The 68281-nt window shown below is 41.6% G+C and overlaps 2 protein-coding genes and 1 long non-coding RNA gene across 5 annotated transcripts; 1 reads left to right on the top strand and 2 right to left on the bottom strand.

Moving 5' to 3' along the window:
• The first annotated feature begins 8 nt into the window (after positions 1 to 8).
• Positions 9 to 4018, top strand: LOC117244530. The gene is made up of 2 exons (XR_004497816.1): positions 9 to 172; positions 2397 to 4018. It is a non-coding gene; the product is annotated as an uncharacterized LOC117244530 (long non-coding RNA).
• Positions 4019 to 27355: 23337 nt separating this feature from the next.
• On the bottom strand, positions 27356 to 43946 carry WDR89 (WD repeat domain 89). 3 transcript variants are annotated; one of them, XM_015632335.2, is made up of 3 exons: positions 43757 to 43946; positions 28594 to 29074; positions 27356 to 28522 (listed from the first exon to the last, which is right to left on the bottom strand). In XM_015632335.2, exons 2-3 carry the CDS (start codon positions 29051 to 29053, stop codon positions 27813 to 27815), a joined length of 1170 nt encoding a protein of 389 aa, XP_015487821.1. In that variant the 5' UTR covers positions 29054 to 29074; positions 43757 to 43946; the 3' UTR covers positions 27356 to 27812. The 3 variants fall into 3 exon arrangements, with proteins under 3 accessions (XP_015487821.1, XP_018862667.1, XP_018862668.1); XM_019007122.2 differs by lacking the exon at positions 43757 to 43946 and adding an exon at positions 41910 to 42009; XM_019007123.2 differs by lacking the exon at positions 43757 to 43946 and adding an exon at positions 41910 to 42009 and having other exon boundaries at positions 27356 to 28541; positions 28613 to 29074.
• A 4801-nt stretch (positions 43947 to 48747) lies between these two features.
• Positions 48748 to 68054, bottom strand: SGPP1 (sphingosine-1-phosphate phosphatase 1). The gene is made up of 3 exons (XM_015631854.1): positions 67467 to 68054; positions 57144 to 57233; positions 48748 to 54911 (listed from the first exon to the last, which is right to left on the bottom strand). The coding sequence occupies exons 1-3, from the start codon at positions 68052 to 68054 to the stop codon at positions 54360 to 54362; spliced, it is 1230 nt and encodes a 409-aa protein (XP_015487340.1). The 3' UTR covers positions 48748 to 54359.
• Between the last annotated feature and the right edge of the window lie 227 nt (positions 68055 to 68281).

Raw genomic sequence — 68281 nt, 5'->3', positions numbered from 1 at the left:
CCGGAGCCGCCTTGGCCGCCGGGACCGCCGGGAAAGGGCCGCCCCCTCCCCCGGCAGCGCGGCCCCGCGCTTCCCTCGCCTCTCTCGCGTCCCTCGCCCGGGCGAGCGGCGGGGCCCGTCGGCTGAGCAGTAAAACCCGGCGCTGCTGAGGTGAAACCGCACTCAGGCTGAGGTAAAGCCCCGTCGGACCCTCTCGGGGGGCACGGAGCCGTTTCCCGGGGCGGACTGGTGGCGAGGGGCTGCGCTGGGTGCAGCCGGAGGGACCGACCGACCCGGCAGTTCCCTCCTTTGGGAAGCAGCGCCCCTCACTCTTCGCTGCTGCAGCTCTGCACCCTTGGGTTTCTTAGTCCAGTATGTGATCGCTGTCTCCATCACTTTTTTTTTGCCCCTAAGTATATTTATTTATACGTGGGACCAGGGACCAGCACAACGACTGTTTGTAGATAGCATGGTTAAATATCATAAATTTTGTTTAAATTTATCTACCCGATGGCTTGGTGTTTGATGTTTTTGGTTTGTTTGGTTTTGGTGTGGGTTTTCCCAAAATACATCTAATGGCTAGGGGATAAGGAAGCTGGGCAAGGGTCTGCAGCACACAAGTCTTATGAGAGGGAGCTGAGTTTAGTCTGGAGAAGAGGAAGCTCCGGGTGATTTTAGTGCTCTTTAGCACCCTGAAAGGAGGAGGTTGTAGCCAAAGGTTCAGTCTCTTCTCTCTGACAAGTGACAGAAATGAAGGGACACAGTGAGGGATGTTAGGGAACATCCCTGCTGAGCCAGGGCAGGTTTAGGTTGGACCTTAGAAAGAATTTCTGTATGGGAATGGTGATGAGACATTGGAATGGGCTGCCCAAGGAGACTGGTGGAGTTACTTCCCTTGGAGGTGTTCAAGGAAGGACTGGATGTGCCATGGTCTGGTTGACAAGGTGGTGTTCAGTCTTGGGTTGGACTTGATCGTGGAGGTCTCTTCCAGCCTGATTGTGTGATTCTGTAATGGTGTGACTTAGGTTGCAATGCAAGATGTAACCAAAAATATGTATTCTATTACCAGTTGTTAAAACCAGGTGGGGCAGTGTTCTTTATCTCTTTCATGACCCATCCCTCATAACTGGGGGATCTCTTCTGTTAATGGGCCAGCTGTTAAAACCAGGTGGGGCAGTGTTCTTTATCTCTTCCCCACCCATCCTCCCTCCAGGGGATCTCTCCTGTTCATGGGCCATTGAGTCTCACTGCAGGACTGATAAAATGACATCATCCCATTGGGAGATGCTCCACCCAGGGGGAGGAGCCCAGCATTCCTACCTGGATATAATCTGAGACTGGGAACACCACAGGTGCCTTTCTCCACTGGATTCCCAGAGGAAATACCAGACCCATCTACACCACTGGACCTTCAGAGGAAAACTACACCCTTCCACAGGATCACTGCTTCAAGAGAACCAAATCTGTCACTGCAGGGGGACTGCAGCCACCTTTTAATGGACAGCTACCAACACCCTGACCAACAGGGTGTCAGGTTGTCTCCTGACTCTGACAGTGGTGTCTTTTGTACTACTGCATTTTTATTTTCTTAGTAGAGAACTGTTATTCATATTCCCATATTTTTGCCCAAGAGCCTCATTTCAAAATTATAGTAGTTCAGGGGGGTTTACATTTTTCCATTTCAAAGGAGGCTTCTGCCTTCCTTAGCAGACACCTGTCTTTTCAAACCAAGACATGGTGTTAATATGAATGTTATGTTTTAAAATGGGCTCCACCATTTCACCTGTATTTCTGGAAGGAAAAAAAAGTTGACTTCTATGAGTAGCAGCTCTCCCATGTTGATATGACCAAATCCCTCTGATGTACAGTCTTTTTCCTCGGGAATTAGCTCAAAGGCAGAGTTGGTTGCTTTGGTGGGTCAGTCACATCCCTTCTGTTTGTGCAGGTACTGAATCCTTTCAACATTGCTAACCCTGCAAAGGATATCTAGTTGTTGTCTTACTCAGCTTCCTGACTCAGCTTTTGGCATAACAGAGGAAGTGTTAACTGTGTTAGACTTGACTTAAAGTCGTTTAAGCTGTTGTCAAACTGCTTTCAAAACTGCTAATTTTCAGCCAGTTCTCTGGTCCAGCTGCCACTGAGGAACCTGGAACACTAGTTAAAAGCTCATGGCCACTGAAATATAGCTGTAATGGATGTGAGTGGTTTTGCCTCTCATCTCTCAAAATACCTCTTTATATCTTAAGATATAGGTCTCCCCTATTTTGTTTTTACCTGTAGGCAAAGCAATTTCGCTTGCTTTCAATCCTTCCTGGTGTGGCACAGTTTTAAACCTCTTAAGATGCTTATGTCTTTTCCTTGTCTTGTCTCAAAATCATTCACTTCTTTTTTTTTTTTCTTTTTTTTTTTTACTGTAGCACACAAGACTGGACATTACTAAAATTAAGACCTCAACAACACCAACATCTTCTGTCCTGCCTGTCACAGTCCCCGTGCCTGTTTACACATCCCAGTACAAATGCTTTTGAATCAGTCTGATGTATTCACAATCTTGCTGACCTGTTTTACCCCCGCATCCATTTCTGCTGACCTCCCAAGCCAGGTATTTTTCCCTCAAGTAGACTAATGCTGCTTGAGAAATTATTTCCTGCCAACAGCCCTAATGCCATGCCTTCATTTTTATTTTATAATCAAGCAGTCAAGACATCTTTTAAAATGAAATTCCACATGATGTTAAGTCAGAGAACTGTAGAATTTGTCATCCTCTGTAAATCGATTGCACTTCTCAGAAGAATTGTATTTAAAAAAGCAAAACTAAGATTGAACTGTGCCACAATTACAGAGGGGTTGTGTAACTCTAAATTTAGAAGAGTGACTTGTATGTATTTGTAGATATTTAAATCTTTAAATTTGCTTAAACTAAAGCAACTAAAATAATCTAAATGCAAACAAAGGTGAATAACAAAGAATCTGGGTCGGAGTTACACGAATATAAGGTAAAATATGGCAAAAAATGCCCCCATCAGTGAGGGACAGAACTTGTGTTTGTATATGTTTTGCTGTTCCATGTGCTTAATTCCTTTAGCTCAGAATTCCTCAGTTCTGTTCACTTCCTGTGCGCAGCTTTTGATGTGAACAGTGCAATGAGCAGCTCATGAAGTTACTGGCAGCACAATCTGCAGAAGGGATGTTCTAGCACAGCCTGATGGCTGCACTGGCACTTTAGGTGCAGTTGAGCAAGTCATTCTACATGATTCTACTTCAGTTTTCCTAATATGAGATGAATCCATCTTTGTAAAACACCAAAAATCTAAAACTGAAGACTGTGATGTGGGTATCTATTAAAATAACTGCCACAGAAGGGATAAAAATCAACAGTGCTGTCCAAGTCCACTGTCCAGTGTAAAGAGATGTTTTTACTCTTCATTCTGACTTTGTGTAATAGCTACAGAATTAGGTCTTCAGTACCAGCTGAACAAGCTGGTAAATAATGCATTCAGCTAATTCATTTCTTAGATGGTCATCATATTGTCTGTCTGGTCCATTTTGGCTGTGCAAAGCATTTTTATGATGTGTTTTATATCAGGTAATGTTTGGACAGTAACAATTCAAGAAAAAATACAGGCTTTTTCAGGAAATAAACAGAAATCTTACCTTTTCTTTATCATCTGGCCATCAGATTTTACGCAGTAGGCTTCCCATTTATCTCTTGCTCGCTTTCTTGTTTGTACTTTAATCTGTGATGTCCTCATCTGTGATGAGATTTCAGAGCACAACATAAGATATGAATGTAAAAGTGCTGATGTTTCAAAGGGGTACTGTTACTTGTCCTTCTCCTATTCTCTGTTTAGCCTGTATTTTGAAAAAATTGCTACTTTGAAAATGGTTATGTGAATCCCAAGGAGAGATGGAGAAGAACTGAGTATTCCAGGTGTTTTACATAGATGTATATCTGTAGTTGTTTATGTATGTATTTGTATAAATACATGTAATACAAATTTGCAAGAATAAAATTTAACTTTCCTCAGATAAAAGTTCACATGACCAACATCTTCCACTCAAGCATGTGGGCATGTATATGAAAATATGTGCACATTCAGTACCTGCCTTCCTGGAGATCTATAAGCAACAGTAAATCCTTTTTATTGGTGTTTTTCCACTGGTATCAAAGGGACAAGACAAACCAATCCTTTTTAAAACTTACACTGCCTCACTCTCCTACAAAAGGGCTTTTTAAAAATAGCTGGAAAGGAATTTTCAGGGCCAGCTCCTCACCAGTTCAGCTCTGCTTTTTAGCACCCAGACAGTCAGAACAGCAGTCAAGAGCCCTCCAGAACAGAGATTTTTGTAGCAGTGACTCAGATTTGTGCCACTTCACGTTTTTTTGTGTGACTGGAGTTCCACTATGGACCATCTGTTATGGCTACCCAGGCAGGAAAAGGGAGCTCTCATCCACATTGGCATTCTGCTCTTTGCAGAGCAGCTTATCAAACAGGATTGCTGCAGAGATACCACTGTGCAAGTCCTGCTGTATTGAGTGATAAACATAAATGGATCTAGCTGGAGCTGGTTTCACCTGGCACATGTGACATGTATTTGTCTACAGGAGGGGTCACATAATGCTCCATAAAGGATCTCCTATATGTCAAAAGGAGCATTATCAGAGTACCATGGGATTAGTCCAGATATTCCCTGTTCCAGTACTAGGAAGCAAGAAAAGACTTGATCTCCCCAGAGAACTAATTATTCAGACCATCAGGAAAAAGACTAGCCAGAGAAAGTGTTATGGAGGCAGCAGCAGAGCTGTTTGAAGAGGCAAATCAGCATGTGAACAAGGCTTTTCTGATACATCTTTTAAGAAAAATGAATACTGTGGAACACCATATCAAAGCAACTGCACTGCTCCATCACTGATTGAAAGGGCACAATCTGAGACTTTTTTGTTTACTTTTGAATTCAATTCACATGTAACAAGGAATCATTCTGCTTAAGTCTATTTACCCTGCAGTTGACTCCTGATTCACGTTTTTGGTTTTGGGGAGGAATGGTGTGGCTTTTAGGCAGTGTTTACAATTGCCATATCAAGTTTCTCTAATAATAAGCAAGTGCTTGTTACTCCTTCCTCCTGCTCCTCCTATCAGCTGTGCCATGGCACTGTCAGTGCCCTCAGGAACTGAATTCCTGGTGGGTGTGGGATAAGCATGTTAGGGTCATAGACACAACTACCAGAATGGGAACTAATTCTTCCTCTCTGTTTATAGACACTGTGTCACCTGAAGTCTGTTTCTGCAGTCAACATGGCAAGATAAGTAGGAGCTTGCTTGCCTTGGCAGCTGGCTAGCTGCCTCCTCCAGCACAACATTGCTCTCACTTATTCCCCAATTCATGGGTTTGTTCCTGCTTTGTTCCCCTCCCCCAGCGTCTTAGCTTGCCTCCAGGCCACGGGCACTCCTTTAAGCCAAATTTTCTGAATTTTTTCACTTTTCTTTGCTGCCTGTTTACCTCTTACCTTCCTCCGGCTTTGCACTGCGATGCTGGGCCAACTCCCCTCCCCAACTGTCCTGCCCGCCCCAACTGCCACCTACAACTGCCCCAGAAGGTTCTGGTGCTGCCAGAGTTAAGCATTTTGAGTTTCAGCCTCTGGCACCTGAAACTGCCTGGAAACAGCCATGTGTGGTATGTGGTTCCCCTGTGCCACTGAGGGATGTCTGAGTCTCAAGTGAAATGAGCTCAACTTCTGCTCTTGGTTTTGTGATCATGTCTCCCTCAAGTACCTGAAGGGAGCCTACCAAAAAGATGGAGAGGGATTTTTTGAAGAGCATGTGGTGATAGGACAAGTGGGAATAGATTCAAACTAAAAGAGAGTAGGTTTAGATTACATATCATGAAAAAATTCTTTTCTGTTAGAGTGCTGGCACAGGTTGCCCAGAGAAGCTGTGGCTGCCCCATCCCTGGGAGCATCCAGGGCCAGGTTGGATGGGGCTTGGAGCAACCTGGTGTAGTGGAAGATGTCCCTGCACATGCCATTGGGTCAGAATGAGAGGATCTTTCATTTCTCAACCCAAACGATTCCTTGGTTCTGTCTCTTCAGTTATCTGTGCATTTAATGTGTTACAAACCAATATATACATTGCCATAAAACCATCCTCTTCAGGTGAGCACCTTCTACTGTGGCCCAGCTTCCTACTTATATCACCCTGGAAAGAACAGATGAGTAAAATACCTCTCTGTGTGTGTGGTGAAGGTGCCCAGAGAGTGTGTGAACTGTAGCACTTCCCAATCTCCACTGAAACATCACCAGCTCCCTCCCAAGCTTGGTGTATCTCTCATGATCACAGCAGCAGTTGATAAAACTCTTGGATTTTTCCACAAGTGCAGAGACCCTGAGGATGGAGTAGGCTGAGACAGAGATATCTTGTTCTCTTTGTTGTAAAAGAGAACAGGCAAGTATTCATGATGTATTTTTTTAACCTGCTTTATCTCTGTCTCGTGGTACAGCTTTAACCTGTTGGATATTTTTTTAAATTTTCAAATTATGGCAAATGAAAGTGTTCTATAGTCAGTGGCTCAGCTCAGCATTGTAAGGAAAACTTAACGTCAGAGGGGGTCTAGCAGTACTTAAGTTTAAAGCACAAGTATTAATGGGTTCCAAATTCTGCAGTAGGAATGGATATGTAGGAATACTGCCAAAATTGGAAGGATAGAAAAAGAAAAGTAATAGGAACATTTTCTAGAGTCTTCTGAGATCCACTGTCAGGTAAACAAATAGGATAATTTTGCCACTGAGAAAATTACATGAATTGGGAGGTTGTAGTTCTGTCATGACCCTGTGCAGGAATTTCAGATACCCTACAAATGACCAGTAAGAAAGGACTTGGTGTGGGACAGGAACTGGAGTTGAAATCCAAAAGCTATAAATCCTAGAAAATGGCAGAAATTCATTCAATTGAGATGGAAAATAGCAAAGAAATATCTAAATAATCTCCTGACTAAGCAGACCACACAAAAATAGGTAAGTGGAACAAGAGCAAAACTGGTGTTCTGTGCAAGCACTGGAAGTTTAAAAACTTGATGAGGATGTCTCACTCTAAAGGAGCACTCTGATAGAGAAGGAATGGCATTAAAGCCTCTCCCATACTTGATGGCCAAAAGAGATGAGGATGCCAAGGTTAGGAAAAGAATAGCAAATAAACAGGAAATACACCACTGTACAAATCCATCGTGCATCCTTCTTTATCTCTGTGTAATTTAGAGAAGGCCAAGAAATAAGATGGCTTGGTACAATTCCCACAGAAGGAAGAAGGATTCACACACTCGTGATCTTGATCTCAGAATTGAAAAAGCTTCATGCTGAATTTGACAGCTTTGTCAAGATCTTCAGTGGAAGGGAGACAGGTGAATGAGGGAGTTATTTATCAAAACTGCTTTGTATTTTTTGTTCTTATGTTATCTGGCAAGATGGAATATTGCAAGCTCCCACATCCTGCTAGGAAGGCAAAAGGTTTGAATAGGTTCAATAAAGCAAAATTTTAAAAATCAGATGCTCAAGGGCACTGAGGAGATTAAATTGTCGTCATATTTTAATGGGCTGCTTTAATTGCAACATACATACAACATATTAATGAGTGGAGAAGCCTATCTAAATACTAAATAAAAAAGCACCACTATCAGCTTTAGAAGTCTGCTCTATAGAAAGTCTAAACACCAGATTTAGGGTAAGATAGCTCAGTAAATACAGAAGAATTGGAGCCAATATAAAATATGTGATGTGGTAATGTTTGCATATGATCATTATTGAGTGGCTTCTTTGACATTCTGTGCAGTCCCCAAACTTGAGGAATTTTCAACGTTATCCAGTGTCAGCTGGAACCTGGAAGAATTTATAGCAAGAATCAATAGCCAGGACTTGAGTGAGAGCTGATCAAAAACAGAATTGAGATTTCCCTTTTTAAGAAGCCAGGAGAAGTTCAAACCACAGCTTGCTGGGCACCAAGTGGCACCAGAGAACACCTCTGGAAAATTTGTCTCAAGCTGTATTTAGTACATCCAAAGAAATTGTAGCTCCCACTTGAGCCATTTCAGCTCAAATACAAATAAATAAATATTTTAGAGAGTTGTGTGCTTCTGAGTAATGTTTAGTTCTAATATGTGCCTTTCTAGGTGAGTTCCCACCTCAGAGCAGATTCATTTCCAACTGCAATTCTATAAGTGTGCACCTGTACTTTGTGTGTTAAAGTCCATCAAAAATACACTAGGCACTGAAATTCTAATATTGAAAGCTTTTAGTAAAATGGCTAATGAGAGACCTTCAGACAAGCACTTCCCAGCAAGTTTGTTTTAGAATAATTATAGTTTCTTTCAATTACTGGCATTTAATGACAGGCTGTTGAGACATTTTTTTTTAGTTCCATAATCCTTGTAGAGTCCTTTGTTCTTGAAATTTTATCACCATCTTGATGCATGAGTGTGAGTTACTCCAGGGAAATGCTGTTCAATGCTTGCTTGAATACAATTTTAAAATGTAATTTTTATCTTTTCTCTGATTTGTACCTAGGTCAAATTCATGTTATAATCTTGGGTTCCTTCTTGAAAACTCACTGCAGCTTCATTCAGGATCTTAAAATATTATGTAAGTCACATCCTGGAAGATGTGAAAATAGATTTTTTTTCATCTTCTACATAAAGCATCCTTTTGAGTTACTAAACTTTCCTCCCAAGTACACTGGTTTTGATCCAGAATTTCATTCCATGACATTCAGACTGTTCTGATCACATCAAATGTAATTCCACCCCCACCAAAACCCACCTCAGGCCTTCTCCCAGCGTGATCCAGCAATTTTTTTTTTGAGATGTTACTACCATTTTGATACACAACAGTGAATACACTTTGGAGCCTTTTTTCAGAATTCCTGGTAGCATTGCAACTCAGCAAACCGGTTTGATACATCTGTGTAAACAATTTAACTTGTCCCCTGTTCCCTCACTGCTTTGCTTTTGACAAATTGACAGAATTATGACAAATGTACTCACCAAAGCTTTCATACAGTGCCTATCATCCCATTCAAATGGTTTCTTCACAAAAAATACCAGTAGTGTTGGTCCTGCTACACCTATGTTGATGGTCATCTACAGGATATTTCAACCTCAATGTCACATATGCAGAATTTTTTATTGTATTTTTGTTGCAAAAATATTTGCCACCTGAAATATTCTTCACTTATTGAAGCCATTAGACTGAAATATAAGCAAGGTTGTCTGCTTTCAACAGAGATCTACAAAAATCCTCATTACCTCCTGGGGAAAAAAGGGTAAAAGACGTTTGCAGAGAAAAGTGGGGCATCCATTGTTGCTGCATATTTAATTTTATTTGATTTACTATACTTAACTTTTTCCCTTGTTGGCAAAAACAACCTTAGCTGCTACTCATGCTGTTTGCCAGCATCTCCATCTGCATCTTTGGTTACTCCTCGGATTCGTTCTGCATTTGCAGAACGCTGCTTGCATTCTCTGCACTCCCGTGGGAATGTTTCCCCTTTGTGGCTAACATTCACAGCAGCATGAAGTTACTCTGGTTGTGGATGACATTTTCCTGCAGCTGCAGACACCTGAGCCCAGCTCCCTCTCGAGTCTCTTACGTGGCCTGGGTGATCACTGCCAGCGATAAGGGAATGCCTCTGTCTGGTCTTCGGAAGTCTTGGATTCGCGCTGTGAATCCACACCCACGTTTCAGTTCTGTCAGTAATCCCAAATCCCCCCTGGGAGAGTTTATCTGAATTAATCTCATCTTGTAATTTTGCCATGTAGGTTTATTTTGCAACTGGACCATTCCTTATCTTACCTTCTGTAGATTTTTTTTCTCCTGGGAGTGGTTTCCATAAAACACTCGGAAAGCATTTAATTCAGTCTCAAAGTTAGTGCTGCATTTGCTTGGAATTTCTGTCTGGCCTGTTTTCTGCTGACCTTTACTTAAATGATTATGTATATGCATGTGTGCATGTGTATTTGTAGAGCTTTCTATCTTCCTCGGGTTTAATTTTACCCCATAAGGCAAGCTTTCCTCTCGAGTGTGATGTCCCAGTTGTTTTATTAGGATTGTGACAAGTCTGCTCACACGAGGCACATCCACAGCACATCTGAATGAAAGCAAACATCCTGTGTTCCTCAGCCTTCTCTAAACCCCAGCAGATGGCTGCTGCTTCGGCAAACTGCGTGCAATAGGATGGATCACATTTCCCATGCAGCAGACTTATTTCTGGAATCCAAACCCAGTATACTTCCAGAAGGTGGGAACATGGATCCAGCCACAAAGCGGTTTAGCCCAAACCAGTCCTACATGGTGCCTCCCCACAGCTCAGCCCCTCTTGCTGTTTGGGATGGATGTACAGCGGGGCTGAGCCAGCCAGGTGGACTGGTAACAGCTTCCACGTGCAAATCTTTAAACACCAAGCCTAAAAGGTCTGTGTGCATTTGTTAGAATCTGTGTGTGTTTATTTTTTCCCTCTGTGATTAAGTATCGTGTGGAGATAAAAAGTGTTTTTTGGAATGACTGGGTTTCCTTGATGCTTAGAGCCAGTCCCTGCTCAGGATCCTGGCAGGATCTGCAGGAGGGGATGTGTATTTTGTCTGCCTCAGGTAACACTCAGGGGACACGTGCCACAGACAGTTGTCCTTACCCTGGTTCCTTGCAGCAGCAGTATCCTGATGTGTCTGTGCTTAACCCCACGTCTGGAATCAGGGGCACTTCAGTGTCTGGGTGAATTAGCAGGAATCACAGAATGACAGAATGGTTTGGGCTGGAAGAGACCTCAAAGATCATCTTATTTCACCCCCTGCTGTGGATAGGGGCACCTTTCAGTAGACCAGGTTACTCCAAGGATCATCCAACGTGGCCCTGACCAGGGATGGGACATCCACAACTTCTCTGCAAAACTTTTCTCAACTTGAAACTTGGCCCTGAATGTGTGTGGTGTGTTCAGGGACTCATTCCCACTCATTCTTTCTCCCAGAAGAAGGCAACAAAGGCATTATTTGGGCTGCAAGTCCAGGCAAATAGCCTCTGCTAGGTCTGTTGAGAATGTTTTGTCCTGAGGAGAGGGCAGTTTGGGAGGGGGCTTAATCTTTCTGTGCTTAAAATTTTTCTCCAGTGAGCAACAGGCTCGGTCTCAGCCATTTGTGCCCACTTCCCATCTCATGTTGGAGTATTTAGCATCAAAGAAGGCTTTTGAAAGAACACCTGCATTCTTCTACAACTTGTGCACTGATTTCTTTGCATGGATGATCTTCAATGGGCTTCACATCTGTTCTGTTGCATTCAGAGGCCCTAAAAATGATGCCATTTGTTTAGAATCATAGAATCATTAGGGATGGAAAATACCTCCAAGATCATCAAATCTAGGAAGTAATTCTAAAGAATTACAAAATTTCTGTTGTTTCTCCTCCAAATACACTGATTTTAAAAACGTCTGTGTGCAAGCCAGGCTAGCATTAACTACCCCTGTGTGCCTTCATCAGGCAGAACCTCTCTGGTCATGCAAACCCAATATACAATTAATGTATATCATGGGATATTCTCCTCCATCATACCAATGTAGAAAACTCCCTGTGGCTCTGGAGTGCATATTTCCATTAAGGATTCAGTAGGCTAGTCACAGTCCAAAATAGTCTTCATTATTTCCTAAATCAAAGTTATTCACACTTCCAATTTCCTTTAAAATTCACTGTTTTGTTTTTTTTTTTAAACAAACTGTTGTTAAGCCCAGCATACTCTTGGTCAAAACCTCTAACTAGTTGGAGTAAAAGATGAGATTGTTGATCCTGTCTTCAAACAGCTTCTTCTGTGCTTGAAGAGACACTCCCCAGATGGTTATGACTTTTTTTCCCACTAATGGGACTAAGTGTCATTGACTGGGGTAGGCAGCCAAAGACTTTCTTGAATTTTTTATTTTTTTTACAAGAGGTTGTGCTCAGAACAATCAATATTACAGAAAAAAGCAACCTATCAGCATTCCCCTTTATGTAGAGAGGAATTTCCATTTGCTTTATTTTATTATGTATTCTAGCCACAGAAGGATGGGCACTGAAATCAGGTGGATAACCTGCAGCCATGGAACTCTGACAATAATTTAGTATATTTTGAAAATTGCAGTATTTTCGCTCTTGTTTTAGTTCTTTAATCAAGAAGAAAGATTTACAACTGGTTGTACTGACCCACTCAAAGGTGTTTGTAAATAAAGTATGAACCACAAAGCTGTATCTATTTCTTGTCCTTTTTCTTACAGTTTTCAGCACAGCAGTGCCTCTTGGGCTTTTCCAGAGTTTTTCAGACTCAACAAAAGCATCTGTGAACCATTTTGCCTGCTGCAGTGAGCCACGTGGTTGTGCATCTGGGAAGAGGGACAACAGTATGAAAAATGAGACAAACTTAAAGTCATAGAATCATTTTGGTTGGAAAAGCCCTCTAAGACCATTGATTCCAAACACTAATCCAGCACTGCCAAGCCCACCACTAAATCATGTCCCTAAGTGCCACATTTTCATGTTTTTTGAACACTTGCAGGGATGGTGACTCCACCAGTTCCTTGGGCATCCTGTTCCAATGGCTGCCAACCCTTTTAGTGAAGAAATTTTTCTTAATACTTTTCCAGCCCTACACAAATATATGGCTCTGGCACAAGTGGGCTTGAATAAAATTGTCATGAATGATACCCATGATCAAACAAGGTATCAGAATCACTTATTCTTCAACAATAGATCTGGAATCAAATGTAGGTACCTGAAGGGGGCCTATAAGAAAGATGGAGAGGGAGCCTTTACAAGAGCTTGGAGTGACAGGACAAGGGGGAATAGATTCAAACTTTAAAAAGAGTAGGTATAGATTGGATATTAATAATAAACCTTTACTATGAGGGTGGTGGGACCCTGGCACAGGGTGTCCAGAGAAGCTGTGGCTGCCCCATCCCTGGATGTTTAAGGCCAGGTTGGATGTGACTTTGAGCAACCTGGTCTGGTGGAAGATGTCCCTGCTTATAGCAGGGGGTTGGAATGAGGTGATTTCACATCATTTTCAACCCAAACCATTTTATTGATTCCATTTCTATTGATATTTGCTAGAATCAGAAGCAAAGGGCCATGTGCACAGCCTTGTAGATTTTAAGTGGGAGAGAAGATGAAATTCCTGATCAGATTACAGCCTAAAACACACTCAGCCAGAAGCCTTTGGTAAACACTGAGCCTCTCACCTTCCTCTTCCATACTCATACATATCTCACATTCTATGTATATCCCATGTTTAGCTCAGGATTTTCCCCCCTGTAACTGCTGTGGGTGCCTTACACTGCCCAAAATCTCTTCTACCCAGCCAGGGGCTCCAGCATTGCTGCAGAGGAGGACAGCGAGGTGCAGCTCATCAGGTCCTTGGAGAGGGCAGTGACCCTGCGTGGGTATTAAAGAAGGTAACAGTAGGCTCAAGCTGTTCAGGAAAGAAATACAAATAACTCCCTAAGAGCACAAATAAGGCACATTCAAATGTGTTTAATTGTGTGTGCCTGTCTGGAAATCTGGCTCATCATCCCTCTTTCCATTTCTCACTCGGAGGGTCACCAGTGCCTGAAAACACTGATGTGCCAAGGAAGCCAATTCCTTGTGGGGGCATGACTCTGCTCCACACAGACATTTTCCCTTCTGTCACTTGGCATAATTCAGTATGTGACTTGAAAATTTAAAATATAAACAAGAGAGATGAACCAGGGCCAACTGTGTTGCAAGCAGAAGTCTCAAACCTTCCCAGTAAGTGAAGAATACCTCTCCTCTAGAAATACCACCCATTTCTCCATTCTTTTCAGCTTAACCAGAACAATTTCTTTGCAGCTTTTAACCTGTGAGCAAATAGGGGCAAAAATACCATGGTGGAACACACATGTATGAGACTATAAAAGCACTCAATGCCTCACAATACACAATTTATCAGGAAAGTTTCTCCCATCTCCTAGTTCTCCTATTCCTGTGAATTGCTTATTGCTTTTCTTTCTTGCTTAGGATCATTTTCTCCTGTAACTTTGTTGCTCTTTAACAGTTCTTTCACATTAAAAACCTTCAGGGTATTTGGACATCATTCTAAGAATGACAGAACTGTCCCCTCTATTGTCCATTAGTGGTTTCTGGTCATTCCCATGTTCCAGGATGCACCAAGTTACTGCAGCTTTTTCCTTAAAATTGATAAATGATTCACCTGAGCTAAACAAATGGAAAAAAGCCAAGAATTTATGGGAGTGTGGAAGGCATGATCCTTTCAGACAATTATTAAACTGAATTAACAAGAGTGACAATTTCTTAACTGGGAAGGAAAGCAGGGAGAATAGTTCTATGGAAGTTAATACTGCTGGCTAAAGAGCTGAAAGCTCCATTCTGCATTTTTTCAGGGAAATTATTCTGAGGAAGGAAAAAAAAATTGTAAGTATATGAAAATATACTCAAATATATGAAATACATTAAATATATGAAAGTATATATGAGTATGAAAATATTTGTGGTGCTTTAGTAGTGAGGAGTTGTCATCTCTTGTGAAGGAAACCCAATCTTAATTTTAGTGTTTCCTGTGCTTTTATGGTGTAGGGGAGTTGCTGAATGGTTCATTTTGGCCTCTGCCATTATAATGTACCTTATTTCTAATTAGAATTATGTCCAATTTTGGCTCCCAGGCATTCATCCTGTCATATGTTGATTACTGTAATAAATATTGTCATTACTGAGTTTATTCCTATATGCAAACTGAACATCAGAGTCTGCAGTGCTCACAGGCTGTTTCAAGCAGGATAAGCAGCCTCTTCAAACCTTCTGTCTTCCCTCCTGTGGTTTCCCAGCCCAGGAGAGGGGAAGGGCTGCAGGGTCAGTGGAGAAGAGCTCCTGGAGCAGGCTTTTGGGGGTTGTTTTTTTCCCCCCTGTACATTATGACCTCTGCAAGGAAAATACTGATGAGTTGAGGCATCCCACTCTGGTAGTCATCCCACCAAACCTGAACTCAGCAGTTCTCACAGACGTGTGGCAGGATTAAATACTCATATTCTTGGTTGTTAATTAATTTTTCTAATCGTGGTATTTTCATAGAAGCCTCTGTTGCAAAAGAAATTTTAAACGTGCTTAAATCTGGATGTTTCTCCCATGTAAATAGATCTCAGTGGCACATAGGCTGTATTAAATACAGTATTTGAGTTAAGGCACTCAGAGAAAAGACAATTCCTTGTAGTGGGCTGAAGCCAAGTGCCCACCAAGCCACTCTGTGAGTCCCCTCCTTCATCAGGATGGGACAAGAGGAAATAAGATGGAAAAAACCTCATGGGTTACAATAAAGGTTACAATAAAGGTTACAATAATACATATTTATGATACATAATAATATATATTATAATATACATTATAATAAAGGTTACAATAAAGGTAAATAAAGCAAAAGCAAAGGCCATGCATGGAAGCAAAGGAAAATAAAGTATTTATTCCCTACTTCCCACCAGCAGGCAGGGTCCAGCCACTTCCTGGGAAGTGCTTCAGCTTGGAGCAGCTGTAAGGACAGAATGCCCTCCCTCTTTCTCCAGTCTCAGCTTTTATTGATGACCAGGCATCAACTGGTTTGAAACATCCCTTTGGTCAGCTGGGGTCAGCTGTCCTGGCTGTGTCCTCTCCCAAATCCTTGTTCACCCGCAGCCTCCTGGTGAGGGGAGGGTGCTGGAGGGGCAGCTCGATGCTGTGGAGTGCTGGGCAGCAGCAGCCAAAACACCGGTGTGTTACTTATCAACACCTTCCCAGCTACCAAAACACAGCACAGCCCTGTGGGGGCTGCTGTGGGGATAATTAACTCCATCCCAGCCAGACCCAGCACAGGACAAAAAACATCTTCAGCCTTCCCCTGGTGGAGGCTGGGAACACTCACAGCCATTTCAGACCTGTCCTGGTTTCCAAGAATGATGATTTTAAATGGATTGTCAGTGCCCCTAGGGCAGTAAATACAACACTGCTAAAGTGTTGGTAAGCAAACAGAGCCGCAGGAGAGATCCATGGGTTTTTCAAACTAAAGTGAAATGAAACAGACTTGGTTTATCATCTCTTCCTACATAATGCACAATGGCACCAAGCACAGACGGGCTCCTGCACACACTTCATGCTGTATCCCAAGTGTGTGTGGTGTTAAGAGCTCCCACAGTTCCTAAAACCCACAAAGGAACACAGCAGCAAGTCAAGTCACTGCAGCAGAGACAGAAACCAACAACCCCTGTGTGCTCAGGCTCTCTCATCTCACACCATCTCTTTATTATCACGATCGCTGTTCTTGTTCTCCCATCCAGCTCTTTAAACAAACAAAAGGAAACACCAAAAAGTTGCTTTAGTGCCACACATGGTAAAAAACCTCCATTCGTCTTTATCTTGAGGCTACAGAGATCACAGCCTGGACTTTTCAGAGGGCAGAGCTTGGTAAAAGTCCTTGCTCAGGGGAGAGCACTTGGGCTAAGCACAAACTTCAGCCCCACTGCCCCCATCCCCAGGCCCAGCTCCTGCTGGACTGGCACAAGAGGTTCCCTGCCTGTGTTTCCCTTCCCCTCGTGCTCATTAGCAAGGAAAACAGAGCTTGGCAGCAATCCCAGCACTGCGTTTGCTAAATGGATCTATTAAAATGTAAACAGAGATCACGTTGCAGGGCATCATCATAAAATACCATGGGTGACAGCTCAGCTGCTTCCCAAACACCGGCTGGGCTGCACCGAGCTCCTCTGGCACATCCCGGTCCACAGCCACCCCGACTCTTCCTCCTCTCTCCAAACATTTGCCCACTGGGTTTTTTGAAGGCTCATCATTGAGCCATCAATGAGCTGCAGTGCCCTGCAGCCTCACACCAACAGGAGCCTTGCTGCATCTCCAGCACGTTTTGGAGCCACGCAATCTCTCTGCGGCTTTCTGCTTTAGCAAAACAGGACTCCAGTGCCTCAGAGGCCCCTTGCCATCCCCTCAGAAGCCCTTGAGTTTGCAGTTTAGCATTGATGGAGCACAGGACAGGCCACACAGGTTACACTTGTCTTACTCCTGCCTGATACACATCTAGAAGTTTTATCACCTTTTTGTCTGACTTCCAAATGAACATTTTCCTGCTCTCTCCCCTGCTGCCCCTCCTCGCACTCCCCAGGGGCTCTCAGGAAGCCACCAAGCCATTGCTTTATTCTCTTTCAAGAATTCTTTAAAATCATGTGTGCATTCACCTCCTAGTCTGCAAAAGCTTGACAGAAATTGGAAGGGGCTGAGGAAAGGTTGGGGGGTTCTGGTTTGATGACTGTGACTTGTCTTGCTGCTGTTCTCATCCCTTTCCATTCCTTGAGTGGTTTATTTCCTCGGTATATCAGCTGTGCGCCCCTTGCCTCTCTGTCCTCTGGGGTTACAGACCCCAAGCTTCAAATCTTTAAATTAAGAAAATCAACTACCCCTGGTGATGATATTACAAACCACACAAGAGGCTAAAGCAGCAGCAGCTTCGTGGAGCAGAGGAATGGGAGAGAAGCAGGAGTTCCTGATTCTGATCAGCTCTGGCAGGATTTCTTACGTGCACCTGGGGAGGTTTTTGCCTCGCTTGCCCTCTCTAAAATGAAAAACACAACATCCACCCCCTGTTTGAGACACTCAAAGGACAAGCTCTCTGGCAGGACAATCCACTGTTTATCCACAAAACACCACGTGCAGCATGTACAGAGCTGTTCATCCGTGCAGGAAAACCTTGGGCCCTGCTGGTCACAATGAACACCACAAGCAGGTGGGAACATGTCAGAAAAAAGTTAGTGGCACTAAGACTTTCCTAAGGAAGCTAAGGAAAGATTCTGTTTTGTACCATTTTCTAAAAGTTGATACAATATTTATCAGTGGGTTTCAAGACCATTCTGCTGATGAAATATCTAGTAATTAAACCCTCCTGATGGAACAAAATGCATATTTTTTATATTAAAAAAAAAATCTGTGCTTTTGGAAGGCTAGATTCCATTTGGGTTTTAAAAGTTTAAAGGTTTTAATTTCATTGCTTGAGAATAGCTATGTAACATAACTTTTAAAATAAGCTGGTTTATTTTAGTTATACTGGAGATTGAGGGGGAACCCAGTTTAAATCCTGTCTAAAATCTGGGAAAAATAATCTTTGAGTGACAGAGGACCATTTTCTTCCAGGAGATTAGCGATAGTTTATTATTCCAAGTATATATTTAGACTATTCCACTTAACACAGTTGCTTTAATATCAACCATATTAAAACCTTTCTGATAGCTGTTTGCATTCACAAGTGATTCCAAGCTCCACAAAGTGGAGCAAAGTGTCTCTCAGACCACCATCTGAGCAGAGGGCTCACACCTGATCCCTCTGCACATTCCAACAGGTAACAGGGCAGGTGAGCACAATGCCCTGCACTTCCCACTCTTCTTTCAATATCCTACATGAGACCCCAGGGCCCAAAATGTCAGAAAGCAAGAGAGTGCTCTTAGAGCACTTAGTAACACTTGCAGTTTGGGATTAAAATTATTTCTTTTAAAACTGAATGTTTCCTGTTTCTTTGGGGCTGTCCCAGTGCTTGTGTGGGAAGCCAGGGAGTTGGAATTTTCCTGGTAACTTAAGTCACCTTAGCCTAAAGAGCAGAAATTGTTTGAGATCAAGAAAAGCAAGGCAGGGAACAGGAGGTTCTTAGAGATCCCAGAATCATAGAATCATTCAAGCTGGATGAGAGCTCTAAGATTGAGTCCAACCATCAGCCCAGCACTGCCAAGGCCACCACTAAACCATGTCCCCAGGTGCCACATCCACACCTTTAAGATCCCTCCAGGGATGGCCACCCCCCCACTGCCCTGGACAACCTGTTCCAATGCTTGCAACCTTTTCTGTGAAGAATTTTTTTCTTAGGTACAATCTAATGGTCCAGCTTGAGGCCATTTCCTTTTACCCTGTTCCTCGTTCCCTGGGAGCAGAGCCTGATCCCCACCTGGCTCCACCTTCCTGTCAGGGAGCTGTAGAGAGTGATGCCTCCCCCCAGCCTCCTTCTCTCCAGTTAAACACCCTCAGCTGCTCCTCACCAGACTCGTGCTCCAGACCCTTCCCCAGCTCCATTCCCTCCTCCAGATTCCTGCCCTCAGTTTCTTGCAGTGAGGGGCCAGAACTGGACAAAGGGTTTGAAGGTGTGGCCTCACCAGTGCCCAACACAGGGGGACAATCACTGCCCTGACAAAGACCAGGTGCCACTGGCCTTCTTGGCTACCTGGATTCTGCTGTCTCAAGTGTTAGTTCAGGAACAATCTCTTTTTTGTAGTAAGACGACACCAGATTGCACAGGAAGTTAAAGCATCTTTAAAAAAAAAACAAAAACAAAACAAAACAAAACAAAAAAAACAGGGAAAAGAATGGGAAGACACAAACACAGCAGCAACTGCTCTCAGCTCTTGCTCCTCTAGGCCAGCCACACGTGCAGGATTTTTTCCAAGACCTTGGATTCTGAGCCAGCAGGATGCTCTGGTTTGCACCCACATGAGCTGTGCAGAGCTCCCTGTGGCCTTGCTCCCCCGTGGCACAGGTGGAAACCCAGGATCCACACGGAAAAGCTGCACCGTGGCTGAACTCGCCCGGCGGGGTGGAAAAAACCTTAAGAACTAGAGAGGTTTTGTATTTTACAAACAAAAGGAAGTTCATTTCCTCTATTAGCTCACCATAGCACTGTGTGCAAAAACACGCCTGGAGCTCTCGAAATACCTTCACTTATTTCTGCATCTACCAAATTTATTTATAGAGCCATCTGGAAAACACTGGCTCTTCATAATTTACAAGATACTATGGAGTTTTTTGGAATTTCTGCATCAACAAAACTCTCTAAAACACTCCTACCTACAGAAATTGTCAACTACAATCAAGCCTCAGGAATTCTTTTTGTGCGTGTGTATTTAAAGAGTATTGATAAGGCAGTTAAAACTGCAGTATTAATGCATAAATAGGTAATCCTCCACGTGCTAATTTTGCCATGCCAGTAAATCTATTAAATGTGTCTAATAATAAATCAGCAAATGGATCTAATACACACCCCTGTAAAAAACCACAAATACTTCAGCTATGTCTCGTTTAAATGCAGTCCTGGGGCATCCTAACAGCTTAGAAAATAAATGGGAGCAAAATCTTCTATGGAATGGAATAAACCTGCTGACTTAGAACATCTGAAACAAAAGCAAGGTGAAACCTGGGAAACAGGAGTGTCCTGGCTGGCAGGTGGGGACAACAGAGGGAACAGCAGCTCTCACCCCCTGCACATGGCTCTGAGCTCGCTCAGAACAACTGAGCTACAGCTCACTCACTGTCTAGGCATCCTGGCAATAAACCACAACAGAAATGTTAAAATAATAACACTATTAAGAATAAATAAGGATTTGGGCTTATTTTAGCCAAAAGGTTTTAACAAAGCACCACTGTTCATTCCTTGGCATGTGGTCAGATGCCTGTGTGCTCCTATTAATACATTCCTGAATTGCCTTCGTAGTTTCTCCTGTTTGCAACATGTTATGGAGTTAGGACTCCATAAATTCAACCCAACTATAAGAATTAATTCCAACAATGATTTAATCTACCTGTGGCTTAATACAACACACATCTAGAAAGTTAGACAAGATCTTTATTACTGCCCTGTTGATGGGTTGCTATGTCAAGGTATCCTCCTGACACATACAGCATTATGTGTCTTCATTTATCAAAACAAGACTGTTTAACAAAATGCTCATTCCTTTCTAATAAACACTAGGTTGTCCAGTGCAGGCCTCAGCCAGTCTGGTTTTTGGGGTGTAAAGCACAACCACCATCCTAATTGACCGAAGGATCATCCCACTGTTTGTCCTGATCCCTCCTATTTCATTCCTAAATGGAGACAGTTCACCCAGCTCATTGCTAGAGTGAAGCCCTGACCCTCCCTTCTTCAAATGATGCCCAAATTACTGCTAGAAAACACTGCTCCCTGCATTCTCTAAATGTCTGAGTGAAAAACTTTTAAAGGAACCTTTGAGATCTCCATGGACCAGTCAGAGTTCCCAACAGAAAAGTGTGTCAGCCTGTTTCTTCAAGACGTATCAGTCTTTCTGCCTTCACTTTTCATGTATCTGCATTACTGAAATCAAAGACAGAAATCAGAACCACTGTGCTTGTCTGTGGGCATTGCTCTCCACAAGTCCCATTAAAAGGTAAGGGAGCCACTTCCAGCTGTTTGGCTTGCTATTTGTGTATTAAATTTATTTTAATCTGGACCTGAAGTAGTGAGGGCTGGCACACATTGTACTTGCAGTATTCAATTCCTTTAAAAATCAAGAATTTCTGTATTTAAAACACACAGAAACTGGACTCTAAGTCTCTGAAACTGCTTCAGCTTTTATCTAGTATATTTTCCAAATCACTAATATCAAATAAATTACCTGGGATGCCACAGTCCTTCAGTGCCCTACTGTGTATTTTGTATACTTTTTTTCTCCCACTTTTAGGACACTTCTGCAAACGATCATTTTAAATCAGCACTGAGAGCTATCCTGAACTCCTCCCAGCATTTCTCACTGCCAGTTCTGAGTTCCTGCAGCCACAGGCTGCTCAAGTACCACCTTTATGGGATTGGAGCTCCATCGAGTCTTTAGTCAGAGCACGACAGAGTAAGACTGAAATTGCTACTGAAAATGTAATCTATTCCTTAAAAATATTGGTGCCAAGACTGCAGGAAGAGTATACAGAATAGTATTTTCTGATATTCTACTTCCAGAAAAGTAGGTAACTTGCAAAATACAGATTTCAAAGTATCCAAAGGCAGGGGGAGGAAGGCTGGAAGAAACACACACAGAAATCACAGTCAGGCAGCTGAGGCCACGCCTGCAGTGGCAGTAACTGCAGGTAACCCCTCTCCCCTGAGCCAACATACCTGTGCCAGGGCACAAACTGGAGCAGAAAAACGAAACAGAAACCAAAAAGTTATCAAATATCCTCAGAACCGCTTGTTAGGTTATCAGCAAATAACTCTGATAAGGAGCCAGGGAGCTGTACAATAACCCCAACAGCAGCAAGTTCACAGACTGAATGATGTCACCTCCACACCAACTTCTGCCCCCGTTTTTCATGGTATTGGAATCCCCAAATCCATCAGTTCCTGCAGAGCAGGGAGAGCAGGAGTGGCTCAAGCAGTGGCTCTGCTTACTGCTCCTGGAAGTAAAGAACACCCAGCCCTGGCAAGTGAACACCTTCTGCCTCTCACCTGCTTCACTGCCAAATCACACAGACAAACAGGAACTGGCTTTTATGCTTAAAGGGTGTTTATGTCTTGCATAATTTATTTGAGGTCCCATCCTGCTTACATCAAGCTCAAGAATAAGCTCTTACATGTATTTCAGAAGGTAGAGGGTCCAGCTCCTTATCAAGGAGCTTCCCCTGGAGAGATGCCCTGTTGGAGGGTCAGCTTGGCCAACCTCCCCTTGGTCTTTCCTCCCTCTGCTTCCCACCCTCCATTTGGTGTGATGTGGAAGTGCAGAGTCCAGCAGCCCATGCACAGGGCAGGAGCTCCCAGAGGAATGGAACAGGACCCATCTCTTCAGAAAAGCAGATGCCAACACAATTTGCCACTACCTACTAAAAAGAGACCAAGAAGACAAACAACAGAAGACTGTTTTGAAGGGGTGGAGAGAAACAACTCCAAATTAACCATGGCAAATGCAGACAAGCTTTAGGAGATGGACAAGTGTGTCAGTTCCTTCAGTACAGAAGCTTTGTCAATGAACTGACACTGCAATTAACTGTATACATACCCAATGCCCTCCTGAAAGAAGGGAGCCTCTCCCCAAAAATATTTAAATACAAATATTTAAGGGTGAGCATCAAGAGGATGGGACCAGGCTCTTTTCAGTGACAGGACACAGGGCAATGGGCAGAAACTGATGCACAGGAAGTTCCATCTGAATCTGAGGAAAAACTTGTTTATTGTGAGCGTGGCAGAGCACAGGAACAGCTGTCCAGAGAGTCCTTGGAGATAATCAAACCCTGCCTGAACACAATCCTGTGCAACCTGCTCTAGGTGAACCTGCTCAAGCAGGGGGCTGGACCAGATGATCTCCAGATGTCCCTTCCAACCCCAACCAGTCCAGGATCCTGTAAAAAACAAGATGCAGCTCCAGGAGTGTGCAGGGGCTGAGTCAGCACTTCCCATGACAAAATGCATTGCTTCACACAACTCTCTGACCTACAGAGCCACAGCACGGCAGGAGCCAAGAGAAAGCTGTCATTTGGAACAGCATAAAGCTTGCATTTCATGTCTTTTAAATGTTTTACTCTATCAGCTTCTCTGCTAAGGGATATTTGAATGTAGATTTGCAGTTTGAATACACAGGACATGTGCCATATACAATCTGGCCCACAGAATAGCTTACGGCTGGCAACTGGCTAAATAAATTCCACCCAGAAATGAATTCACAACTTTGGATTTGTTAAATAATTTCCACCTCAACCCTAAAGCACGGGTAAAATCCTACAGTCAAGTAATTGATGAAGTTATCCACAGACTATGGGATGTCATCCTGAATGTCTTTTACTTGAAAAGCAGTGATAAGTGTGCAAGTACTGCACTTTAATTACAGAGAAGAGAAGAAGAAACAAAGTAAATTTCAGGACATGCCAAATATAAGTAATTTAATTTTCATGTGTTTACAGCAGGATAATCTCCTGCTGCTCAGATACATCGTACAGCAGGTTTACTATAAACTCTGAATAAAGATGGACACTGGTTTTTGCAATTAAACAGGCTATCTGGATTTCTGCTTTTCATTTACTGGAACAAATCTGATACTGCTTCCGGAATTAAAGCTTCCCCTGGGGTTAAACAATTCACACAGTGATGATTTCCGAAAGCTACTAGCACATAACTTCAATTACGTAAGTTTTATAAAGGTCAGAGCTGGGCTCCTGCAAGGCCTTTGACACAGTCCCCTACTGCATCCTTCTGAACTGGAGAGATGGATTTGATGATGGACTGTCGGGTGGATGAGGAATTGGTTGGATGGTCACATCCAGAGGGGAATGATCAACAGCTCAATGTCCAGATAGAGGTCAGGGGGTCCCTCAGGGGTCTGTACTGGGACCAGCACTGTTTAATTAATGGCACAGAAGTGGGATCGAGTGCAGCCTCAGATCAGCAGATGATGCCAAGCCCAGTGGTGCTGTTGACACTCCTGAAGGATGAGATGCCATCCACAAGGACCCGTGCAAACTCAAGAAGCTCAAGTGGGACCACAGGAATCAAGTGCTGGTGCTGCACCTGAGTGAGGGCAGCCCTTGGTGTCAATCCAGGCTGGGGATGAAGGCATCCAGAGCAACCCTGCCAAGATGGACTCAGTGCTGATGCTGGAGAGGCTGGGGATGAGCTGGCAATGTGCCCTTGCAGCCCAGAACACAAATCCCATCCTGGGCTGCATCCCCAGCAGTGTGGGCAGCAGGGCCAGGGAGGGCATTCTGCCCCTCTGCCCCTCTGCTGAGAGCCCACCTGGGGTGCTGCATCCAGCTCTGGGATCCCCAGCACAGGAAGGTTTTCAGCACCTGCAGTGCTGCATCCAGCTCTGGGATCCCCAGCACAGGAAGGTTTTCAGCACCTGCAGTGCTGCATCCAGCTCTGGGATCCCCAGCACAGGAGAGATGGTTCAAAGGAGGCCACAGAGATGCTCAGAGGGCTGGAACACCTCTGCTGTGAGCACGGGCTGAGAGCTGGGGTGGGCAGCCTGGAGAAGAGAAGGCTCTGCTCAGACCTTGCTGCAGTCCTTCCATACCTGAAGGGGGCCTATGGAAAAGATAGGGACAAAAGTTTTAGCAGACCCTGCTGGGATGGGACAAGGGGTAAAGGTTTTGAATAAGAGGGTAGATTCAGACTATATATAAAGAAGGCATTTTTGACAATGAGGGTGGTGAAACACTGGCACAGGCTGGATGCCCCACCTCTGGAAACATTCAAGGTCAGGCTGGATGGGCTCTGAGCAACCTGGATGCATTGAAGATGTCCCTTCTCCTCACAGGGGGGTTGGACTAAATGGCCTTTAAAGGTCCCTTTCAACCCAAACCATTCTGTGATTCCATGATTCTTACCAATATTGAAACCAACTTGCAGATGTCAAAATTAACCTAAGAGATTAAATACTGTCAGACAAGTTAACCTGATTTTGAGACTATTATTATTTATGCGATCACACATGGATTGTGCTCTATGAAAAAGTGTCTGCAGCCTACAGAAGCAAGCAGTGCTAATTACTTGTTCACATGTGGTTCCATCTATGTTTATTTTTGTGGGTATTAACCTGAAATTAAGTCAACACAAAAGAAAAAGAGAAACAACAAAATTGAGTATTTTCAGAGGCAACACAAGCCTCAGTCTCGTGACAGCTGCTGTGGCTTTGCGGAATTTTAAGATACAGACACACATTTTTTCCCTTCCGCAGCTATTTCTGTTATGCATGTAAAAGGGAGAAATCAGCTTCCCAGGGAAAAATCATGGCTTCAGCTGTGACTGATACAGAACAAATCAATATCCACCTAATCCAGAAACAAGATCACAGGCACAGGTTGCATACTGCAAACTCTTCAGTCCCAGGACTCCCCACCTCTGCTGCTTTAATTCAGAGGCAGCTGGCAGAGCACACTGGAATTTCACTCAGCAGACACTTGAAAGCAAGTGGAGGCAACCACAAGCTCCCTCTCTGTGCATTTCTCTAAGTGCACACAAACCTGTCTTCAAGAAATTAGCATGAGACAGACCCAACGACATTATCTACTGAATGTGTCAAGATACCAGGAAAAGAGAGGATAAACATCTTTTTTAGATGTTTTACAGCAAGTTATTGTTTGCCAGCAAGTTATACACTGTACCTGCAATGAAATAGGTCTCAGAATCATCCTTCTGTCACCCACCCCCGGTCTGGCACTGAACCAATCAGGCCCATGAGGGGCTTTGCAGTGAATTCAGAGTCTAAAGCTCTTGGTCCACTCTGTACACAACAGGCAAAAAACAGTGACCTGGGATAATAAATCTTGAGAGGGCACATGACCCAGGTGCATCACAGCCCTGACACTCACTGCCCACCTCATCTCAAAATAGCACAATGTAATCTGGAAAGCAACAGATAAGGGGGGCAACATGAATTTAACACAAGTAACAAAAAAAACTGTATAGAGCTGTGATTTTCAAATTGAAGCTGCACTTTTAAATAACCAGCAGTAACAAAACCAAGTGAATCATCTTATCACCAACAGGCAAACCCAAACTAACAATGGATTCACAGTTGTGGCTAAAGGGTATTAACAGTTTGTGAAACATCATGTGGAAACTCGATACTTGTGGTTGAAAAGGATTCAATTCCAGAGATGATTCAGGCATCTTCAGCACAGCTGTAACCATACACTGGAATATGTTCTGTACCTCAGAAACTGTTTCTAAACTCCAGGATAATCCTCTAAACCTGATGTTCAGGACTTTTTCTGAAAGAATTACCTATCCACCCTCAAGGGAAAAGATAAAATAACTCAACCCCTCTTAAATCCTTTGCCAGCTAATCTATAACAGAGCAATTCTTAAATATTCTGGTGCTGGTTTCAGTTGTAGTGCACATGAGTAACTACAGCCTCAATACCAACACCATTTGCCTGCAGTGGTCCTGGGAAGGCTGAAGGTGAGTGTGTGTGCAGAGCCAGGAGCACAGGTTGGAGTCTTCCAGCAAAGCAGAATAAGCATGAAGTCTCACCCATTTTACAAGAACAGTGCTGGTTTTACACCACTCAGTGGGTATTTGGTGGAATAATAAAACAAAGCTCTCCTGGGGAGATATCCAAGCATAAACCTCTGAGCAGAGAGAAACATTTCTTAAAGGACCCAGGCCAACCTCTAAAAGGTTTTGTTGAAGTCTCCTCATATCAGTCTCTTCCTCCATAACTACAGTCTCTGAAGGCAGTGTTCATTTCTGGGTTTTAGAATCCCCACTTGGCATGTGATACCAGTTTCTTTCAAGTCAGGGTTTGGGATTTTAAGCAGCACTGGTGTAATTATACCCATCAATTTCTCCAACCCACCAAAGATCTCCCCAATCTTCCAGGTGCACTTAGTAGGAGAGAATGAAGCTGCTTGCAAAATTCTTGGGTATTTTCATGCAGGAAATAATGCCAGTTTAACAGTTCTCATACTCATACAAATTAGCTGCTGTTTGGTTGAATACATTCATATCTGCTATGAAAAAGATGGCTCTATCAGCTGCTTCTTTATGAGCCTGTTCTAAACCAGTGATGTGACAGTGCAAAACTACTTATTTTCTGTTCCATCAGAAAGTAATTCCTTCAGGCATTAAGATGTGACATAAAATCTTTTACTAAATTGAGCAATTTCATTAAGTTTTCTGTGAAGAAAGCAAAATACAGCATGGAATACAAAAGCTTTTAAAATGTGCCAGGAAATATCATTGGGAAGGTAACAAACTATGCAAGCCACAGGCCTGTTATTACACATTTAAAACATTGTCTGAGACATTAAATAACCACAGAAATAATTTTATATAATATGATTTAACATCAGCTGTTGAAGAACTCAGGAGCAAACATTTACTCTTTTCTGATTAATATTAGCAACTTAAAAAAAAAAAATAAAAGGCATTCTCCTGATGACTGAAATACATTCCCAGGGGGAATTCAAGCACCACAGTTCTTTCCACAGAAAACCTCTAAATAAAACACAGCCAAGTATTGCCTAGGGAGATTAAACACCAGGAAAGCTCTGCACAGCAGAGATTCCCACTTTAGGCATTTCACTTTTTCCTGCTTTTGAGGGAGGTGTTGTGAACTCTCACTCTCTTCTGCAAGGAAGAAGAGATCTTCAGAGATGCTTTCTTTGTGAGGGACCTTTCCACAGCCCCGGGTTTCCATAGCAACAGCTGAGCATCCTCTCCACCCGTCAGCAGAGACTCATCCGTGGGGCTCCAGCAGAAGGAGCGGACGGTGGCCGAGTGTCCCCCACACAGGGTCCCCACCAGGCTCAGGCCATCGGTGCCACAGCTGATCAGGTGGATGTCTCCTGTGGAGGTTCCCCCAACCAGGAAGAGTTTCCCTGCCTTTTCGTGGTACAAGCCACCCACCAGGTAATGCAAGCCGTGGTTTTCAGTGCGAACTGACTCTCTGACATCCAGAACATGCAGCAGGGTTATTGGCTCTTCAGTGTCCAGCTGAGCCATGTCCCACCAGCAGAACCCCTCATCGTGTGTCATGCAATAGATCTGTTTGTAATCTTCCCCAGACCAGCCAAGAGAACTCACTGATGAATCTGAATTGCAAGTCGATATCAAAGCATCATCTTCGTTATCCTTATTGATGTCAAACACATTCACCAAGCCATCGGTTGACCCAGACACTACCAAATTGGGTTCAACGGGATGAAAACAGATTTTGGTGATGTCATCATTGTGACTTTCAGAATAGACTCCCAAGGGTTCTTTAGTGGCACCGGCACAGTCTGTAACGCCTCTCGCATCCCAAAACACCAGGAACGTGTCGTTTTCAACTTTTTCCGTTCCGGCACAAACTCTGTAACGCCTCTCGCATCCCAAAACACCAGGAACGTGTCGTTTTCAACTTTTTCCGTTCCGGCACAAACGATGAGGTCACTGCAGCTGATATCGAAGCTGATGAAGACGTTTGAGGGATAACCACTGAACACCTGCACAGGCTCCTGCGCTGCTGAGCGAACATCCCAGCACTTCACCGCGCCCTGGCTGCAGGCTGAGAACACCACGCTGTCACACGTGTGTGCAAACCTGACCCCGCTGAGGATGCCGGGGTGGCCGCGGTACTCGCGCAGGAAGCGCAGCGTCTCCCTGTCGTACACCCTGATGGATTTGTTGGAACAGGAAACTGCCACGAAGCGGCTGCTCCCGGGCTGGGCGGCCGTGGAGGTGTCGATGTCCAGCAGGTAGGCGGGTTTCTCGCTGGGCACGCAGCGCCTGGCTATGCGCAGACCCGCCAGCTGCTCCTCCACCTTGTCCACTGCCGTCATCTCCCCAGCCTTGCCAGAAACCTGCAGTAAGTAAAAGCCAAGGAGAGTTTTAATTACAACATTCTTCAACAGAGTTAGCTTTAAAAGCACGTACGAGGAAGCATCTCGTGCAGAGGTGAGGAACGGAGCTAAGATTCAATTATCCTGATGTCCTCTTCAGCACAGCTTCATTCACAGGAACACGGAACAGGAAAGGGCTCCCTGATTCAAGGAGTTCAGTCTCCTGTGTCTGTAAGCACTACACCAGATAATCCCCTTAACAGATTAAACAGTCTATCTGGAAATCCTGGGAAAGTCACTTAGCTAAATTTGCTTTATTATTTTTACAAAGTAACGTGATGTTCTCCACAAGTGGGAACAATAATGAAGTCACCCTCTCTACCTGGGCAGGAATAAGTTTTGTTCTAGGAAGCACAGCCCACGAACAGCTGCATCCGTACAACTGCAGGAGACTTCTTAAGTGAACTGCTGTGCTGAGGGACGTGCACTGGGGAGGCAGAGAACAAGACCAAAATTACACAGCACTACAGCCTGAAATGGCCTGGTGAGGTAATTTTACAAGTATTTAGGTGCCCAATGACGCACAGAAACACCTGCCAGCATATCAGGGACCACCTAAACAGGCTAGTGACCTGTGGAATTCACTGCAATTAAGCACCTCAACGTTTTCTGAGCTTCCTGTAAAACCACAGAACACTGGGTTTTAGTGCAGCTGATAAAAATCTTCCCTTCAGAGGCAGTTCCTCTCTGGTACTACCAAACACTCCTAGAAACCCAAACTATTTCAGCAATGCACACAAATGCAAACTTTACCCAGCAAAACTAAAATTAAACAAAATTCTCTTGGATCCTCTCACAGATTCATTTCTAAAATATGCCCTAAAAACAAAGGAAAAACAGTTTTTATAACACAAAAGAAAACTGTATTCTGTAATTGAAGTAAAGACTCCATAAATTCAGTCAGGAAAAGCACAGCAGCATTTACATTTTAAAGAGGTATTTGCAATGGTTTTAGTGGTTCACAAACTACAATCATTTTTAAAAGGAAGATGTAGGTATGTTATTGCAGTCATCCACTTCTGTCAAAAACACAGGTTCAATTATAACACTATTCTGTTTTTAAAAAGAATCAAAACCTAAACATTGAGGGAATCACAGCAAGTTTTAAGGGGTCAACACTCCAGTGATTTCTCACTGGTACTGATATTTCCTTAAGATCTGGACCAGCAGCCAATCCCAGGCACCACATGCCTGAAATGACCCTTAAAAAAAAACAAAAACCCAAAGAGAAATGGAATAAAAATCAGGCAGACACAGAATGCAAAAAAATACTCTCATGCCTTCCCAGCTGTTCTATCATCAATTTTTCTGCAAATTCTACAGGCTTGATTTTTGGGGGTGGAATGTGCAAGTTTCCGTGTATTACTTGCTTTAGTCATAATTATTTTAATTGTCCATGAGAGACCAAAAACAAAGGAGAAGTTGCTATGACAAAGCTGCATTCTGCTTTTTTTTTCTTCTTAGTGTTGTTTGTGGTTTCAGGGGTTTGCTTTCCCTCCTCTGGTTTGGTGCACACAAATATTCACGACACCATGTGACAAACCAGCAAATTCTTAAAAAACAGCTTAAGCAGGCACACATAAAAACTTAATTCCCAAGTCACAAATAATCTCACTAAGCGATTTGCCTCAGTAATATCCTGACAACGAGGTCCCCAGGTTAATCTTCTACATCAAAGCAACCTTTCAGAGCACATCTACCAGTCATTTTTGCCATAAAATGCAGACATCCTGTGGAAACTCCTTTCCCCTCTGAAGCAAAGAAGTTCAACGTGTTTTCTGGCATTACCCTGAGTACAACCTACCCACAGAACTTGTTCCCTACTTACTTTTTTGGGTATGTCCTCAGATGAAACAAGCTTTTACTAGAACTATTACATAAAGCCAACTGTTCTCAAACACTGTTTGCTACGCTGCTTAAACACAAAACTGTTAAATATCCATGCAAATCAATAATATAAATTGAAGAAATAAAATATTTTTAACATTATTAATTAGGAAAACTGCTTAATTCAATTTCCTGAAGAATTACAATGAAAGCTTCTATTTAAATAGTTTCAAACACGCATGCTTGAGGGTGAAGAAAGGAGTTTCTGTAAACCAGCTCTCCTGCAGTGTTATGGTTACTAAAAAAAATCAGCTTATATCTGTAAATTTCTTGTAAGAAAAATGTAGTTTTCCAAGCTGACCTGAATTTCAAGCTCTAAATATTCAGACTTTGTCTACTCAAAAGGCCAAGTAAACTCAAACAGACATGTTCCTGACAAACGTCATCCATTTGGAAGGCAAGCTGCAGTTGTTTAAATATTACTGACTATGATAGAGAGTATCTTTCAATAAGCAGTTTCTACAACACTCATGTCAGAGCTTTTACTGCTGGGGAAGGTGAGGGAACTCTACAAATACTCAGAAGTTGTAAAAAGCCAGAGTCTGCAAAAGAAGGTTCATTCAGTTTTAATAATGTTTTCTGGGAAATAAAATTAGCTCAACACAACTCTTTTGCCCAGAATAACTTAAGTACAGCTATTCTGAAATATGAGAAAATGCTGTTCATGTTTTCAGGCAGAAGTGCAATTTCTACCATCAGGAAGCTGAAGGGTTCTGTTTTCAATTCTATTGCCACTGCAACAACTAAGACATAAAGTTGTGTTTGATGGCAGCCAGTTTTTTGCTAAAAACTCAGCAAAATGTCTGCCTTAGTAAGAAAGTCTTCAGACTATTATGAAATTGTGATTGAAGGTTATATAAACAATTCATGCTCAAACTTCAGGGTGTAGCTGCCAGCCCTTCCTTTTCAGAAGGGGAAGTCACTGTTGTATTTTGATGGGAAAGTTTAAATGGCAGGAATAGGATCTATGTTAAATTTATGAGACAAATAGGAAACAATGGTCTTCCAAACACAATAGAAGATAACTGAGCACTGGACTGCAGCCACCTACAAAGCACATGGTCCTCTGCACTGAAGCACTTCTGGTTCCTTAAGTTCAACAACAGAGGTATCTGTTTTCCAAAGAATCCTTTGGCAAAATCTGAGTCTTGGAAACGTTTTGGACATAGCACAAAAGCCAGTTGTGATGACCAGAGAGAAGAACTGCTCATGTTTGTATGACAAGCTCTCTGACACGAAGAGTTGTACCAACAGCTTGCTCTTGGACTGCTCAGTCTCAGAAGAAAATCACAGAGGGCACTGGCCAAAAGGTCATCTTTCCCCATGGCTCCTCCTCTGCTCAGAACGTGAGGTAGTTCATTACATTCATGTTTTTCACTTTCTCCAGCAAAGTCACCCATGGTCTGCATCTATAGTCTCAACACTGACAAAATCCAGGTGATGTTAAGGTGCCAGGAAACCACCACCACTGGGATGACACACCTGGCTGAAGGTGTCTGGCTCTGGCCACTCACTTGTGCTTGAAAGAGGGCTGCAATCCCATCCTTAGGGATCACCATTCCTTACGTGGAACAGCTGAATCTTTCAGCTGCATCCACATCTGCACCCTCCAAGCCAAGAAAAGCCACCTTTTATAATTAAACCTGAAACTTCTATGTAATTATATCTAGACTGCTGGAACTACACTCAGGTGATTTATTCTATGAATTCAGTACACTGTTATATGCAACCCCTACACATCTCCTGGATACCACAACTAGCAGAAACAATAAGCTTCTGGAAGGACACTCAAAACTCATTACATCTTGGGAATTCAGAATAAATACCATTCTCTGAAATAACCTGAAATATTTTGACCTCCAGGGCATCCTACAAGGCTCCTTTAAAAAAGAAATAAACTCAATGTTTAGAATAGAAGACACGCAGTGGAAGTGATGCCAAAGAAGCAGGACAGGATTTTCAGATGCCTTTCTTATGTGTTTTTCACTGATGGAGTGTGGAAACAGCCACACAGCAAGGCTAGAAGCAAATGGCTGTGCCAAAGGCAGCCCTTTCCAACCATGGAGAAATGAAAAGCAAGTACCTATCTGCCCAAACTGAGCACTTAACACTGTCCCAGCACATGCTGCTGTGCTGTTTGTGCAGTATTCTAAACATTGCAGCTTCAGTTCAACACAACAGGCTCATCAGTCCTCTTCAGTCCAGAATGTTTTTCAAAAGACAAACCAGCAAATCGTAAGTTATTTCCCTTTTCCTTTGAGTGGTGTACAGAAGATGCTGCCAAGTGGCATAGTTCTTCTTTCCAAAAGGGAAAGTTAGCTCAAAAATATAGAGAAATACAAATTTTCCTTTGAAAAATACAGGGAAAATTATGGAAAAATGGCACATTCTCAAAGAATTAATCACTAACATAAGAGTAACTTATGAGTAGGAGGGCAGAAACACGTAATAAAAATTAAGAAGACCTGTAGTTCTGGCAATCTTCTCTGCAGAGGTCAAATACCAAAAATAGCGAGGGATCTGAACAACGGCAGATGAAATCTTACACTGTTCTTTCCTACTATAAACAATACAAACAGACCCTCCCTTTATTTTTACAATTATTAAAATTTCCAGAGCAAGCTGAGAACAAACCCGGAGCTCTGGGCAGCGGGAAGCAGCTCATGCATGCACAGGACGTGTGGTTTGCATTTGGGAGCAGAGCTGCCAGTGCAGTGCTGCACCTCTCCAGGGCAGGGAGAACACCCCAGTGCATTTCCCCAGTGCAGGGAGAACACCTCAGTGCATTTCCCCAGTGCAGGGAGAACACCTCAGTGCATTTCCCCAGTACAGGGAGAACACCTCAGTGCATTTCCCCACTGCAGCAGCCTGCAGAGACCTCTCCCCACTGGCACCACTCCCCAGGAGAGGATGGACCAGCAAATTATCTGAGCACAGAGGGTAAGCACAAAACAGCCCCAAGGAACTCACAGTTTCTCCAGCACACATTCTCCCATAGCTGGGTTTGTTATTTCACCCAAACAGAGGGAGAAGAGGTTTTTCCAGCATTCCCACAAAGCCTGCTGAAGGCAAAGAGCATTTAGTCATCAGGCAGGAAGGGAATAAAATGCACGAGAGGCTACGCTAAAGTGCAGAGACAAGATGTAACTGCCAAGAGAATTATTTCATGCTCTCCAATCAGCTACATCTTGCTTCCAAATGTAAGGCACAGTCAGAAAGAAGCTCCATGTAATTCTTCATTTGCAGTACAGAGAAAATTCTATCAGCAGAATGGAAAGGAGAAAAAGATAAAACACAAAGTCTATGGGAAGATCAAAAAAATTAGGTCTACCAACCTACTTCCCTTTGATGAAATCAGTCCCTGCCCTCCCACCAGGAATGAGCTTTGGGGTACAATCCTGTTTAGCAATGGAGAGAGGAGTGTAGGTGGGAGAGAGAACCATGGAAATGGCCTTAAACAGTATTGGTTGGAGGGAAAAAATAAGAGTCAGAGGTAGGTGAGAATAAAAGGAAAAAGGCTCAGTGCTTTGGGGTTCAATAATTGGAAAAAAAAAAAATTGATGGAAACTACAACTGTTCTGAACTCATCCTTTGGGGGCATAAGCAAGTGTTCACATCAATGCAGAAATAAAACCTCTTTTGAATATTATACTGGACATCCATAGAGAGAGATTGCAAAAACAACTTCTGAATTGGATCAAGTACAGCTTTAAATGCATAGATCATAAAAACCATACAGTGACTATTTTCATCAAAAGAAAACTTTCAGGTTGGTTTTTTTTTGGTGTGAGTCTGCATTCCAACTAAAAAGATCTATCCTGATTTTGCATCCAGCACTGGAAAATCTGGTGGAGGTCTAGAGAGATCTAGAACACTCAGGCTTGCCTTCAGGTCCAAAGTGCAATGAATTAACATTCAAACTTGAGTAAATGAAAGCCTATTGACAGAAATTCGTGAGCCAAAGAGATGGTAAAGAGCTGCAAAAGATCAGATGACCAATTGAAAAAGTGTAGAATAATCCAATGTACAATTAAAAAACTCAAATAAGCTGAAAGCCCTACACAAAACTATAAAAATGTCAAATTACAAATTTTGGCTTCAAAATTAAGGCAAATTTATTAAAATACGATGCTCAGATTCTAACATGGGAGACAGAAGTTTCTATATACTCTAAGAAACTGTGTAAAACAGTAATTTAAGCATGTTTGAGAATATCCCTTTTTCAATCTTCTCTTTTCCTCCAATTCCATGCTGGTGACACAGACCTACTAACAGAGGAGCCACAAAGGAAGCTGTCTCTGAAATCCCACTCTGCCATGAGCAGCTGGACCCAACCAAAAACTTCCCTGTGAGTGGGAACTTTCCTTGTAGTGACCTGACCAGGTAGAGGATGCAACTGCATCCAGGTGTGGGTGAGGTGGTCATCCAATAAAGAAGTAATAAGAGGATAAGAGATGCTCTATTTTACTCTCCTGGCTATTCTCAGATCAAGCTGGCAGAAGCAATCCTATCTTATAAGGGCAGGTCTGAAAGAGTCCCAGGCAAAGGGTAAATTTCAGAAAGAGGTACTGCAATTGGGCTATTTGTATTCTAAATTCTATATATTATGTTTTCTTCTGGCAAAGAATACTGTATTTAAAAACACTCTGAAAGCTCATTTATGCCTAAACTGCACACTCAGATGCCTCTGAACAGGCTTTTTGAACTGGATTTTAGAGAACAGGAAAACTGTCCTATTGCTGGGCCCTGGCTTTTGCACCAAGCAAGGCTCTGACATGGGGGTCAAAGCTAAGGCTCGTTGTGCCTGCTGCCTGTAATGGAACCACAGCTATCCTGCCTTTCTGCTGCAAACCTTGAAGAGAATCCAAGTCTCAGCATTCTGCACTTGTGCTTATCTCATCAGACCACAGCCACCACAGAAAAGTCATTTCCTTTCTCCTGTAAGCGCCTCCCACCGAACGCATCATCCTGAGATGACTCCTTGCAACCACAAACATTGGAAAGAAGATCCAGGACTAATCAGCCTCTCGAATAACAGCCAGCCAACAGCTGCTGGAAATCAAACACGGAGGGTACAATGGTCACCTGCATGTAGCATTAAGTTTTGATCCATTCACATTTCAACACAGCAGCCACGAGCAGCTCAGAGGTTCATGCTCACTAACAGCATTCTCCTCTGTGAAGAGGTCCAACAGCTTTGCTGTCTGACTTGGCACTAGAGCTATGCACTGAGATGGTCATCTCAAACCAGACAGAAATAAAGTATTTATCTAAGTGGATCTGAACAAGAGCCTGGCCTACAAACACTTCCCAGCCCCGACTGTGGCAGAACAGCTTGCAGAGCAATTCCCAGCAAGGGCCAACATTCACTCCTCACTTTCCCAATCAGTGAAACAAGGACAGTGTTTTTCCAGCTCACAATCCTTGTGCACACAAACATTAGTAAGTACAGCCAGCAGCACACTTTCACACAAAAAGCCTCGCTCTGAATATCTACACTACAAGATACAATGCAAAAGTCACTGTGAGAGTGTAGAGCACCTGCAAAGTCCACAATCAGAAAGTGCTCTGATGCCCTTTCAAGTTTGGGATTACAAGAAAGGACTCCAAGAGTGACAATTTGCAGGGCCATTTTAAGCTGAACAAAATACCACATGAACAGGCAACACCAATGATCCACCCTACAGAGAAAGGTGAAAGGAAAAAATTACTTACAAAGCTGCATGAATAATTTATTGACTCTGAAACAACGCCATTTATTTCCTTCAATTCAGACACTGCCACTTAATACCATCATCCTCAGATAGAAGAAACCTGGAAATAAGTAAGAAATCTTCCCAAAGATTAATAAAATCTGCTGAAATTCTTCCAAAGAATTTATTTCTACACCACAGGAAGCCCGGGAAATTTCAGCCTGAATTTTGTGGCAACTGTAATAAAAGGATATAAAGAAACTTTGCTGTAACTGAAAAAAGAGCTTCTACTACCACACATTTACAATGACATAAAGTCGATGTTTTATTTACTGGAATATTTTAGAAATTCTTTCACAACAGTAATTTACCTTAAGCACACTTCATTATTAGACTTTATTAGAGCTCATTCTTCAAAACACAAAACTATTACGTTTTCAAGACTCTTTTCTTAACAACCCAAGCTTAAATCAGTTGCTGGTGAAGCAGGTAAGGAGATAATTCCCTGCACGTGCAGATGTAGGGGAATACAAGCCAAACAACATCTGTGTGCTTGGTAATTCTCAGCCCCACTCTAACATCACAGCTCAAGCAATTCTCTGCTGTTCCAGATGTATTGTACAGACACAAACATCTGCCAAGCCTAAGCAGGGAAAATGACTTCTCCTCATTTTCCTCATCTGCTTCCCCAGAATCTGCACATCACCAAAGTGTCTTTGCCAGTCACATCCCACAATATCCAATTTTTTTTATATTTAGCTACTGCAGAACGTCCCCATGTCAAGGTAATTTGTCAGACCCTCTCTAGTTTCAAAGCAACAAGAGAAACTTGAGATCTCTGTGTGCCCATGACAGCTCACAGACTATCGGTTTCCAAAACATGCTCTTTGTGCACAGTCTGACAGCTGGAGGCTCTGCTGAATCTTTATCATGCCCTAAGCTCAATTTTCAATGCTTTATAGCAGACAAAAGGAAAAGATGTCATCTAAGTGACAACAGGAGGATGGAAGAGGGTGAAATAAAGGGTTTCAGAGCTATGTTGCTTTTATCCTTATCAGGAGAATTTACTTTTGAGTCTCCACAAAAGATGCTAAGGCATCAAGGATGCGAACATTGAACACATGCAAGGCACTCTCTTCAGCTCTTTGTTTTCAGGAGCCTTTAGACAGTGCTTACTCTTGAACCATACATGAAACTCCAGCAGCCGCTTCACCAGTGCCATAAAAGACAAAAAAAAAAAAAAAATCAGCTTTTCCTTTTCACGACACCCAAATGCACAGTGATTTTCAATACTCCACTGGAAGTTCACATTCAACTGCTTTTTCACTCTTTAAGTGATTTAGGACTCAGTCACAAGAAATAAAATTATGAAAGGGAAGATCAAAGAAGAAAGTGTGCCGGTATTGTTACTCCAGACTTTCTGATCAAGAGGTCTGCTGTAGGCAGCAACACAGACGATCCCTGCTGGCAAAAACAGAACTCCATATTTTTGTTAGGACCCACGAACTCTGAAGACCTAGGTGGGAACTTACTTTTATGAGAACCACAAAAACCTTTCCAAATGTCTTCAGCAGCCTGTTGCCCCAAAATAAGACAGGGATAAAAAGAGAAGTCGAGCTTTTTGCATTTTGATAACCCTGCTGTCAAGCCATGTTTGTTCTCAAAGCTTAAGTAAACCCATATTTCACAGGGTCACAGCAGTGCCAGCAGTGCCCTTTGCTGAGGCCAATGTCTGGATAACTAAGCCATAATCAAGTGCAGAGAAGGAAGGGTTAGATGATGCAGGTAATGGATTGTTTATTTCACAAGAAGCAGCTGGATGTTTTGCCTTGTGTAGCTTGGCAAAGACGGAGACTGAGCGGGATACAATGACTATCTACAGACACATCAAAGGAATAAATGCTGGGGAGGGAGGGGAGCTACTCAAGAACAATACTGGCACAAGAATTTAAGAGCATAAACTGACCATAAATAAAATATGGAGCAGAAATCATAAAGTTTATCTTACAAAATACTTCCCAGTTATAACAGTGGAGGTAAAAACTTTTAACTGTCTTCATCTGCTTTTACAACTGCGCCAGCTTGGCACCCACCACTGTCCTTGCACAGCAAAGAACCCAAATAGGAAGGCACACTGAGAAACAAGCAACTCTGAGATAAGCTGGCTCACTACTCCTTCTGGAAGATGCCAGACTGCCAGGCAGACAACAGCGAGACACGGTGTTTGCTCAGTCCGGAGTTTCAAAAGCAGCATTAAGACCTTATTAAGGAGAGCATGTATGTGCACAGAGAGCACCCAGCATCCAGCCTAAGGCGGCCTCCTCTCCACACTCCCGAATGTCGGGACAGCAGCCTAAGGAGCTGAGCCTCCACACAGACACATCCGATGCCAAGGATTTGGGGTGAAAAAGCCCAAGTTTGGGACAGCCAGGGGCTGTCATTCCGCTCTCGGCCACCGGGTGTCGCCAGTGACCGCCCAGAGCAGCTCAGAGCGGGAGAGGCGATTTACCCGATCCTTAATAAAGCACCAATATTTTATTTCTTCCTCTTAGAAGACCCCGTTCCTCAAATCAGATAGTTAATCAAAAATCTCGGCCTTCTCTTAGAACTGCCTAGCACGAAAAAAGGAAGGAAAAAAAAGAAACTCAGCCAAATTCAACTAACACCACAACTTGTCTTTCTGAACCATCAGGGGTTAAAAATGTGCACGTTCTTTATTAAAGTCTCATTTGGTGACTTTAATCTACAGATTTCGATCATTCAGACTTCATAATAATGCGAGATGTGGTTCATATGTCCATGCAAGGCACACATGAACACACAGGGAATGACTGATAGTGCATTTGTATTTGCCCATCACCCAAACTTCCCAGGGAAGAGATGAACAAACCAAACCCAGCAACTACAAAACCCTTCCTCCCTCAATCTCTTACACTCATGTCTACCTCCCACAAATATTCCTGAAGCAGGAGAGCTCAATGCACGTGCAAGGTAACAGCTGCCCAAGACATTAAACCACTAGAATTAACTTCTCTTTAAATCTGTTTTTCTCCTGTTCAAAACTGAGTCATGTATTTCCTTAGATATCCTGACAGACATTGAATAAAGTAAAATCAAATCCTCTTACCCCCAAAAAACTCTTTCATAAACCGCATAAAAACTCAAATATTACTATTTAGTAATTTACTATTTACTAATATTAGAACTTTATGTTTCTAAACAGGAAATTTTGCTTTCACAGCTGCTTGTCCCTTCTGATTGCACCAAGGAGTAATAACACATAATTCCAACTCTTCCACTCATTCCCACAGCAACAAAGATACACAAATTATTATTATGAAAAAATCCTCAAATTATTGAGAAGTGAACAGTATCTGAAACTTCTTATTCCAGGTACTGCCAGCATACAACTCAAATTTGCCACTTTTAATTAAATGCTGGGCTGTCTTTTCACCAATTTAACTGCTCACCAATTGTACAGCAATTTTGTATCTTATTTTTAATGAGAAGATGAGCAATAGTTTTTGCAGGAGAAAGAAGAAAGATCCCAGTAGTTATAGTGAGCTGCAGAGAGAGGTGCACATGAAAAGTTGTTAATCACTTAAAAGTACAAAAAAAAAAAGTTTCTGTTAAAGAAAAAAAGAAATTGCGAGAAAGGTAATAAACAATACAGCGAAACAATTATTTTACTTTAAAACTAATTTTGAATTTCCATAATTTAATTTAAATCAGCATAAAAACTAAGAGCATGTTAATGCACCCACATTTTCACAGATGAGATTCAGTTGCCATATTAAACAAAGAAGCTTTCATTTTGATTTTTTTATTAGGTTTTCATTTATTAGGAAAACTACAGAAATTTTAAAAAACCTGAAAGTGTCCTTTTAAGGCCACTTATGCATTCTTATATGAAACAAGTCTCAAAAAGGAAAGCAATAGGAGCTAATAAGTTTTGAAATACTTGCATTCCTCTATCTCCTGCAAATTTAGTCTCAAACTTTAAGGTCACCTCAAAACATTTTCAGCAATACAAACAATGTGATAAAAAAATAATACAAAACCCTGATAATATTAACAGTCTGGAGGAAGTGTTTTCAGATTAATGTGAAAAAGAGGTGATAAATTAAAGTCTTTAATGGGTATAAACAACAATATAGATGGTTTATGTTGCAAAGGATAGATAATAGATAGTAGATCATGTAATAGTTCTTCTGGACTTTAACACCTGACATAACCAGAATCAAAATTTATCAGACTGAAGAGTTTACAGCATAATATGAACTTGTTAAAATGGACAGCTGCAAATACTTGCTTCCTGCCAATACTTCTAAATTATTTTGACTGTTGAAAAGACTCATCCTGTAAGACCTAGAAACAGAATAGAAAACACACTCTTTGCTGGGACCTTCAGAACAGCCTAATGGAATTACCCAGTGCTAGTGCTGCAATTTGAGTGTGATTTTTTACAGTCCTGTACACTGGCTTAGCTTCTTCTTTCCCACCCTCAATTCCTGCTTTGTTCTCACTGAAATAGTTTGTTAAAACTTGCATCAAGGTATCAGCTAAGGCAAAAATACATCATGGAAACAATTCAGCCAATCCAACATTTTGGCATCAGACATCCTTCACTCCCAGTCTAAAGCTTTATTTACCAAAGCACCCATCTCAATCTCATTTCCCAGTCCCTCCACCTTCCATTCACTTAAGAAGCTAAAAAAGCACTGTATCAGTCGTATGCAGAACATATATTTAACTAACCAGCCCCAAACTAAATGCAGGAGGAAATAAGAAAGAAAAGTGCACCAGTGAGAATTTATGTAACTCTTTTGTGTTAACTCCTCTGTTAAAGGAAAGGGGACAGTTGCAGGGACACCAGAAGGGGAAGATGTAAGGGAGGGGTGGGTGTTGGGTCAGGCTGAAGGTCCCTGAGGAGGACAAAGTTGAGGTTGAACTTCCTAACCCCACACAGAATTGGGCAATACCCTCTTTTTCTGCCCTTCTTATGTCCTCTATTGCCCATCTTGCACCTGAACTGCTCTCAAGTGCAAAAGCACACCCCAAAACCTTGCCAAGTCCCTGATGCACAATTCTCAACACTTCTTTTCAATGCCTGGTGTGAAACTTATGGGAAAAGTTATGGGTGGAAAGTTACCCACTTATGGGCTTGTCCTCACACAGAAGAAGCTGTGCCCCATAAAAACCATCTTTTCACTCACCAAATAAACCCAAGTCTTAGACTGTCTGCAGAGGCAGCTTGGTATCAACACAGCTGAGCAGCATGGTAGTGCTGATTTCCTTCTGTTTTTTCTTTTTTTTCCCTGAGAAAAGCTTGGAAATACCATTATTTTTATACTTCCAGTAAAAAGCACAACAAAAAGCTGGAAAATGCTGCCAGCTGGTAACAACCATCCAAATCTCAGGAGACCTCCCACACAGTCAGGTACAGATCACACCCCAGGGCTGCCCTGCAAAAATGATGCAGTGAAAGAAAAAAACATTTAAAAAAATATATTGTAAGGTTGAGAGAATTGGGATTTTTCAGCCTGGAAAAGAGAAGGCTTTGGGGTGACCTAATTGCAGCTTTCCAGTACCTGAGGGGAGCCTGCAAGAGAGATGGAGAGAGACTATTTGCCAGATGCTGGAGTGACAGGACAAGGGGAAATGCATTCAAACTGACAGAAGCCAGGAAGAAATTCTTTACAGTGAAGGTGTGAGCCCCTGGCACAGGCTGCCCACAGAAGCTGTGGCTGCCCCATCCCTGGGAATGTTCAAGGCCAGGCTGGATGGGACTTGGAGCAACCTGGCCTGGTAGAAGGTGTTCCTGCCCCTGGCAGGGTGGTTGGAATGAGATTTTAAGGTTCCTTTCAACCCAAACCATTCTATGATTCTATGCTCCTTTTTAAAAAAACATTTATAAAGTCACCTGAACATCATCAATCATCCCAAGCACAGAAGAACTCTTACGTGGAAAAAAAATTAATATATTTATTTCCAAAAGGTCTGAAGAAAGAGGCAGGCCACAGGTCAATGTTTGCCCAGGAATTCTGGGCCTATCTTTCTGTACAGAGCTGCGCTTGACCCCATAAAAAGATATTTGGAAGAAAACACAAACAGCTACAGCAGTCTTTAACTCTGAACAAACAGAAACCAACATGTAAACTTAAAGCAAGCACCATGTAAAATTAGCACCCAGAAACCATGGGGTTCACATGGTCACCAACCTGCTCAATTATTCTGCAGACAGCAACAAATATCTTCAGGGAGCTGCCCTGCACACACACTTCACTAAATCTGATTATTCTCTCAAACAGGAAACCCACTGAAAATATTAGGAAATAAAAGGCATTAACATAACTTAATTCTGAAAACAAAATTTTACAGACTTGAAAACCAGCATACTAAGAAAAGAGTTTGTGTTTCTGTATTCTTTCAAATATGTAACACATGTCTAGGAAAAATTAATTTAGAATTATAGGATTAAAACCAGTATGAGCTAGTAACATAACACAGAACTGACAACTCCACTCCCTGGACCTTGTAGGAAAAGTTACTTCTGCAACATAACACACTTTGAGATATCCATTGATCATATAAAATATAATTTAAAGATAGGCGTATCATAGCTTTGGCAGTAGTTTCTGTAACTACTTTTTTATTCCAAACTATAGAAAAGTTTCTTTTCCTTTTTCTCCCCATGGGACTAAAACTACCAAAGAAATAAACCAACTTTCATTTATTTTTCTGCTCTTTTCCAGATTTGTTGGGGTTTTTTTGTTGTTTTAGACTGTTACAATTATAATAAAGATTCCCATCTGCACCGAACCTGGGTGAGGTCAGCTGGTGCTCACCAGCACAACTCCACAATACACGCATTTTTCTGAATTACAGAACCATTAGGGCTGAAAAAGACATTTATGATCGAGCCCAGACATTAACTCAGCACTGCCAAGGGCACCACTAAACCGTGTCCCCAGCATCACCTCCACATGGTTCTGAACACTTCCAAGGGACGGCGATTCCAGCACTGCCCTGCCTTAGCCTGTTCCCTGCCGGTGTTCCTTACCCGGATCTTTATCCCGGTCCCGGTCCTGATCCGGTCCTTGTCCCTGTCCCTGCCGGTGTTCCTAACCCGGATCCGGATCCGGATCCCGATCCCGGTCCCGGTCCCGATCCCGATCCCGATCCCGGTCCCGGTCCCGGTCCCGGTCCCTCAGAGGGGCCGCGGCCGCCGCCGCGTGCGCTCCGCGCTGCCCCCGCCAGCCCCGCCCCCGCCGCCCCATTGGCTGCAGCGGCCGCCATCTTCCGTCCAGAGAGGCGGGGAAGGAAGCGACGCACGGGAAGGGGATTGGTGCAAATGCGGAGGGGGCGGGGCCAGCAATCGGCGCGGTTTGGTTGGCTGGCGCAGGGAAGCCCCGCCCCGGGGCCGTGGTGCGGCTGCGCTCGGGCGTGGCTCGGGCGTGGCGCGGGTGTGGAGGGCGGCGGGAGCCTGGCAGGGGAAACGGGAACGGGGAACGGCAATGGGAACCGGGAAATGGGAACCGGGAAATGGGAACGGGGAACGGGAATGGGAACCGGGAAATGGGAACGGGGAACGGGAATGGGAACCGGGGAATGGGAACGGGAATGGGAACGGGGAAATGGGAACGGGGAACCGGGAACGGGGAGACGGGCTCCGGGGCACGGGGGCTATGGAGCTGGCAGGGCTGGCACACGGAGCTGCATCCTCCAGGAGAGCAGGAACACACAGGATTATTTCCTAGGAGGGACCCAAACACGAAGAAGGACAAGAAGGGTTAATTAGGTTTTCTTTTCCTTCAGTTTGCTGTTAGATTTTCCCAGGTCCTTATTTTTTTTTTTTTTCAGTTAAACTTCCAAATAGTATTTTTCTCCTTTTTTTTGCTTACCAATTACTAGGCTAACACATCCAGGCTATGAAAAGGAAGATGGAATAATTAACATACTCTTCTTTTAATGTTGTTTTTTTTAATATTGCCCCAAGTTTTGTAATTCAAAATTCCTTGTTCTACTCTGAATAGAACACATTTACTGTTCAGCACTGATGAGTAGCATTAATCCATAACCTTGGACGGATGTTACTCAGTGAAGAATTTGTGCCTTTATTTTCATAGCAGTTCAAATAACATATATTTTTTTTCTGATAAATGGTGTGAATAATAATATCATAGACAAATAAATAATTTCAAGACTTTTTTTTAAACATAGAAATATTTTCATTAGCTTAGTTTGCACTTCCATTTTTTAAAACTGAAATCTAAGCATTTGAGCTGACTGTGTAATGTTCTAGCCAGATAAAAAAAGCTTTAGCTAAACCAAATGACATGGTCAAGTTACATGGACAATGACCATAGAGCAGCATAAAAAACACCAAGTAGTTCAGTTTAATGACACTTTAAAGCAGAAAGTCAATCAAAAGACTTCAAAATACTGCCAATTTCATTTGTCTGTCACTTCCCATGTGCAAAATTTTAATTCTGCATGCTCCAGTGTAACTTATTTTTACTATTTCTACTTATGTAGGTATATAAATTATGTATGTATTTATCTTCTACCAGTGCAATTATCTTTCTGTGAGCAGAGATTACCCTTTTCTGCTGATAACATTTTGAGTGGTTTATTAGAACCAGATATTTGCATTCCTGAGGAGTCCCAGATGCACAGCTCACCAAACTCCCACCTACCATGAAAAAGTGCCCCCATTTTGTTTATTTTTGGTCCTTAACAGGTATTTGGTTGACAATTTTACAGTGCAGTGAATACAGAAAAATATCTAAATACATCAAAGCACAAAGACCCACATTACACACTTGTTTTCATAGTAAATGCTCTTCCCTCCCTGTGAAGCCTCATCCTGCCAGAGCTGTCACCCAGAACTAGTCTGCTCACACTGGTGAGATTAGTTCTGAAGATTTCCAAACAGGAGGCAGATGATTTCACTGAACACACAATATGCATTATAAGGCCGTATTTCAAATGTCAGTATTACAATAATATTTACAGCTGGTAGTTTTTCATCCGAGTTTCCTGGGGCAGTTGCCGTGAATTCATCAAATACCTTCTGTTCATTGTTCATGTGGTAAAAACAGCTGCAAGATAACTGGGAAGCCACAGTTCACAGCCACAGATTTGGTGCCCAGTACTCCCAGACGACTGCAGCTGTATTAACAGAAAATAGCATTTTTTGGATAGCACAGCAGTGCTGCTGAGTCACAGTGTACCATGGTAGAGATGCAGCTGTGAAGTTTACTACAGGAATTGCAGGGCAGATGCTCCAGAGATCACTTGTATCTCTTGACAGTTATTTTACAGACATAAAAGATATTTTGAGAAAGGAATCCACCTTATAAGAAACTAAAGTCTAAACAAATCTTGAGTTTTCAGTGTCATGTACTCTAGGCCAGAGGTCAAGAACTTAAACAGCAAATTGTCTAGAATGAGAATTTTCTCTTTTGCTGTGTGTTTGCATCTGCCTAATATGCCAAGGTTAATTTTGTGGCAGTATAGTTTGGCTACCTTTGCCAACTTTTTCAGTCCAGCGATTTGCAATTAGCTCGTATGTGCATAGAGACAAAGTGTTGCATACCAGGGATCAATGAACATAACTCCATCAGCAGATTCCTGCAGCTGAAGTAGCAGAAGTTAATGTGGTTTACTGGAGAAAGGGGTTTATTTTTAACATCTTTTAAAGGTACAGCTTATTGGTTTCATTTTTCAGTTCTCCTCTGTTTGTTGGTGATAAGGGGGAGTGGGAGCTCACAAACCTCTCCCTGGCATTTTTTGGCAGTTCTGTCTGCAGAACTTGACCAAGTGTACAAGTGAGGCAAATTTATTACGACTGATTATAATCAAGTTTTGGGATTTACTGAAGGCACTTCAATGCTTAATTGCCACTTAGTGCTAAATAAACATTTAATAAACCAAAATCAAAGGCTGTTTAAATTATATACTCTAATTACATAGTACAACAAAAAGAAGTTTTGATTGCAAAGTCAAGTTGTTGGGTAAGGACACCATTTTTAGAGGTCAGCTCAGAGCTAGCAGTGCCTGACTTTACATAACCTTCCTTCATCCTGCAGTAACAGAGCTGTGTGTCTTTCATCTCTTTTATTATAGCAATTCTTCATTTTAATAATGCTGCTGTTGGAAACAGTGCACAGGGTGCCAGGTTAAGACTTTATATTGGGTTCTGTTGAAAGGAAAACCTGGGCCGTGCACTGCCTGCTCCTCCTCAGCCTCCCTGTTTCCTGTAACTGTGCCCAAGAGGATGTTCTAGGCATGTTCAGGTAGGAAAAACAGACTGCAGACATGTATTTCTGCTTTCCTGGTCCTCCTCACTACCTGAACACCCCTGTTAGGGGTTTACATATTGAAATTTGATTTTTTTACTGGCAATTCTGTTAGTGGCAAGAATTCCAGATTCCTCCCCGAAGCAGAAAGCTCAAGCTGGGCACTAAAGCAGGAGCCTTCCTTGCACCTGAGGGGTACCAGAGGGCACCTGAGGTGCACAGCTCACCTAATGCACTCTCAGTTTTTCGGTACTTGTACAGAGCCAAAACAGTGGAGCAAAGCTTGGGCCATTACCCTTCTTGCTGGCTTTTCCCAAGAACCTCAGCTCACCCACGTGTGAGATTCCTGAATGTAAAAGGCATGCATTATGAAGCAGCTCAGATCTGCTGCTCACGGCCTTTTGGGAGGGGCAGTTCCTTGAGAAGGAAGATTTGTCAGATTCCACAGGCTGTACAGGTTTTTCTTGGGAGGGTACGTACCATCTTTACTTTTGCTTCAGTGTCTGATCTCCTTACCCCAACTGAGACAGGTTGACATCGAGATCACTTACAAAAGACTGGTCCCCAAAATCCCAAGTTCAGGCCACTGTATCAGATGTGTATTTCAGAACTCTTGATCCTAGAATACGGTGCTTGCACAACTACTGCAGTGTCTTGTATATAAACTCTAAAACAGTCACTTATTTGCACTGACAAGAAAGAAAACTCGGCAACCAGAGGTTGAAAAAAGGTACCTAAACAGGCCACTAAGTGTGAAGAGCCAACCTGGCCCAAAGCATTTATTATTTTTCTCTCAACTATAAATTAGTGAGGTTAGTCAGCCTGAAGTCTAGACACAATACCAGCACTGCCACATGGCCAGTGCATCAGAAAGATCTGAACTGCTGCTGCAAGGCAAGCACAGTGCAGTGCTAATTACCATCAGATTGAAATCACTCTGAATGCCAGGCCTGCTGACTCTGTGCTTTTACCACTGTCTTAAAGAGATTAGCAACTTTTACACCTTCAAACCTTATTAAAAATGATCAGAGAAAGCATTATGTCCCATAAACATCACCTCAGAGAAAATATTCTGAGTCTTAAAGCTGAAAGTGTCAATTTGAGTAAAAGCTTTATTTAATTTAGAGTTTCAGCATCTGCAGCTGATGTACTGCAGTCCACAGCAACAATCACTAAGCAATCAGGGGTCATTACAGAATGAATAATGCTGCAAACAGTAAATCACCTAAAGCAAATTATTAAAGTACCTGCTGCATACAGTGAATCATGGGAAACAGCATCTCTAAATTTCCAGTTCAAAAATTTTTGCATGTTGTTAGAAATCTGGGTCATCGTGTTCTGAAATTTAATCATTCTATAGGAGGCAAACATGATTACATCCTTTTACCTAACAGCATGAGGTAAGCAATTGCAAAGGAATTCTTCATTACAGGCGTTATTTTGGCAATCTTCCCAAGGCAGTTGTGGATTTGATTATCCACCAGGACTGAACTCTCTACAGCAGGAATTCCCACCCACCTATGGCTACTGGAATACCAGGAGAGATGAAAAAATGTGCTGGGTTAAATAATTCAGCTGACACGGAAGCAGAATGTACTTTCTGCTTATGTTTGCTAAGCTACTGCATCAAATCAGCCTTACACATTTAAGGGAAAAAGAATTTTCAGAAAACAAACTTTGGGGTTTGAATCCATTCAAGAACTCAAATCTTGTCCCTGAGCACTGGAAGGAATAAAGACAATAAAACAACTGAATCCAACAGGAGTTTATTACCCACGCATTGCAGATGAAGTTAGACACTTCGGTTACCAGTCAACATAAGCTTAAGTATTAATTGACAACTCAGAAAGTGTACAATGAGTACAAAATAATTAACAAGAGTATAACAAAAAGTTCTGGTGTATTAATTTTTAAAACATCAGTTGTACACTATGGTACAGCAACCATTATGTGATCCTCAACTAACTCAGGGCTTGCACCTCAAATGTTTTGGTTTGTTTTTAAATCAAGTTCTCCAAGAGATTGAAAGACTGGGTTACAACTGCATTATTTCCCAAAAGGCTACTAACATACAGCCCTACCTTATTCAGACAAAGCTGGTCTGTATTTTATCAACACTTCCTTTTATCAGGGAAGGCAGTAACAAGAAAAAAATAATCTATACATAAAAAAAATTAAACTCCAAAACACAATATTAAATATATATATCTATATTGTACTACAGATTTTATATAAATCAAGTGTAGGCCAAATTTTGGCATAATTTTTAAGTGCATTAAGTTTAATACAAAATCCCCCTTTAGACTCTATTCTTACTGTTCCCATTACTTGCTCCTAAACTGACCTTTTTCAATTTTGATACTTTAGATACCTAGAATTGTATTAAGAGCTAATTTCCATTTCAGTAATATCACTTATCTTTCATTACACTTTCTAACAAAAATAAACTTGTGGGAAAACTAGTGACTAATTTAGTCAAAGTTCAGTGACTAGTAAAATTCTCCAACTTGGTGGGAATTATTTACATTTACCAGTCAGTATCTTTAAGGTACTATTATCCCATGTACCCTCTTCTCCCTTGATCCTGCAGGAACAGTTACTGATCATACACTGCAAGCACACCCTCCCTCCCTTCTTTTTCTTACAAGGCCTCTTACCAACAAGCAAATAATTTCTGGTGCAGAATGGAGCAAAGAATTTTTTCTAATGCATGGCTAAATTTGCTTCAAAACCAGCATGAGATGCTTGCTTTTTAGAGAACACTTAAAGTGCTTTCTTTAGTCCCAAAGTCCTCTCTGCCACACAAAATCATATTTTGTTTCCAAATTCAGGTTTCATTGCCTTTGTTCGGTATTGCAAGAACAACGATGGTAGTGACCCAATTAATCCATCAATTTGACAAATCATTTGCAGTAAATTTTAAAACAGACATTTTTTTTTTCTTAAACAAAAAGGTCACTTAAGCTTTCCTGCAGAATGAAGTCTGGCAAGAAGTCATTCAACAAAAAAGTTAAGCTTCGTCAAAGTTGTTTGTAAAATACAGAAATAAATTATATAACCGACAAGCATTCTACATCAGACCAAAGAACCACTCAAGAATCAATTACAGTAAGCTGAGTCACAATACCCCAAGAAATAAATTCTCCTTTCATTTTATCTACTGACTTTATTCTGGGGTCTCTTTATTCACAGAATTGTGGTACAAAGGGGGAGTGTTAGAAATGTGCAGCCAGTTCCACCTGCAGAGAATGAGGTTCCAAGTTATGCCCTTTAGAAATCTTGTAAAAGCAGGGCTAAGTGTGATTTTAACAAGGAAAATCACCCAAAAGCAAGGCTATCACATTTAGAAGCTAAGTCACTTCACACACACTGAGCCTGCTCACAGGTCACAGCACAGACTTGCCCTTCAGGACTCATTCTAAGTGTCCTGTGGAAAGAACCAAGTGCAGAACTCCCAGTAAAGTTAGCAGGAGTTGGACAGCAATGCCCCTTCATACCATTGAATTATTAAATATCTTCTGTATTGTATGTGAAAACTGGATTTTTTAATTGAGAAAGCAAATACTGAAACAGAAACAACTTTTAGCACAACAGATATATTTACTTACAGCATGCAAGGATTTGTTTTTATATATTTTTGCAGCTAGCAAACCTTAATTATTTACAAGTTCAAAATTACAATCTTTACATAAGTAGCAATTGCTTACAGAAGTTCTGGGTGCTCCCTCAGAAATAAGCAAAAAATGGAGTAAAAAAAATACTGAAAACAGTAATTAAAAAAAGAAAACATAACATATTAGCTTCTAATATCCAGACAATTTAACACTGTTCTGGTAAGGAAAAAAAATTAAACAACACAAAAGCCACATATCACATTTGGAGATGCTGTTTTAAAAGAAATGCATCTTTCTGTTTGGTTTTTCTTTCCAGGAGAAATGCTGTACATAACCTTAAAAAAAATCCAAATAAATAAACAAAACCCAACTCCCTTTGGTTTGCCAATTTGCCTTAAAAGACACTCCTCCACCTCCTGATCAGAGACTCAACACCTTCACAGGTGATCTCAGAGGAGAAAGCAAAAGTAGCACTTTTTTATAAACATGGAACTTGTTTCCAAAATAACAGATTCTAAAACTCACCCAAGATGCAATGCACACATCAGTTCAGACCGAGGGCCAGGTCAGAAAAATCCCACTCCTATGTTTAAGGCATTCTCAGAGTAATGTGCATCTCTTCAGCCTCTTGGAAAACCTCTTCTTTTCCAAGAGGCTGAAGAGATGCAAATTACTCTGAGACTGCTTTAAACTTAAATTAAAACTTAAATTTGTGTCAAATTGCTCTCTACCTGCCTGTTGGCTTTATTTCATACAATAATTAAAAAAGGCAAATTTAGCCTGCAGCTTTTTGTAGTAAATGTGCATTTATACCTGGTTCTATAAAGTAGTATTTCTCTCTGGGACTGAGGGAGGTCACTAGCAGGATGTTTATCACCACATCATAAAGGGTTTCAAGCATATTGTCTTTCTGGAAAGACATTTGACTACCTTTTAAAGCTATGTTAACTTTATAAATAAAAGAATTTGGTACCAGCTGGTTCTCACACTAGAAACATTTTTCATGTTCAACTCTTAGATTAGGGCAAAGAAAGTGCTCTAGTTTTACCTGCTGCTTTGTTATGCCCAATTCCAAGGAAGCTTAGCTTATTAGTAAACAAAATTATACAATACAAATACTTTACATGGATTTTTAAGCATTTGCATGTCTGCGATTCTTTATTTCCATATTGCATGAGATTTTGTGCTAACTGTCCTCTTGAGCCTAACCCCTTATAAAACATGAAAATAGAACTTTTTCTCATGTAAACTTCAGTGGAGTAGTTGCTGAAGGTGCTGTATAAACATTCTGATGGACATTTCCTGGGTAGTGTACATGGAACATGACATTTTGAACTTACTCAATGTAATGTATAAAAATATAAAAAATACATTTATGACAGTAGAATAAGCTACAGTGCAATTTTCCTTAGCCTGTTGAAAGCTCGGTGTGATCTTTTTCACCCCCTCCAGATCCTCCACAGTACACCTCATGTTTCATTAATACTACAAGAGAGCAAGCACAGCTAGAAAATACAGCTTTAATTATGCTCTTTATGATGTAAACTTGAAGTTTCTAGAAGTCAAATATGTACCTTAAAAAATTAATTTTGCTCACCTTTTCTGTGCTAAAATCTAAACATTTTTGCTATAAACTGTAAAGCTAGGATATTTAAGGAGAATATGCCCTAAATTTCAGAGAAAGTTATCCTATTATTTTTAACAGTCCTCAGACTAATTGAATATAATTGAAAATATACCACTTGCTTAGGGCTCTAAGCGTAAGGCATTTTGTGTACATTCCCCCAGCTATTTATTTAATGGCTATCTTGGTGTGTGAAGCCAAATCAGTGGAAATTCCACTCTCAAAATCCCAGAAACCAATTTACCTTTTCCTGCACATTCAGCATTGAACTGCAAAAGAGGAACAGACAGAAAAATCAGATCCAGAAATACACACTGAAACAAGCTAACCATTTTCTACTGGGTACTTTTCAGCTATGGAAGTTGTTTAACACTCTCAGTTCTGAATACCTCAGTTTGAATACATTCATAGCAGTACATTCAGGATGCACTGGAGAAATGCACCAGAAAAGTTTTTCACATCATCCAGTGCCAGCGTACCATCAACTTTGTCTGCTTTAAAGAAAGTCAAGTTAATTTTGTAAAACTACATATGAACAGCTTGGAGATATCATCTCCAACACAAACTTTCTGAAAACAAATATTGTTTACAAAAACTGTAGGCTTTGCATTCTATCTAATCACCATATTTCCCAACCAAATGATGTTTTTCCTGAAAAACATGTACAATACAAAACTAAGTCATTCGTGTCTGGTCAGACAGTAAGACAGCACTTCCTGCAGTAACTGTTGCTGATGTGGAAAGAACAGGCAACACATGAACAAAACAAAATGAAACCGCTAAAAGGCACATGAAATTACACTTGAATGGAAAAGGATCATGAAAAGCCAAAAAGCACATAACAAAATCCTGTCAAATTTAGACATCAGAAACTGTTCATGCATTGACCATACTGTCTTGACTGCTCACAATCTGTCAATCAGAATGATTACAAGTTTCCTTTAATTGTTACATTGTCTTATAATTATCTAAATACGGTAAAAGTGATTACCACCTTTAAATATAGTATGTTAATGCATAAAAATACAAATTTTTCTAGAATAAGTATTATATTTTCTAACCAAATACCTAAAAGCAGTGGTCCTTCTAGATTAGTTTGGAATAATAAGTGAAGCCCATTTCTTTGCAGAATGGGGGGATTTTATTGTTTATATGTTTAAATAATTAATTTTGAATATCCACAGTATAAACAATCTCCAGAAAAATATATCCTCTTGCAGTAACTTACAACACACATTAAAAATACTTACAAAAGGGACTATTGTTCATTTACAATATCTTGAGCTCAAGGACACAATTCCTGGGTCATTTCATTTATGCAATTTCGATCAGGAAAAACTGAACATTCTGGTTAACTTGGACCATGTCAGCAACATGGACAATCTAAAATTTTTTAATATCTGCCTAATTACATAGGATTTTCAATAAAATTAGGCATTTTTACATCACAGTATATATGGCATTTCTTAATTTAGCAACAGAAAGGCACAGTTATTAAACCATAAAATACAGTACCTGAATTATATACTCTAGCAATATCTACCAATGCTAATCCAGACATTTTTCTCTGCAAAGGGGGCTAAAGAAAAAGGCTTCTCCTTGTTTATTTAGAAAAATTCAACCTCATTACAAGTTTGGTCCGTTAGAAATAACTATTAGCTGAAATACCTTGAAGCAGGACTTCAGGAAAGAATACAAGAAAGCAAATTTAACAGTCTGTGGTCCAATGACTTGAACTAATTACTGTGAAATGGCAAACAAATTGTGAATGGAGCCTTCTGATGAGCTGTCAGACATTGCTGCTGAAGTGTGAGTGTACACAGGTACAGACTGGCAGCCATCCCAGATACATTCACTGCATCACACACACAGACTTGGTTACAGCAGTAAGTCCAAAAACAGCATTTACAGAGGTCAGCACTTCTCCTGGACTGATTCCTGACTGCTGGCCCTAAACCATCCCCAGAGATGTGCAAAGCCCTTTAAATGCTTTGCCTGCTTTGTATTGCTGTTAATAGGAAGACCCTGCTAAAGCCAAGCCAGCCGGCCTTCCCTTAGCAAACTAGTGCACCTCTTCAAAAAGCAACTAGCTCAGTTCTCCCTACTCAAAGTGATCAAACTGCATCAGGAAAGACCAATGAAATGGAAGAGGCAAGGAACAATAAACATGAGGGAGAACCCAACCATTCCATAGGTGATGTAGCGATAGGGCAGCTCGACCTCCATGCGCTGCCTGGCTCTCCGCACGTCGTCGTGAGGGATGCGGAATATTTTACACGCCAGCGGAATCGTGGCTTTCTTCATGGCCACTTTTGTTAACAACAGAATGATGACTCCAATCAACAACCGCAGGATGGCTTTTCCAAACACAGTCACGGTGAGGGAGGACAGAGACAAGGGCAAGGCGTGGGGAGGAGGATCCAGCTGCAGACCCAGGACGTAGTTGACATGAGAGCCACAGGCCACGCCGGCACCGCAGCCCAGGATCTGAGCTGTGTCTCCTCGTGACGTGCTCCACGTGTCCAGGGTGAAAGAGAAGATGCCCAGGGCCAAATGAAGACTGATGATAATTAAGGGTGCGTATTTGTAAGTTAAGTTGAAGTTATCAATCAGGTCCACAACTGGATGGAAGACAACCAGGATAAGAATAGCATACAGAAATCCAGCAATAACATCCTGTTGAAGAGAAAGATATGGTTTCAGTGTAATAGCTATCTAAAAAAAAACCCCTCAAGTTACATTAGCAAGAATACAAGACTAGCTGCTTTAGTGTTAAAAGCAACTTATGGATTGCAATCTTCTCCCTTTTAGAAAATTAAATCTTTCTTATGTTAAACATAAGGTAAGGAATTGCATTTGATCACCTATTAACAGATCACCTGCATCCTGACCAGATCATGAATGAAGTTACGATCAAAGGATCCTTTGTGGAACTTGCAGGTCTGGATATTTCAGTAAGGCCTGTTGTGATAGGGCAAGGGGTGATGGTTTTAAACTGAGAAAGGAGAGATTCAGACTGGATATAAGGAAGACTTTTTTTTTTCCAATGAGTGTGATGAGGCACTGGTAGAGGTTGTCCAGAGAGGTGGTGGATGCCCTGTCTCTGGAAACATTCAAGGTCAGGTCAGACGAGGCTCTGAGCAACATGTTCTGGTTGAAGATGTCCCTGCTTATTGCAGAGGGCTTGGACTAGATGATCTTTAAATGTCTCTACCAACTCAAAACTATTCTGTGATTCTTCTAGGATTTTTTCTGCTGGCAACATTGATCCCTGTCCAGGGCCAGGGCACTCCAACCTACAGTCAGCACAAATCCAGCCCATAAATATGTTCTGCCAACTTAAGTTTGCTGAAATAGCTCAACAGTGGCGCTGAGGACCCAGGTACCAACACACCCAACGCTGGCAGCAGCAGCAGCAGCTGGTGCAGCAGTCAAGGACCACTGCAGCCAGGAACTAGAGCAGCTTCAACTTTCCACTCCAGCTTCAGAGTTAACAATGCTCGAAGAATGTGAACTGTTTCCAAATATTAAAGGAGAGGAAGAGATAACCTCTGTGATTTTCAGTTTTACTATTGTTTTTAAAGGTCTTTTCTTAATGAAAAGGTTACTCAATTATTTTTTACTTCAGCATTAAATTTCAGTTAACTGTTGACTGATCACTCAGCTGCATGGAATTCTCTGCTACTTTTGTCACCTTTGATTGTTAAAGAATAATTTGTGCAATCCAAGCACTACAAAGTAACCTGCCTTCATTTTCATGCTTATCAGCTCTTCCACATGAGCCAAGAGGTGGGACTTCAGCAGAGTTTGTATTGCTCCAGCTTCAGTAAATTGTTTTTGCTTCCACTAATTGAAAGCTTGATAAAAGCTCTAATAAAATTGACTGATATAAACATCAGACTTGTTCATTTCAGAAGCTACAAAAACTTTCTGCTCTATTTGCCACCTACTCCCCACAAACTTAGGCACTGTGGTTGATGTATATTGCAGGCACCACAAGGTGAACTGAATTCCCTCAAACTCTGCAGAGGATTCAGAGGTGAAACTCCAAAACAGCCCTGTCTGCATGCTCACTATTTGTTGCATGACTGTTCTGTGACATTTTGTGTCAGCTGAACTATTGGTCCATCACATCATCCTTGACAGAGTGGCTTTAGACTGGGAAGCCCCCTAACTACTGATGCAAAAATGTCATTTAGATTTTCTGAGCTGCCTTATTTTCCCATGTTCCTTTTACACTGTGTTCATCTACCAGCTTTTCTGCTCCCTACCAGGCTTACCCTTTTCTGTCTATTAGCTTTTCTTCTAGCATGTGATCCTCAAAAACATCTTTAGCAACCTCCATTGCAATTACCACTTTGTAGTATTCTTGTTTTCTCATTTTTACACTGCATACAATTGTGTTTCAGTCTGGGAGTCTTAATTCTTTTTAATAAATGAGTTTGTTTTTCCAAGATGACAACTATGTTACCTGGTTTAAGAAACTCTGCTAGATGAAACTCTAGCACTCTGAAATGCTCATGCTTTGAGCAGCCAATGTGGAGTGAACTTTAACAGCCACTTTCTTATTCTGCAAAATGACTTCTACTCTGTAGAGGAAAATTTAGTCTACACTTTAGAGCAGTCATCAATTTCTGCACTAAAAATGGCATTAAATACCTGTTAAGTTTCAATTGTGGATTTAGTTTGTAAAAGATAAGTGTAAGTTTAGCATGAGAGCCACTCTTAGCCATTTTATCAATTTCTATGCTAAAGAAATGCAAGTCTGCTGTTTCTGTATGGTAGAACATTCCAAAAAATACATCTGTATGCAATTTTGCCCTGTAAAACCTTCAATGTGATTGAAGTTTATAAAATCAGAACAGAATTAAAACAGAAGTTTAGTAGAAGATTAGATTATTTTCTTACCAAAATTGAATGCATTCCCATATAAATTCGACTACAGCAAACCAAAGAACACCAGCAGAATGCCAGGATCAGTCCAAACATAAGGGGATACTGGTAGGGAAGAAAAATGCAGAAACTGTATTACAATTTGGAAAAAATAAAATAAAAAAAAAATCACTCTATGAGTATTTTCTAATTAATTCCACTTAATGCCAGTGATGCTTACCCTTTTCTTTGCCCTAGCCTCCACAGGTCTAGCAGAGCACCTTTTCATAAAGTCACCATTAAGCCAAGCTTTCAACCTTCCCCCCTCTTCTCTGCATTCAAACTATTTAAATTTCAGTGCTTTGGTCACATCTTTCCAAAGCAGCAAGAAACGAATAGCAGTTGTCTTGCCATGCTCTGATATCCCAAACTGACCACATAGGCAGAGACAAGGGTGTTAAACTGTGCAACAGTTTTACACCAGGTGAAGCAGCTCCATCACATACCAGTACTGCTAGCAATTACCCAGGCAGAATGGAGTGGCTTCACTTTTTTTCCTGAAAAGGAGAAACTCATAAAAAAATTACAAATAAATTAAATTCCTTCCTCAATTCTTTGTTTCAGAGTTTCTGCAATCGTTGACTCAATCTCTGGACATCAGCATGAAACTCCTAAAACAGTAATCTTTTTTGCTCTTTCCAAACCCACATAGGTTTCCTCCTACAAACCATATATTGTTAAATAAAAATCATGAAATAATTACTTCAAATTATTTTTGTCTTGTCACATTTTATTAATAAAGACTGTTTACCAGGAAAAAATAAAATACTTACCTTTAATAAACACACATCTTACATAGTTTCATAATAATAATAATCACAGATCAGAAACATAGTTTTTTAGCTTTCTCAGGTTTTGGATAAAACTATGCTAATTGACATATTACAGCATGGTAAGAAATACTTTCCCCACTATTGCAAAATGTTCTACAAGAGAGGACACAGCTTCCTTTTTTGCCACTATTCTATAAAAGACACAGTCACAAGATAAAATGGCAAGTTTCCAAAATTGCTTTCCTTCCTACGATAAACATTTTCAATATAAACAGGCAGTCTAGATGTACTCAAACCTAGAAATAAAATCTAAGAATTACAGACAGTTTTCTTTCCCTTTCCTTTGTTCCTTTTACAGATAACCTGAAGGGTAGAATTTCGAACAGATTAGAGAAAACTTTTAAAATTACTGGAGGAAGTTCTGTGTCCTCTGTGAGGGCCATTTAACAGATTTGTAAAGTTCCAAAATCTGCATTTTTCCAACCTTCCCTGAATTCTCAACTCCAGGACCATGTTTGCATGACATACCTAAAATAACCATTCTCAAACTAAGAGAAAATCAGGAAGCTTGCATTTCACATAAGAAGAAGATTTCACATTAAAACAAATTCTAAACACGCAGTTTATAGCTGTGTTCCATCTAGACTAAACTCTACTTCCTGTAGCAACATTTGTCTTTGCTTCTATCACATTCATCTACAAACTGAATCTAAACAGAACTGTGTACTTGTAACTCATTTCTGACTGCAATGATGAAGGAACAAATTCAGTTTCCTGCCTTTTGGAACTCTGCTAATCTCAGGCAATGCACCCATAACTCTGTCACACATACACACAATTGCAGAGTTATCAGATACCAACACTGCTACAGCAGCCACAAAAGCAGCCCTTTTGGTACCTTACAAGTGCAGCCACATCCCTCTGCCCCACTGTGCTTCTCCCTTTGCACAGGCCTCAGGGTAGAAGGAATGCTGCCTGCACCCACCACACACCCTCCCTGCACAGTGCTGCTCCACTCTCCCTCCCTCCCACAGGACTCCCCAAGCAGAAATGCTGTCTGTGCAGGGACAGCTGTACCCTGTGGCCTCTGAAGCAAGGAGCACCTTCGAGTTTCAAACTGTTTGGCCATCACTTGATACCCTGTATGTCCATCCTTGTCTCTTGATACACATCTTTGGTGCTTTCAGAGCCCAGAGATAAGGCTTTTCTTTAATAAATAAGGACTTGTCCTGTTTCTGCAGTGATGACATGCAGTACCTGACAGAAGCAGAGGCTGGAGCTTTAGCAGAAAGATGAATGAAGTGCCAGGCTCAGCAGCCGTTCATGATACTTGTGGGTAAGAGGGTGGAATTGGGGGAGGGAAGAGGTTGGTACAGCTAAACAGCAAAATCCTGAGAACAAGGAGTACAAAGGAAATAGTTAGATAAGAAGTCTTGTTTTAGAAGTCCTGAGCAGATGACTGTAAACAGCAGAAAGACTACAGCAATTCTGAAAATGAAAGAAGAAATGCTTGCTGTCAGGGAACTCACAGGGGAGGAGTGTTTCAGGAAGAAAGAAACAGAAACTCCAGCTCTGAAGAATGTTTTGGAATGATTATTTGGCTCTGTCATATCTCACTCTAATGCTGAATAAATATCCCTTAAACCATCTGAGGACATGGGTTAGTTTAGTTTCTCTGTAGCAAAGCAGAGTAGAATAGCTTGGGTTGAAAGAGACAGTTCAAAGCCATCTAGTCCAAGTCCCCTGCTAGGGGCAAGGACATCTTGAACCTGAACAGGTTGCTCAGAGCCCCATCCAACCAGGCCCTCAATGTTTCCAGGGATGGTGCATCCACCTCCTCTCTGGGCAGCCTGTGTCAGTGTTTCACCACCAGAAGTAAAAAACTTCTTCCCTGCATCTGATCTAAATTAACCCTCTGTTCAGTTTAGAACCATCACCCTCTTCCCCTATCACAGAAGGCCCAAAGGAGTTGGTGCCCACCTTTCTAGTTCTGATCACAAATTAAGCCAAACACCCTGCATCCTCCTTGGCCTGTTAGCACTCCTACCTTTTAAAGCAGCCACTGGGTTGAGGAACTCCCAGAACACCAACCTGGTAGCACCTGCTTAATATCTGCCCTGCGGTGGTAAGGTGTATTTGGTCCTCACACGCAGGGTTAAGTGCACAAGGTGACTGAAGGAGAATATCAGCACTCCCACACACCTCTGAGCTCCACAGCATGCCGAGTCATACCACGAACAGGGGACATCACCTGGATCCTTGTAAAAAATGCTGATGCCATAAACTTACTTTCAAATTGTTGCCTGCAAGGCTGAGGTACCAGCAAGCCTTATAATCATACTGTTTTACAACAATAGATGTCAGAAATCTCCTCTCCCAATTACAAATGAATATTCAAAGAAAAAAAAGAACAGCTTTTACTAGGTTTTCTACTTAAGACATTTTATGAAAGAGGAATGTGAAAACCTGAATATAAACTCATATCAAATGTTCAGGGAAGAAAGTCATAAGCGCTTTTCATTATGTTGACTCAGGTCTTTACTTAAATGAAAGATACTAAAGCAAGACACCTGAATTCCAGCAGTTTTAGTCCCATGGCTCCTGGCATGCCAGATCAGACCTACAGAGGCACAAATGACAAATGATCACAAGTTTACTTCTATCCTCTTCCCCGATTCACTGTTGGTTTTACACATTTAAGTATCAGAAGGCAAACTGGCATCACATGTCCGTCCAGATGAGGGTGTGGAAGGTTGTCAGAGATCACAGCTGGGAGAGGTAGACACAGAAACCAGGTTTCATTCTCTCAGCTTGTTCTTTTTGATGAAAGAATTGATGTATCATGGTTCTGTGACAGACTGGGTGTCACTTTCAGTCAGATATTCAGGAACAGCCCATTTTGGATACAAACATCTCAAACCCTGTTTCCATGCCCTCAATTAAGACCATCTTACGGTATATCCTCAAAAACTCCTTATATCTCCATAGCTAACATGCCACCTCAACAATTCTGAGTGTGGGGAGTTTTTTGAAATGCATACTGCTTTCTTTTTTTTTTTTATAAAGAAACCCACACCAAAAGCATCTTATTTAAAAAATAAATAAAAAATAAATAAAAAAGAATTGATTTCTTAACTTCACATACTAAGACAAAGCTAGGGATAAAGCTGACTGAATAAACTACTCATTGTGTTTCAGATCTCAATTTTGTTCCCCTATCCAGAATCTTGTTTTTATTTTGAATTAAATTCATATTTGTAAAACAGCAGTGAAACTACTCTCAGTGATTCTTTGGGAACTTTATGCCCTACGTTTTTAAAAGAAAACTCTGATCCTACAGAAAATTCCACTACATCCTCCAAAACAGGCTTGCAAACTTCTGACTGGACTACACACAAAACCCTTCCCCATCCTCCTCCCTCTCCTTGATCTTTTTGCCAAGAGTCTTAATAACATAACTATTGTTTAAAAATGCTCATAAGGAAACAATCTGTCCTAAAAGCTTTGACCTAGGTCAGAAAATTCCTTCTTTCATAAGGGAACATAATTAAAAGACATTCTAAATGCTCGCTTCTTACCTTTTTTAAGCACATTCTACACTGGAGAAGTTTCTAGCACCCACAAATAATTCCAAAGTAACTTTCTAATATTTTCAGTGTTCTTCAGTATTCAATGACCTTTTTAAATCGTATCATAACTCAGAAATCCAACTTGAGTTTGAGACAATTATTCTGGGCTAAAGTTCACTGAAAGAATCCAAGGAGCACTTGCTGCACCAGGCTTTTAATAAGGTATTTGGGCCATATATTGGCAATAGTCATATGAAAAGCTATAATCAATATTTATGGGAATGACTCCAGCACCCTGGCTGGACAGATGATTTCAAAAAGCACAGCATAAAAATGATTTTGTGAAGGGAGCAGAAGAAAAGGGAAAAGAGGTTTGTTAGAAAAGAGAGACCACCAGTCAGTCATTTTAGGAAAAATAAACTTTTTCTTTCAAAATGGCCCAGGTGGTAAATTCCACTGGTTAAGCTACATTTAGCAATTATTTTCTCCTTTCTTGCACTGACTAACATTAATATCAAGAGACATAAAAATCTCAGTTACATGGCACTACAAGACCCTTTTTTTAAAATTCCAAGATAAACTTTTCAATGCCAGTCCTGAAGGAAGTTAAAATATTTAATTTTCTGCTACACCTAATCTGAAAAAGAGAGTAAGGAGTAACAGTAGGAATTAGCTTGTTATTTCTTTTCATTGCAGTCATTAAAAAAATAATCCCTCTCTGAACACAGCTAGCAAGAATCACTTATGGCTTGCTCTGTTTATGCCCCAATACCTGAAACCACATTTTTCCTGCAAAATAGTGTTTTCTCAGTTGAATCAACACACCCTATTTGAAAGAACAAGGAGTGCTTTACACAGATACAATGCACCAAGAAAAAAAAACTGCTTAAGAAATATTCCCTTTGAATATCTTTCCATCAAAAACTCTGTATCCAACCTTAGAGCATTTGTTTTTACATGTTTTCCCTCAAGACCCTTTACATTAATGAAAGATTTGCTTAGGCAAAACTGAAAAATCTATTCAATGACAATCAACACAGTCTAATAAGACAGGCTGTTGTATTCCTCTGGCAGAGATTCCCTAGTAACATTTGTCAGAACTGGCTGTGCTCTTTTCAAATTTTAAGAACACCTGAATCAAACAACTTTTTTCAGCTTCCTTTACAAACTACAGACATTAATATGGCCCACAGAAGACCTTACATCTCAAACACACAAGACAAGGCCAGTGCTGACCCTCCAAATTCCAGTCTCTTTCTCTCAAATCACTGTGTGCGTAATTCTGTGTTTTCATATCATCCCTTCAGCCGTGCTTTCCATGTCAGAAGAGTTTTTGTTTGACTGTTAAGAAACATGTACAAGAAGACCAATTAGACAAGCATGTACACATCTCTTTGCCAAGGTTTCTTCTGAACATTTTAGTAGTTTAGCCAAAAGCCCATTTGGGCTTCTCTGAGAAGTGATGTGTCTCTGAGGGACTGCACTTGCTCCTGCACACAGATTTTGTATGTAAGAGACGTTTTTTTCTATGTGCAGCTTCCAGTTTATCATTACATCAATCTTACTGAAAATGCAAGCCTTTCACCAAGGACAGACATTTAAAACTAGGATGTGCCCCTTTCTGCAAAATTCTCACTACAGCACTGTTGTGATTAGGCTGTTTATTCATCCCCAGTAACCAATTATTTCCTATTTCTAGTGGGAATCAGACAATTTAGCCTTTTGAAATGAAAGAGCAGGCAGACAATTCTAGAGGTAATCTTCAGTAGTGGTCAATCAGAACCACAGAGCGATGGAGATCTCCCTAAAATCCCAACACAGATCCTGTCAAACCCATCTCATTTAATTACATTCACCAGCTTTGGTTGATAAAAGTCATAGTGCAGATGAAAGATTTCTGGAAGGGAGTTTCACGTGGTACCACGTAACAGTCTTACACAACCGGTACCACAGAGAGTCAAAAGAGCACTGAGTAAATGAAAACTATAAATGAAAAATACATCAGAGAGGCCATTGGAGAATAGATGCACCTACTGTGAATTTAGCTGTGCTGTTTATCCAGGTCACCATTAGCAGCAGCAGGGTGGAAAGGCACCCACTGATGACAGGCTTTGCACATCAGGCATTGCCAGACACACTCCCAGGGAGGACAAGGCTGTCATATTCAGTACCACAAGCTGCTTCAGAAGGTAAATCAGCATTGGTTAATTTAGTTAAAGGCCTGCTACTCATCAGCCCAGGCTCTGGGCTCCTGCTGAATATCAACCAAAGTTTGCTCAGTGGCTACAGCGAGAGTCAGCAGTTCCTCACTGAGCTCATTAATGCAGAGCTCAGGAAGGAGGGCAAACCCATCATTTCCTAATGCAGACAGCTACTGCTAGAGCCAGGCTGCTTCCTGGAGGAACTCTGAGACAGAAGTGAATTTTCTGTTTCCCCTGGCTGATATATTTTTTCTCCTCAAAATAAGCCAGCAGAGTTATGACACATTCAGGTACCATCCCAAATCAAGGACCATTTCTATTAAAATACATCTTGACATCTATTTGAAATCAGCAGTTCAACATAATCAAAATATTAAAAAATACTTTTTCCAGTAGTCTCAGCCTGAGCCTTCGGAGATTTTGTGGATAATTAGCAGTTCACACTGTATCTTCCTCCCCCTATCTGGGACATGATATAAACCAAGCTGGCTCAAACGGTCACTATTTCAAAGAAAGCAAGTTTTCCCCAATTTGAGAAAGGTTACTTTTTCCTACATCATATCAAGATCTATAACCTCACTGTTTTTTAAGTGTTTGTTCTCTTTCAGGGTACCAGCACTTCAAAAACAAGAGAAAAAAAAAAATCAACATTTATAACATTCCCAAATTTTCATTAGTCTTTGACATGAGCTTGTATTTCAAGGTTACTGAAGTGTCTTTGAAATAAATGGCTCTCCCTTCAGAAATGTAACATATTAAATAAAGAAACAAATATATATGGATTATGCAAGGAAAATCAAAAGTTTAAAGTAAGCTTTCATAATACAAGAAGAAACTGAAAAAAAACTGGATACAATGGACAGAACAGTTAGCAATTATGAAAGTTACCTTAATATGTAACTCTCTTCTGTCTGAAAGACAGTTTAACTGAATATTCCCTATGCTCAAAGTCTCTAATTGTGATAAATTGCAAAAACCATCTTTAAAATACATTATCTCTGAAAATATTTTACTTACATTTATAGAAAGTATTTTAATTCTATAGTCAAAAATCCTTTTGAATACCATGTGAAAAGAAAATAATTGTAACAGGATTGCTTAAAGGCATTGAAAAATCGAAAAGCACAAACTTAACAGGTTAAGAAAAAACCTTACTGCAAGCCAAACATGTTTTTAAATGGACAATCTGGGGCACACCTAGAAAAATAGGAGCACATTTTCTCTGTTCTCTAAGTTCTTCATGAAAAAGACCCAACTAGATTGCCTTTGACAGAAAAGAACTATCACACAATAGTAGGACGTCATAGATCACTGAAAGCAAACTGCAAATAAGCTACACAAGAGATTCCCTCCTCACTGGTGTAACATCTTTTAGAGCAAGAGCAGCTTTCTTTGGTTTAGTATAAACTTCAAAGTGACAAACTCAAAGCTGCCTGTATTGCAGAGTAAAAGTCTCTGCAGAGAGTTATACCTCTATCTGTTTGAAATCATCCTCAACCTCGCTCCACTATGATTTGCTGAACCAATAGTCCCAAGATACTGTCTCATCACAATCAGGCTCTGTGTAAGGCTTCTTTATACTAAATATATACAGAAAGTTTGCTTACAGGTTTAAATCTAGCCACCTGCATCTACTGATAAGTTTGTAGAATTTAATAAAAATCATATTAAAAACTCCTTTATCTTTAATAGCTTTCCAAGAACTTCTGAGGTCAGTCTTTTTTAACAGCATTTACAGAAAAATTTTCCATGACAAAAAGATGTCACGTAGGTTCTACTCCCTTTCAACAGAAGTAAAATAGGGAGGACACAAGAAGTGTCAGATGAAAGGTTAACTCTATAGATTAATCAAAACATGATTGACTTGACATGCCATTGGCTAATTACTGATTGATTTTTGGAAATAATTTAAAAATCAGAAGGGATTTTTTTTCTTACATGAATATTTTTAAATTATATAAGTTGGTTTCAGACAGGTCTTTTATTCATACTCACTTTCTAAGAAAAAGGAATTAAAATCAAGACTCAAACACTTTGCTTCTTCATTTCTTAAGCACAGTCCTACATGAATAATAATGCTGAATGTTTATGATTTTTTACCATTCACTGTAAATATGTTTAGTCAATTAGCAGAATGTTTCACAGACTGCAGTGGTAGGGTTGGCAAACCATAGATCAAACTTGGTTCATCGGCAAAAGCACCATTTCACACCCTGTTTGCTGGTTCTATAAAGGCAATCGAGACGGGTTCTCCTCTGCACACATGACATCAGTCTGTGCAAAGCTGATCGACTGGTACTGCTAAATGAGCTTTCCCACATGCAGAGAAGTACAAATCCAGTTCGTTCTTCCAACTGACACCAGCCCTACAGATCTAACAAGCAATGATCAAATATACATATTTAATAAAAACAGCTTTAAAATTAAGCATCTCAGTGGCAAAACTTCAAGTATTTGTTTCAAACACTCACAAAACATGACAATATTATATATATATATTTTTTTTTTTTTATATGTAATTATTATGCCTCCATAACCCCAGCAGATAATACTTCACCTTTTCCTAGCAAACTTGAATCCTAAGAGCTTTCTTTTGGGCACATGCAGAAATAGATACGTAAACTTTGGTTGAAGAGGCCAAATAAAATCTCTAACCCTTAATCATCTCACTCCTTTCAGTCACCCATTCTACAATCCGAGATAGAGACACAAAGTGTCAGGCAGCGCCCGCAGACAGCTGGTGATTGTTACCAGCAACTGGGAAGACAGGAGTTAAGCCCCTGCACGAAGGTTAGAATCAGAGGCAGTTCTCTCTACCGACATGACTTATATCCAACTTAAACCAGGCAAGTATTACAGTAAGGATTACTAAACATTAACAACTTAAGAGTCGAATTACTGCCTAACTTAAACATTACACAGCAAAACGCTTAACTGGATATTTATCTGGGAAAGCCTTCTCCCTCAGTTACTGCTGAAAGCGGTGCAGTGATTTAGAGCTGGATGTGCTTTCTTTGGAGTTGCTGCTGTTGCCATACTTCCAGCAGCCAGCGCCAAAGCACATGCCACTGCTTGCGTAAATCAGACGATCAACAGTGTTATTTTAACTTATCTATTGACCCCAAGTAAAATAATCAGATTTTAGAGATTCTGCTGAATGAAGGTGCTGAAAATATCACAGATTATCAATTCCTGCTAATTATGAACAAATTGATAGATTGTAGAACCCCCTGAAAGTACAAATACCAGAATCATTTCCAGACTGTGGTTAATGAAAATCAAATCGTTAAAGAAAAGGCTAAAGCTACAACTCTGACGCTACAAAGTGACTCGAAGCAAAGAAGGATCAACAAGAAGCCCTTTAGTTACTGGCTCTCCACCAAACTCTCACTCTGTAAGACAAAATGCCCGTAAAAACACTGGATGCTTATCCAAACTTTGCGCAAATAGACAAGCTGAAAAAAACTGACAGGAACAAAAAGCAGATTGTTACCGCGAACTTTTCATGCGTGCTGAGCTAATCCCCAAAGCCAGCATAACCTCCATTCACAAGACAGAATTACTAGAACACTTCTCGTTACCTGAGCACTCGCCTAAATCACAGAGGGGAAAAAAGAGTGAGGCAAGGAAAAAGCTACGAATCTCACATTTTCCAACCAAACTCAGCCATCTCTCCTCCTGAAATCAGGTCTGCCACATCCTTACAGCCCGGGCTTGGCAAGCGCACGGATGAGGACACGGAGGTGTGAGCATTACCTGCCAGCGGCCGTAGCTGAGCAGCAGGAGCGCCAGGGGGATGGCGGTACCCGACATGGCGTGGGTGGAGGGCATGCTGTACTCGGAGTTGTAGAAGACCTCCAGCTTCACCACGGGCGGCGAGGCAGGACGCGGCCAGCGGATCACATCCTTGGTGCACTGCCCCAAGTACATCACCCACACCCAGATGATGATGAGCCTCCGGCCCAGCCAGGCGTCCACATTCCAGATGCAGAAAGGGAAAAAGAGGATGTAGAAGAGCTCGTTGCCCAGCTCCGTGCCCAGGCTGAACAGATAGTAGAGGAAGCGGCTGCGAGTGGCGAACTCCTGGCTGCCGTCCTCCTCCGTCAGCGAGTTTCGGCGCGGCCTCCTTCTCCAGCGCCGCGGGGTTCCCGCGCCGGGCACGGCCCCGTTCCCAGTGGGATGCGCCTGCTCGCCCGCGGGGCCACCGTTCGCCACCGGCCCCCGTTGCTCCCCGCCGGCCCAGCCCGAGGGCCCCTCAACCCCGCACAGCCGCTGGAACGCGGCCACTTTCCGCGGGTCCTGCAGGTGGGCGGCCAGCCGGGCCAAGCGCTGGCCGAGAGACATAGCGGCTGGAGCGGGGGCGGGCTGAGGGCGGCGGGGGACTTCGTCTGAGGGGCGGAGAGGGGGATAGGAGCTCCGCGGCAAAAGAAAGCCCCTGAAGAGAAACCCGCTGGAAGGCAAGGCGAGGCGCCGCAGATAGCGCGGGACTACCCTCGCCTCGCCTCACCCGGTCCCTCCCGCCGCTCGCTCCCAGCTCTCTCCCTCACGCCCTCCCCGTTCGCTCCCTCCCT

Source organism: Parus major, chromosome 5 (assembly GCF_001522545.3).
Source record: "Parus major isolate Abel chromosome 5, Parus_major1.1, whole genome shotgun sequence".
Taxonomy (NCBI): Eukaryota; Metazoa; Chordata; class Aves; order Passeriformes; family Paridae; genus Parus; species Parus major.
The sequence above is the reverse complement of the archived record's forward strand: the minus strand, read 5'-3'. Positions and strand labels throughout refer to the sequence as shown.

Coding starts and splice junctions, on each gene's coding strand:
- WDR89 (XM_015632335.2), bottom strand. CDS start 29,053: ATGACGGCAGTGGACAAGGTGGAGGAGCAGCTGGCGGGTCTGCGCATA. Junction 28,523..28,593: donor GGTGTTTTGGGATGCGAGAG/GCGTTACAGAGT, acceptor GGGATGCGAGAG/GCGTTACAGACTGTGCCGGT.
- SGPP1 (XM_015631854.1), bottom strand. CDS start 68,054: ATGTCTCTCGGCCAGCGCTTGGCCCGGCTGGCCGCCCACCTGCAGGAC. Junction 57,234..67,466: donor TCAGCTACGGCCGCTGGCAG/GTAATGCTCACA, acceptor CTTCCCTACCAG/TATCCCCTTATGTTTGGACT. Junction 54,912..57,143: donor TGGGAATGCATTCAATTTTG/GTAAGAAAATAA, acceptor TCTCTTCAACAG/GATGTTATTGCTGGATTTCT.